The sequence below is a fragment of the Balaenoptera physalus genome (genome assembly GCF_965194825.1).
Source record: "Balaenoptera physalus genome assembly, chromosome: X".
Taxonomy (NCBI): Eukaryota; Metazoa; Chordata; class Mammalia; order Artiodactyla; family Balaenopteridae; genus Balaenoptera; species Balaenoptera physalus.
In genome coordinates, this window is record NC_138903.1 from 43,006,244 (window position 1) to 43,078,332 (window position 72,089).

The 72,089-nt window shown below is 40.1% G+C and overlaps 2 protein-coding genes across 6 annotated transcripts; one reads left to right on the top strand and one right to left on the bottom strand.

Annotated features, from left to right (window-relative positions):
* Positions 1 to 4,474: 4,474 nt before the first annotated feature.
* On the bottom strand, positions 4,475 to 29,917 carry ZNF182 (zinc finger protein 182). 5 transcript variants are annotated; one of them, XM_082446513.1, is made up of 6 exons: positions 29,781 to 29,917; positions 29,381 to 29,566; positions 28,439 to 28,497; positions 11,856 to 11,982; positions 11,449 to 11,544; positions 4,475 to 7,395 (listed from the first exon to the last, which is right to left on the bottom strand). In XM_082446513.1, exons 3-6 carry the CDS (start codon positions 28,451 to 28,453, stop codon positions 5,765 to 5,767), a joined length of 1,869 nt encoding a protein of 622 aa, XP_082302639.1. In that variant the 5' UTR covers positions 28,454 to 28,497; positions 29,381 to 29,566; positions 29,781 to 29,917; the 3' UTR covers positions 4,475 to 5,764. The 5 variants fall into 5 exon arrangements, with proteins under 5 accessions (XP_082302639.1, XP_082302640.1, XP_082302638.1 ...); XM_082446514.1 differs by having other exon boundaries at positions 11,449 to 11,541; positions 29,765 to 29,907; XM_082446512.1 differs by having other exon boundaries at positions 29,765 to 29,907.
* A 4,761-nt stretch (positions 29,918 to 34,678) lies between these two features.
* On the top strand, positions 34,679 to 40,801 carry LOC309652633 (sperm acrosome-associated protein 5-like). Its single transcript, XM_082446714.1, has 4 exons — positions 34,679 to 34,903; positions 35,328 to 35,486; positions 36,728 to 36,806; positions 36,911 to 40,801. Exons 1-4 carry the CDS (start codon positions 34,726 to 34,728, stop codon positions 37,008 to 37,010), a joined length of 516 nt encoding a protein of 171 aa, XP_082302840.1. The 5' UTR covers positions 34,679 to 34,725; the 3' UTR covers positions 37,011 to 40,801.
* Positions 40,802 to 72,089: the final 31,288 nt, after the last annotated feature.

The window sequence follows — 72,089 nt, forward strand, 5'->3', positions numbered from 1 at the left end:
GCTAAATAAATACACAAGCTATGAAATCTGAAAAAAAGAGGTTTAACATCACCAGGAAAATAACATACACATTATGTGCCCCCTGATATATAGCCCTGGGAAGGGTATATCACTTCTGTAGTACTCTTGTCAAAAATGTGTAACTTCGACCTAATAATAAGAAAACACAAGACAAACTCAGATTGAGGAACATTCTACAAAATAGCTGATTAGTACTCTTTAAAAGTGTCAAGGTCATGAAAGACAAGAAAAGACTAAGGGACTTCCACAGATTGGAGGAGGCTAAAAAGACATGAAAACTAAATGCCATGTGGTATCTTGGATTGGATTCTGGAACTAAAAAAGGACATTAGTGGGAAAACTGGTGAAATCTGATGAATAAAGTCTGTAGGTCAGTTAATCATACTGTTCTAATGTTAGTTTTTAGTTTTCATAATTATATCATGGTTATGTTAACAGAAGAAATTGGACAAAGGGAATATAAGAACTTTGTGCTATTTTTTCAACTTTTCTGTGTCTAAAACTATTTCAGCATAAATGGCTAAATAAAAGTTGAATGATTATGATCAAAAACATCTTAGGTGTAGAATTTAGAACTGTTGGTCACATAGTAAGTATATCCTTTATAAGAAACTGTTGAACTGTTTTCCAAGGTAGTTATACCATTTCACACTTCCACCAGGAATTTATGGGAGTTACAATTGCTCCACATCTTCACCAGCACCAGGTAGACCAATATGTATTGTGGTAGTCTGCTTCTAAATGGCCCCAACGATAGCCACTTTCTATTCACTCCCTTGTGTAATCCCTTCCCCCTGGGTGAGGCTAGATGTATTGATCCACTTCTAATGAGAACACAGCAAAAGTGATGGGATATCACTTCCAATACGAAAAGACTGTGGCTTCTATGTTGGGCACTCTATCTTGGATAACTTACACTGGCAAAAAAAAAAATTCCATGTTTTGAGCAGCCCTATTGAGAGGCCCACGTGGTGTGGCAGACTGAGGTCCATAGTCCATCAGCCCACAAGGAACTGAGGCCCTCAGTCCAGCAGCCATGTGAATTAGCTTAAAAGTGGATCCTTCAGATGACTGTATCCCAAGGTGACATCCTGAATGCACCCTCTTGAGAGATCTTGAGTCAGAAGCACCCAGCTGTGCCACTCCCAGATTCATGGCCCACAGAAACTGTGATATAATAACTATTTGCTGTTTTAAGCCACTAAATTGTGAATAATTTGTTACTCAGCTATAGATAACTCAAACATATTTAAACCACATCGAGTTACTATCCTTTACCTATGACAATGGCAAAAAAAAAAAAGGTTGATGAGGGAGTGGGGACACAGTCACTCTCATACCGTGATGTTATAAGTGCAAAATAAAAATAGTACACATCTGAGGAGGGGCAATATAGGGGTAGGGGATTAAGAGGTACAAACTATTAGGTATAAAATAAGCTACAAGGATATATTGTACAACACAGGGAATATAGCCAATATTTAATAATAATTATAAATGGAGCATAACCTTTAAAAATGTGAATCACTATATTTTAAAAGAAAATTTTTTAAAGATAGCATTGTTTCCAAAATATTTTCTCCCAGTCCACAGGTTGTCTTTTCATTTTGTTTATGGTTTCCTTTGATGTGCAAAATCTTATAAGTTTGATTAGGTCCCATTTGTTTATTTTTGCTTTGATTTCTTTTGCTTTGGGAGACTGACCTAAGAAAATATTGCTATGATTTATGTCAGAGAATGTTTTGCCTATTTTCTCTTCTAGGAGTTTTATGGTGTCATGTCTTATATTTAAGTGTTTAAGCCATTTTGAGTTTATTTTTGTATATGGCGTGAGGGAGCGTTCTGACTTCACTGACTTATATGCAGCTGCCCAGCTTTCCCAACACTACTTGCTGAAGAGACTGTTTTTTCTCCACTGTATATTCTTGTCTCCTTTGTCGAAGATTGACTGTAGGTATGTGGGTTTATTTCTGGGTTCTCTATTATGTCCCATTGATCCATATGTCCTAGCCACAGCAATGAGGCTGTCTTACATATACACAACTTACCAAAAAGCATATTATATAGGTGCAGCCCCAGTTCTTTTGACTTAGATCTACTCAATAGTCTCTATTACTAAAATTGTCAATGCTTGGCATGGGACCACTCTTGTCAAATGCTGCAAAACATTACAGTACCATTTGACAACACCATAGGGGTTATCTTGACCAAAGACAGATCAGTTGGTGGCCCCTGATGGAACTGTATTGGATTTGTGACATAAATGCCTATTAACTGCAAATTGCACAGCATCTGTTATCTTGGTAAATTAATGCCTGCCTTCAGAAGAGCCCCTAATATCACCCAGGGTTTCTTTTGCTTCAATAAGTTTCCTTTTCAGAGAAAGAAGTCTTGAGATAATTTGATTCCAGAAGGAGAGAGACTGGACCTTGATTTGAGTCCAAAGACTTTACTCAAGAGGAATTTTGGACTGCCTTTTTCTGTCACCAAGTCTCTTCTTTCCACACTTGGTAAGAGGCCAGAAAAGTGGGTGAAATTCTACATACTATTGTTCAGAGAACACCAGGAAAACTAGACAAGGTCACTAAGGCTATAGAACTCCTTGCAGGAGAGGTTCATGAAATCAGACAAGCAGTGGTTGAGCATATAGCCACTCTAGATATAATACTGGCCTCTCAAGGTGGAAGAATGTTGTACCTATATTCCAATAGGTTCTCTGGGATCTTTAACATTACTAAAAATATCAGAGAAACAAACAAGCAAATCAATGTATCTGATATTTTTGCTAGTGCACCAATATCTGCTTCTGCATACTCTTCAGATTAGGAATGGGATCTGCTCTTTTCCTTTACTTGGGTAAACTTGGCTCTTGACTTAGGAGTGTACTACACATTCTTAGTATAATCATTCCCCTAGTATCTGTGTTACAGTGTTTAAATGTGGGACCTCCAGAGTCCTAAATGCTACTGTGCAGCCAGTCCTTTCTGATGATGCAACACTAGGTGCTTTTGAAGGAATGTGAAGAATGGACATTTGTCCAACTACAGATTATGTTCTCCAAACCATCTTTAGATCAATGTAACCCAGACAATGGTGAAGATGTGAATTTTCCAGAATAATATTCTACAGCTGACCTCACCTGCTCTTGGCCAAAAGGGGTAGTGAAGGGTAAAAACTTCTCTGGGACAGAAAGAGTGAAAAATCAGCTCAGAGTGAGAAAGAAAAAGGCAGCACTGCATAACAGGTACAGATAAAGACAATTGCTAGTTAACAGGAAATACTATTTCTCCTAAATTCATACAGCAGCTGTAAAATGCCACAAAGACACATTTTTTTCTCTACTACTTTCTTATCAATGATGACCCCCAGATCCACTTTGCTATTCCCATCTATTGCCGGAGATTTCCACCCCTTCCCCTATGGGTCCCTGCCTCATTCACCTCTGCTTACACACATGGCCCATCACATCAGACTGCCATCTGGGCCCCAGGAAACAGGAGTCCAAGATCAACCTGAAATGGCAGATCTGACCGCCCATCCCCATCCCACTTAAGGGTGACCTTTGATGGGCCTGAAACCCCAGGAATATTCTCTATCAGCAGGAGGACGAAATGTTTCTTTTGTTTTTTAATTTTATTAAAGTATAGTTGATGTACAATGTCGTGTTAATTTCTGCTATACAGCAAAGTGATTCAGTTATACATATATACATTCTTTTTCATATTCTTTTCCATTATGGTGTATCACAGGATACTGAATATAGTTCCCTGTGCTATACATTAAGACCTTGTTGTTTATCCATTCTCAATGTAATAGTTTGCATCTACTAAGCTTGATTCCACCACAGAGATGGTCTCAGTGAAAAACCACAATAGGGTGAGGGGCACAAATATGGTCATTCATACAGTGGGACCTCTCCTTCTGGAGCAAAAGTGCTATTACATGGACTTTGGCTGTGTCCATTAAGATCATGTCTTTCAATCTGTCTCTCACCTTGAAAAATGTTGTCACCAGCAGAGGTGTGATTTGGGGGGCAAGTTATTCAACCTCTCTGTGGATTTATGCTTTATATCTCTTGTAAAAAGAATACACACACATGCATGAATGAAGTAATTTAAATCGTTTTAAGATACAGAAAGGCATTGGCAGGCTTTAGTACAGGAAATTTTCACAGATGTCACTGTGCATACTAAATAAGAAATGTGTTCCAGTCTCAATTATTGTAGATTTACATAATGTAGCCCCAGCTGACCTTAGAATCACTTTATTTGGCAACCTCAAGAAAGCAATGCTTGTGTGCCTTTGGAACTGGCTGGATATCTGTTTTGTTTGTTTGACTGATAATTCAATTTACTCACTCTAAAAAAATTAAACTCCACATTGAGCATATCTATACTAAATGTTATGAAATCCTACATCTAGAATCTGACTTCATTAGAACAGTAATAGAAAATATGCTTTTTAAAAAGTTTTATTTTTTGAAAAGGTAGTACATCCACATAGTACAATTTTCAAAAGTTCTGAAAGGATATACAGTTGTCTCCCTCCCAATTCCTTCCCTCCAGCCACCCACTTCCCCTTCCCTTTCCCAGAGGTATTCAGGGTTCCCAGCTTCTCGTATATCTTTCCAGAGATAGTTTATGCATATATACTCAATTATGTATTCACCATTTGTTCTCCTTTTTACTTACAAATGGTAGCATATTATCCTCAGTATCCTGCACCTTGCTTTTCTAATAATGTATATTGGAGGTCATCCCACATCACTACACAAATGGTGTCCAAGTTCTCTTTATCCATTTTTTTTTTTTGGTCTACCTAAAAGGTTGCTGTGCGAACATTCCAGGATTTCAGGAGCCATGTGGAAAGCTTCCAGTCTTTTGTATTCACAAACAGTGCATCACTGAATACCTCTGTGTGTTCATCATTTTGTACATGCATGAGTATATACATTCCTAGAAGTGGAACTGCTGGCTCAAAAGCCATGTACATTTATGGGTTTGATTGCCTTGGAATCACTCCTCATTGAGTAAGAGTTTTTCCTGGACTTGTTGTTTGTTGGAAGTTCATGTAAGGGAAGAAATGGGGCCACATTCTAGGCAGATCAGAGTTTTTCTAACTGGAATTACTTTTGCATTTGGTAGGTTTTTCAGATTTGACTTTCCAGAGTCAGTAAATAGGGGCAGCTGTTGGGTTCTTCACAAGAACACTCCCTTCTCTTTCCCCAGCCCCTGCCAACTGCTCCGCTCATGAGTATAGACTACTTTCTGCAAATATGGCTTGTCTGAGCAATTCCTTGTTGAGGCCCCTGCCTGTCTCTCCTGAGACTCCAAATGGGTCTAGGAAACGTCCCACCCGCCCATGCTCTCTGTTACCATTGTTATGTATCTATTTGGTCTTGCACTCCGCCTAAAACTCGGCTAAGAGTCCTTACCAGTGCTATCTCACATCTGCAGCCTTGACCACTCCTCTCTAGCCTTTGAAATCTCCTTGCACTGGTGCTTGATTTCCTCTGCCTCTGGCAGCCCTCTCATCAGGGCTTCAGCGATCTCCTAATTTTGTCAGATACAGAGATTACACGTCCACTTCTTTTTCTCCTAGTAGCTTTTGGGTGAAGACTGAGGTGGAAAGGATAAAAGGCTGACTTTACTCCCCATATTTAAACCAGAAGTCAGAACATACTTTTAAAATGTTTAAACTGACAAAACTTTCCTTCAGTGAAGATAACTGCACTGTTGACTCTCTAATGTGAAATGAGCTTAGACTTCCGGGTATGGCCTTTCCCATGGGCTTTCTTTCCTGTATGTGTTCTCTGATGTACAATAAGATTTGACTTTTGAGTAAAGGCTTTCCCACATTCTGTACACTTATAGGGTTTCTCTCCAGTATGAGTTCTCTGATGTACAGTGAATGTTGATTTTTCTCTGAAGGCTTTGCCACACTCAGTGCACGCATAGGGTTTCTCTCCTGTGTGTGTTCGCTGATGTATTATGAGCTGTGACTTCTGGCTGAAAGCCTTCCAACATACAGGACATTCATAGGGCTTCTCTCCTGTATGGATTCTCTGATGTATAATGAGCTTCGACTTTTCTCTGAAGGCTTTGCCACATTCATTACATTTATAGGGTTTTTCTTCTGTATGCGTTCTTTGATGTATAATGAGATATGATTTCTGGGAAAATGCTTTTTCACATTCATTGCATTCATAGGGCTTCTCTCCTGTATGACCTCTCTGGTGTAGCATGAGATAGGATTTCTGAGAGAATGCTTTCTCACATTCATTACATTCAAAGGGTTTCTCTCCTGAATGAGTTCTTTGATGTACACCAAGGTTTGACTTTTGGGTGAAGGTTTTCCCACACACATCACATTCATAGGGTTTCTCTCCTGTATGAGTTCGCTGATGCACAATGAGGGTTGACTTCTCGTTGAAAGACTTCCCACATTCCGTACATTTATGAGGTTTCTCTCCCGTATGAGTTCTTTGATGTATAATGAGAGTTGACTTATCACTGAAAGTTTTCTTACACTCATTACATTCATGGGGTTTCTTTCCTGTATGAGTACTATGATGTATAATTAGATCAAGCTTCTGTATGAAAGATTCCCCACATTTGGTGCATTCGTAAGTTTTTTCTCCTGTGTGGGTTTTCTGATGGACAATGAGGTTTGACTTCTGAGTGAAGGCTTTACCACATTCGTTACATTCATAAGGTTTCTCTCCCGTATGAGTCCTGTAATGTATAATGACAGTTGACTTTTCTCTGAAGGCTTTTCCACATTCTGGACACTCAAAGGGTCGCTCTCCTGTATGAGTTCTCAGGTGTATAATGAGCTGAGATTTTTGGCTAAAGGCTTTTCCACATTCTGTACATCCAAAGGGTTTCTCTCCTGTATGAGTTCTCCAATGTACAATGAGGTGTGACTTCTTGCTGAAGGTTTTCCTACATGCAGTACATTCAAAGGGTTTCTCTCCATTTTTAATTCTCTGATGTAGACTAAGACCTTTCTTTTGCCTGAGGGTCTTCCCACACTCTTTATATCCATAGGGTTTTACTCCAGGAGTTGTTTTCTCATATTCAGTATGGAAGAATAATTTTGCACATTCATTATCATGTTTCTTTCCTGCAGAGTTTCTACTAAATAAGTCTAAATTATCTACCATATTATATCCAAATGACTCATATTTATGGGGCCTTTGTATTGAAGCAACAAGGTTTGTACTCAGATGAAGTATATTTCCAAATTCATTATAGTCAAGGCCACTCTTGGTGGTAATTGTTTTCCTGTCAGGGAATCCAACTTGCATCAGATATTTATCTTGGTCATCCTGATGCTGTCTCTCAAACTGTTCATCAACCTGGCAGGCTTCTTCTAGAAAGAAGTACAATAAACCATCTTTATACTTTCACATTATGGAATGGACCTTCTTAAGAAATGCCCTGCCATATGAAAGCTGATACTGATATCTCATTTTATGAGTTCCTGGAGAGAGAATCACAGCCATCAAATCCTGTTCTTTTACTAAACTCCCACCTGCTAGACTTTTTGTTACCAAAAACAATCTTACCCTAACATCTCAGTCTTTCTTACCTCTACTTTTACATCACTCTGGGGATCTTATCACCCTTTATTTATCATATGAACTCTTAACTGTTCCTGACTTACACTATTTCCACCTAGACAGAAATACAACACTGTGACTCGTGGACTCAAATCTTACAACAATCCTGAAACCCACATTCTCAGTAAATGAGAGAAATATCTAGAATAATTAGCCTTACAAAAACAAAGAAACCTAAATATCTTTGCCCAATTTGGATTCACCTTTGTATTCATCCAAGTTTGCATTCACAGTTCTTCAACACCACCTTCTGCTTCTGTCTACACTAATTCCACTAAAATCCCATCTATTATTAACTCCAAACCCTTCCTCGTGTTCCATCACCCACATAGCCCAGTCCTCCATATTTTGCTATATTCAGAATCCAGATAACTTTCAAGAAGCAGTTCAGTCTTTTCAAAAAAGCTTAATCTGATCTTCCTCAATGACTTTAACTTTCATTAACTTCTAAAGTAGTCAGTTATCTGTACCACTCATTTAGACAGTTAAAATTGCAAGGCCTTGCCTTTAATATACCATACTTCATCAATTATAAGATGCATATTATTCCACATTTTAAAACCTCTGAATCCAGATTCACCTTACAATCAATGACATGTCATAAATTAATTGGTGGCAAATTTTATTTCTCAGTGGTGTGTCTTAAAACCAATGGTATCCTGGACAGTAAATACTTTTTGCACATACACTGAATTTTTATTTTTTGTAGTTTAGTTTTCTTCTCACCTTTTCCTAAAATTTTATATGAAAAATTTCAAACATACAGAAAAGTTGAAAGAAGAGTACAATAACTACTCATATTACCACTTAGACTTAATAACAACATTTGAGAGTAATTCTGAATTTTAAAAGGGATCATGCAGCTGTGGCTTCTCTTCCTATGACTTCCTTTCTTTCCATAGTAAAGCACTAGTTCTTAACTGAGAGTGAATATCATAATCATAAGAAAAGCTTTTACAAAATACATTTGATGGGACCCAAGCTCCACCAAGGATCTACTGAATCTGGACCTCCTTAGGTGGTTAAGAAGCAACATAGCACATGTGGCTAGGGTCGTAAGTTCTCTAGGCCAGGATCAAATCCTGGATCAGACTTTTACATGTTCTGTGACCTTAGGCATATTAGCTAATCTATTTGCATCTTACTTTCACACCTGGAAAACAGGAATTATAACAGTGCCCACTGAAATGTAATGTTTATGTACAGCACTTCAAATGTTTACTAGAACAACAACTACCACTAATGCAATACAGCTACTACTATTATGATTGAGTCACTACATTACTATAAAAAGAAGTAAGGACTATCTCAGTATATTTAACATGTTCTTGAATTAACTGAAAAAAGAAGGTGTATAAAAATAAGCACAGTAGGCTACCATTTTTCTAAGGAGGAAACAAATATATAAGTATATATTTAAAATAATATAGGCCCATACTATAAAAAACAATGGAAGGATAAATCTTTAAATTTTAATAAATGGTTACCTATGGGGGAAGGAAGAGAGAGAATAGGATGGAGAGGGAAAGAGGCTGGACTTCTTTGAATATACCTTGTTTTCTAGATTTGATTTTATTTTCTAGGTTTGATTTTGGAACCAAGTTAATATTTTGCAAATATTTTATATACTCATAAAGCAAAATTGAAAATAAAAGGATTCCCTAATAGTAATAAATATCCCCTCATCTGTATTTCCTAACAACCATGCTAAAAAGTCTTGATTCTCAATGGCACCAACATGATTACCTCAATTGATTCAACCCGCTATACATATTCAGCAGTCTCAGAATAATACTAACAATATTACCATCAGATGTAAGATTAATAAATTAAAAACCTTTAAGTCCAGAATTTGATTTGGAAATATACATTTGAATACGTGATATATCTTTCTCTTAAAAATCTTTTTTTACATAGTTCCTAGCTATGTCAATGAAAAGGCCTAGAAACAATTCCCTAACATCCAAATTGTGGTCACAAAACATTATTTACCACTAAAAAGAACCAAGGCTCCTTGGAGAAATGGCTGATTCCAGGGCAGAGAAAGGAACTATATAATATGAGCCTGGAACATCTTGTAACAACAGAAAGCAAGGAAGCTACCAAAGACTAGGGACCCAACTTGAAGGGGTTTCCACTGGCCAGAGATAGAGCAGTTTGATTTATAATAAGGATAAGGCAATGGATCAAAACATAAAAGTGTTTAAATCTATAAGTCCATAAATGATACTCCAAAAAGACATACTAGGCTTTGAACGATGCTACAAAACCAACTCATTTTGAAAACTGATAAATAAATGGAAAAATACATGTAACTCATATATAACCAAATACAGTTGACCCTTGAACAATGCAGGGGTTAGGGGCACTGACCCTCTGCACAGTCGAAAATCCAACTGTAACTTATAGTTGGCCCTCCATATAGGTAGTTTCTCCTCCTAGTCTGCGGTCCCACATCCGTGGATTTAACCAACTGCAGATCATCTAGCACTGTACCATTACCATTGAAAAATGCATATAAGTGACTTGCACAGTTCAAACCTGTGTTGTTCAAGGGTCAACTGTAATAGATGGAGGGCAATCCCTCTTTATTGAAGTATTCCAACTAATCAACAAAGAAGGAAAGTTCTTTACAGAAAAATGCCAACTTACAAATGTAGAAGGAATGATAGAAAGTGCACCATTTTTCCAACCATCTTAGTAATAACTGATTCAGGCAAGAATCATCAGTGAACGTTAAAACCACCGGGTAAAAATTTTGGAGGAACAGGATATACACACAGTTTGGCAGTTCCACAAAATGTTAACACAAACAGCTATCACATGGTCTAACAACTCCACTCCTATGTATGTTCTCAAAAGAAATGAAAATGTACATTTCAAAACTTCTACATGAATGTTCATAGCAGCATTATCTGTAATACCCAAAAAGTGGAAATAACCTAAATGTCCATCAACAAATGAATGGATAAACAAAATGTGGAATATCCATACAATGAAATATCATTCCACCATAAAAAGGGATGACACATGCTACAATATGGACAAACCTTGAAAACATGCCAAGTGAAAGAAACCAGACATAAAATTCCACATTTTATATGGTTCCATTTATATGAAATGTCAAGAATAGGCAGAACTATAGAGATAGAAAGTAGATTAGTGCTGGCCGGGGGACGGGTGTTGGGGAATGGAGAGTGACTGATAAGGGATAGGAGTTTCTTTGGAGGGTGATGATAATGTTCTAGAATTAGATAGTGGTGATGGTTAGATAGTATATTCTGTGAATATACTAAACATCCTGAGTTTTTGAGTTTCACTTCAAAAGAGTGAATTTTATTGGATGTTAATTATATCTTAATAAAGCTATTGTTAAAGAGAGAATCAAGATGCTTTAGGAGAACAAATCTGATAGGAATGTCTAAACTGGATGGAATCAGGTAACCCAATCTGGAATTAGAGCATTAGTGCCTAGGTCTGTGACTCATGTGGGCCTGGCTTCAGATGAGCAGTGGGAGGTAAGAACGATAGAAGTGGCAGGGCGTGGGGCCGGGGGATTGGCATTTACAAGACAACTTTATACAGGGAAATGGAGCTGTGCAGAAACTTATCGGTCAGCACCAACTTAAGGAGAGTGGTCTGGTGGGTGTAGGATAGGGGAGGGGGTGTCAGTCTTAGGTGTTCATGTCCCTGTCCTCCAACAACCATTCCTGAGATATTCCTCAAAGTCCTTTCACAGGTCCTCACCCCTGACTGACAAGCTGGGACCTCCTGTCCCCACAGCCTGAGTCAATCCCACTTACCTGGAAAGCTCCAAATTGGGATTTTTCCTTCTGGCAGGCATGGCTCTTCTACCTCCAATTTGAGGATGAGATCTGGTTTGGTAACCTGCTGCCCTGCTAATGAGAAATGACAGCGATACCTCCTTGGTCTTCAGAGCCTCTGAGAAAAAGGAAGGTGGAGTTTGGGGCAGTACAAGCGATATATCACTTGACACAATGGTCGTCAAACCAATTCACCTGAGTTTTGAGTTCACAAACACCTTGTCAGGAAAGCAAAGGGGGAAAAGGAACTCTGATCCATGGAATTTAATGACAGACTCTTCAATCAGTTCAGAGGCCTTGCAAGTTTCCATACTTGAGAAAGGAAAGGCGTTCTATCGGACAGAATAATCATAAACAGCAAAATTACCTGAGGAAGCCATTCTTACCCACAGAGACCAGGTTGCTGTAGGTCTCCAGCATCACATCTCTGTACAGGTTCCTCTGTGGAGGGTTCAGGTACTGCCACTCCTCCTGGGTGAAATCCACAGCCACATCCTCAAATGTCATGAGTCCCTATAATTGCACATTCTTTTATTCTAATATGCTTACAACTGGGTGATAAGGATGGAATGAATGTAGGGGAACTTCTGACTGGGTTCCCAGTTCATGATGATAACTTAATACAGGATGCCTATCAAGTTAGTGACCTACTCTGTGGGAAAAAAAATCACAAGTCATGGTAGAGAAACTATTACATTAAATAACAGAATATTTAAGACAATGTGGTATTAGCACAAGGATAGACGGATAGACATATAGTCCAGTAGAACTAAAAAGATAATCCAAATATGTACGGACACCTGAGTTATGATAAAGTTGAAACTGCAAAACAGTGGGGACAGGATGATATTTTCAAGTAAATGTGGATGGGTTACCAGATATCTATATGGGGACAAAAATGACATCTAACCCCCTAACTCTCACTATATACAAAAATCTGCTACAGGTAACTTGTAAATCTAATGTGAAAGGTAACACAATGAAGTGTCTGGAAAATAACATACGAAAATGTTTTCATAAGCTTGGGGTAGGGAAAACATTCAAAAACAAGACATGAAAAGCACTACTCATAAAGGAAAAGACATACATGTTACAAGATTAAAAATACAGCAGCAAAGGCAAGCTATAGATGGGGAGATTATCGGCAGCTTTCATAAGTGATAAAGCGTTCTGATCTGGAACATATAAAATAACCCCTACAAATCAAAAGAAACATACCAACAACGCAGAAAAATAGACAAGAGATGTGAATAGATACTTCATTAAAAAGAAAAAACAAACATATGGACATATGTTCTATGAACATAAGAAAATATACCCAACCCTGTTAGCACTCAGGTAAATGAAAATTTAAGCCACATTGAGACACCACTTGGCACCCACCAGAAACATTATAATTACATGACTAAAATGCCATAAGATTGTGTTGAAATGGGAACTCGCACACGCTGTTAGTAGGAATGTTAAAAACTGGTATAACTGCTTGGGAAAACAGTTTGGCATTATTTACTAAAGTTAATGATTTGCAAACACTATGACCCAGAAATTCTACTCTTAGGTGCACACTTTAGAGAAAATCATGCACATGTGCTCTAGAAAACAAGTACAAGGATGTTCACAGAAGCACTATTTCTAATACTAAGTTGTGGGAAAAATCCAAATGTCCCTCAACAATACAGTAGGTAAATTGTGGCACAATCTTTCAAAGGAATACTATGTGGTAATGAAAAGGAATGAACTACAGCTGCATATCCAACATAGATGAATGTCACAATTGTACTAATGAGCAAAAGAATCCAGCCCCAAAAGAGCACATACTGCATGATTCTATTTATATACAGTAAGAGAACAGGCAAGCCTAATCCATGATGTCAGAAGTTAGGAGAGTGATTACCTTTGAGGCTGGTATTGATTGAAAGAAGGCATGAAGGGGGATTTAGGTCGTGATTTATGTTATAATCTTCACCTTGACCTGGGGGTGTCTCCACAGTGTGTTCACTTTGTGATAATTCATCAAGCTGTACACTTATAAACTGTACTTCATGTATGTTATAATTAAAGGTACTTTATATCTTTATACTTAAAATTATTTTTGACAAATGCAAAGGCACTTGATGGAAAATGGGAGTTCCCATTTCAACAAATGGTGTTGGAACAATTGGATATCCATATGCCAAAAAATAAAAATAAAAAAAGAACTTCAATCCATACCTCCAACATATATAAAAATTAACTCAAAATGGATCACAAACCTAAATGTAAAATCTAAACCTATAAAATTTTTAGAAGAAAATATAAGAGAAAATCTTTTTAACCTTAGGTTTGCCAAGTATTTCTTTGATGCGATACCAAAACTCAAAAGATACTGTTAAAAGAATAAAAAGCCATGGAATGGGAGAAAATATTTACAAATCATATACCTGACAAAGAAGTTGTGTTGAGAATACATAAGAACTAGAACTCTCAAAATTGAAAAAAAAAAAGGCAAAAGAGACATACTTTACCAAAGATATATAAATGGGAAATAAGCACATACAAAGATGCTCAACATCATTAGCCATGAGGAAACTACAAATCAAAACCACAATGAGCTACCACTACATACGTATTAGAATGGGAAAAGAAACTGACAATGCCAAGTGCTGGTGATGTGGAACAACTGGAAGTCTCATTTATCATAGATAGGGATGCAAATGGAACAGCCACTTTGGAACAGTTTTCTAGTTTCTTATGAAGTTAAGCATATACTCCCATAGGACCTGCAATCCCACTCACAGGTATATTTACCCAAGTGGAAAGAAAACTTATGTAAACCCAAAAACCTGTACATGAACATTTATATAGCAGGTATATTTGTAATCACCAAAATATGGAAACAACCCAAATGTTTTTCAACCAGTGAGTGAAAAACAAACTGTAATCTATACAATGTAATACTAAACAATAAAACTGAAAGAACTAATGATACATGCAACAACATGGGTGAATCTCAAATGTATTATGCTAAGTGAAAGAAGCCAGACTCAACAAGCTACATAATGTATTATTCCATTTATATAACATGGGAAAGGCAAAACTGTAGAGACCAAAAATATATCAGTGATTACGAGGGGCCAGGGTGCGGCAAGGGGTTGACTACAAAGGGGAAATACAGTTGACCCCTGACAACACAGATTGACAATCTGACAACACAGATTTGAACTACATGGGTCCACTTATATGCAGATTTCTTTCAATAAATATATTGGAAAAATTTTTGGAGATTTGCAACAATTTGAAAAAACTCACAGATGAGTTGCATAGCCTAGAAATATTGAAAATATTAAGAAAAATTTAGGAATGTCATGAAAGCATAAAATATACGTAGATACTATTCTATCCTTACATAGGCATATGGTGATATTTATATAAAATTAATAATGTGTTAGTTTTCCTACTATTTTATAACTTTGCTTTCAAAGAATTTTATTACCGTACAGTATGCTGTTCTCTCTCATAATTGGAGAAACTGCTTATCAGCCTATCATCACAGGTAACTGGGTTTTTAAAAAATGTAACAATGTTCCCAATACTGTATTATGAATATGACTGTAATATTGTATGCCATAAAATTATATAACAATTCATTCATTAGTGTATAGGCTAAGCTACCATGAAGCAATCATATCGACTACACTATGCTACCATAAAGCAATCATATTGCTGCTTCTTCGTTATCAATGTATGAATCATTATAACTGTAAATAAATATGAATTTCTTTTTCACATTATCTTTTCATTGTTGATGTCCTGTTAATAATCTGTATAACATCTACAGTATTTTGTATCATATAAAACAATATTAATGTAGGTACTGACAGACGTGATTCATCTTGTAAACAGACGACGCAAACTTAAGTATCGACAAATACAGTGCAGTACTGAACATGTATTTTCTCTTCCTTATGATTTTCTTAATGACATTTCCTTTTCTCTAGCTTACTTCATTGTAAGAATACAGTATTTAATACATATAACATACAAAATATGTGTTAATAGACTGTTTATGTTATTGGTAAAGCTTTTGGTCAACACTAGGCTATTAGCAGTTAAATTTTGGCGGAGTCCAAAGTTATACGTAAATTTTCAACTGTGCAGGGAGCTGGAACCACTAACCCCCGAGTTGTCCAAGCGTCAACTGTATTGGGAGGTGATAGAACTGTTCTACATCTTCATTGTGGCAGTGTCAAAACTTGCAGCGTTTGCCAAAAGATGCAGAACTGTACACTGAAGGCCTATTTTACTGTATACAGATTATACCTTAACTTTTTATTAAAAAAATTAAGGATCCTCCAGGTAATTTAGAATAACTTCACCTGTTAAAGGTGAAGTAGTTAAATCCAAATCTCTTCACATATCCTCCAAAAAACTATACAGATCAATATGAAGAACAAATAAAACTATACATAACCTATACCTTCAGTATAACTTATAATAGAAAATAGAGAGTACTATACACATTTCTAATTATCTACAACTGAAAAACAAATACCAAATTCTAGCTCAGCTGGCTTTCAAATTACTGCCACAAACCTTTCTGGAGTGTGAGAAGGGTATGAAGAAAACAGTCAAGAGAACAGAGAGGGGAGCAGAGAACCTAAGAATGAGCTGAAATCAAAGCTTAGAAAGAGAAAACCTACCATAAGTATAAAAACACTGAAAAATGGGCTAGATCAATCACAGCACCAGCTATAAGAAAGATATATGGGACCCAAGGTGGCAGTCACAAAAAAGCATCGCCTCCAAGGGAGCAGATGATAAAAAGGAATGAGGAAGAACCATGTGGAGATTGGGTTGTAAAGGGGAAAAGCTAGAGGGGGAAATTGAAGGTCATGTGAGACAAAAAATGACCTAAACAAACTAAAACAAGTCAGAGCACACACAAGTGGCCCCTCCACAGTGCCAAAAGAAAAGTCTCCATTAAGGGAACTGCAGTTTGCCTCACTGACAAAAGAGGGGGCTCTTGAGCCAAGAATCGTGCAAGTCACCACAACCTCCAACACTGTCCTTAAATAGATGAAAACAGTGTGCATCCATTCAAAGCTTCTTTGAGAACAATAGAAAATGAGAAAATATTTCAGGTGATAAGAAATTCACCCCACAATGGCATTAGCAAAATGACAGAGTAGGCAGCTCCCAGCCCTTAGCTTCTCTCCCACTACCACCCCAAAAATAAAAATTAAAAAACAAGCAGAAAAGTGTCACAACCAACTTTGTCAAAACTCTGGAAAACAAAGGTTTGCAGTAACCACATGGAATCAAGAAAAAGGCAACTTAAAAGACATCAGGAAAACTTCATGGCATCTTTACTTGTCCCTCTCCTAAAGGACAGCAGTCTTGAAGCAGCAGCAGCCAATGTTCCCCATGTGGGACCCCCAACCCCTAATTCTGAAGGAAGCAGAGCAGACCTTATTCACAAATTAGTGTGTGTCTGTTCTAACCTGTCTGGGGCTACCAGAAAGACTGATGCAAGGTGCTCCTCTCTGTTTCACCTAACTCTGAACTCAGGCCAGAAAGCAGTAGGCGTTGCTCTTAAAGGCTGCAAGGCAAACTAACAACCCAGAGATGCCTGGGGCAAAAGATTACAGTCCAGACAGACAACAGACTGCCTAAGGCCTGAAAGGAAATACTGGGGGGGATTCTTTGGGAAATTAGGACATTCAAAAGCACCCATGTACAAGGGAATGTAGAAAGCCACACATATGCCCAGGATAAGACTCATGCTCACAAGAGACCTTAGAAGACTCTAACTGCTCTAATTCTTCCTAAGCATAGAAAAATGAAAAGCTTCCAAATTTGTACAAGAACTGAGTATAAATTTGACACATAAACTCATTTAAGGTTGTACAAAATAGGAAAATGCTGACTAATCTCATTTATGAACAACAGTGCAAAAAATCCTAAATAAAATAGTTAACCCTTGAACAACATGGGGGTTAATCTACGTATAACTTATAGTCAGCCCTCCATATCAGTGGTTTTCCACATCTGTGGATTTTAGCACAGACCAAACATGGACTGTGTAGTACTGCAGTATTTACTATTGAAAAACATCCACATATAAGTGGACCCAAACAGTTCAAACCCATGTTGTCCAAGGGTCAACTGTATAAGCAAAAAGAATAGATCCACATTAAGACAATAATACATCATGACCAACTAAAATTTATTCCAGGCATACAATGATAGTTCAATATTAGAAGATTCATTAACATAAATCACCATTAAACAGACCTAAAGAGAAAACTTACATGATTAAGATAATTAATATAAGAAATGCTGATACAAAAATATTGAAACAGAATTCAATACCCAATCCCGATTTAAAAAAAAAAAACAGTAAAGATTAGAATAAATGGTAATTTCCTTAAAATAACCAGATAGGAAGGAAGGGAGGGAGGGAGGGAGGGAGGGAGGGAGGAAGGAAGGAAGGAAGGAAGGAAGGAAGGAAGGAAGGAAGGAAGGAAGGAAGGAAGGAAGGGCAGAAGTATGTTTTGCATAGGGGCTTTGAGTCACCATGAATAGCGTAACGATGTAATTTTAGGTGGGGACTGGCCACACCAGAAAGATCGACCACATGATTTAGGGTGGGGGCTTTGGGTCACTCCCAGAGGGGCTGGAGACAGACAGCAGCCACATGGACAATCATGCTTATAAAATGAAGCCCTAATTAAAAACTCTGGGGGACTTCCCAGATGGTCCAATGGCTAAGACTCCGTGCTCCCAAAGCAGGGGACCCAGGTTCGATCCCTGGCCTGGGAACTAGATCCCACATGCCACAACTAAAGATCCTTCAGGCTGCAACTAAAAGATCCTGCATGCGGCAGTGAAGATCCCAAGTGCCACAACTAAGACCCGGCACAGCCAAAATAAATAAATAAATAAATATTTACCAAAAAAAAAAAAAAAAAAAAACCTCTGAACACCGAGGCTCACAAGACCTTCCCTGGTTGACAGAACTCCATGTGTACTATCACACATCAATGCCAACCACACAAAGTCATGCACCCTGACTCCATGGGGAGAGAAAAATGGAAGCTCCATGTTTGGTACTTTCTAGGGCTCTGCTCTATGTACTTCTTCCCTTGGCAGGTTCTAATCTGTATCCTTTCCCTGTAACAAGCCATAACCATGAGTATAACAGCTTTCAGTGAGTTCTGTGAGTCCCTCCAGTGAATTGTCAAACCTAAGGGTGACCTTGGGGACCCCCAAACTTGTAATTGGTGTCAGAAGTGAGGGTGGTCTCTTATCGGGACAGTTCCCTCTAACTTCAGAGTTGTCCAACTCTTCATAGATAGAATGATAGAAAGTCACAAACATGTAGTTATCCCTAAGTTAATTTATAAATTTAATCTGATCCTAATTTAAAAAACAAGCTTTTTAATGGTACTAAACAAGGTAGTACTAAAGATCATATCAAAAAATAAATGTGCAACAATAGCTAGAAAAAGTCTGGAAAAGAGAAACTGTGAGGAAGGGAGTAGCCCTACCAGATACCAGAACATACTCTGATACAGGCATTCTCTCAAAGCACAGGGTGAAAGACCCACTTTTTAATAAATGGTGCTGGGTCAACTGGAGAGCAATTTGGGAAAGGCTAAATTGGATCCATACCTCATTACATACACAAGTATAAACACCAAATGGATCGGGAGCTAAATGTAAAAAACTGAAACCAAACAAAGTACTAGAAGAAGGCATGGGTGAATGTCCATATAACCTGAATGGAGGGAAAGACTTTCTAACTATGAATAAAAATTCAGATGTAATAAATGATTAATAAATACAACCACAAAAATATAAAAACACTTTGGCAAGTCCAAACACATAAGTCCAAAGACAAATGACAAACCAGGGGGGAAATCTGTCGCAACATATATCACAAGTAAAGATTGCTGTAACATATATCACAGATAAAGATTAATATCCTTAATATATAAAGAACTCTTAAAAATCAAAGGGAAACGAAGAACAAATACATGATAGAAAATTAGACAAAAAACATAAGACAATTAACAAGAGGTATAAAAATGGCTCTTATAGATATTTTATTTATTTTTTGGCTGCACTGCGAGCTTGCAGGATCTTAGTTCCCCAACTAGGAGCTGAACCTGGGGCCATGGCAGTGAAAGTGCCGAGTCCTAACCACTGGATCTCCAGGGAACTCCCATAAATGGCTCTTAAATATATGAAATTACATTCAACTTTACTCATAATAATAGTAATGCTAATTAAAACTATACAGAGATATCATTTCTTCCCTAGCAGATTGGAAAAACTTAAAAGCCAGACAATATTCTCTGTTGGTACAGCCATAGAGAAACAGGTACTATCATACATTGTTGGTGGGAATGTTAAACAGTACAACCCTTATGGAAGGGAATTTAGCAATATCTAATAAATTGTGTTTACCCTTTGACCCATCAATGCCACTTGTAGGAATTTACATAGAAGATATACTTGCACAAAAAGGAAACAACTTATGCACAGTATATTTCATTTCAGCATTATTCTTAATTGCAAAATACTGAAACAACCAAAATTCACATGTATATAGGAGAATGGTTGAACAAACTGGTACATCCACTAATAGAATACTATGCAGCTATGAAAATGAACAAGTCACAGAAACAGAACAATCCAAAGTTCGTATGAAATCACAAAAGACCCTGAATAGACAAAGCAATCTTGAGAAAGGACAACAAAGCTGGCGGCATCACATGCCCTAATTTCAAACTATATTACAAAGCTGTAGTAATCAAAATAGTATGGTACTTGCATAAAAACAGAACATAGATCAATGGAACAGAACAGAAGGCCCAGAAATAATCCCATGCATAAATGGTCAATTAATTTATGACAAAGGAGCCAAGACTATACAATGGGGAAAAGACAGCCTCTTTAATAAATTCTAAAATAAACTGTGTTGGGAAAACTGGACAGCCACATGCAAAAGAATGAAACTGGAGCACTATCTTATACTACGTGCAAAAATTAACTCAAAATGGATTAAAGACTTGAACATAAGACCCAAAACCATAAAATTCCTAGAATAAAACATAGGTAGTAAGCTCCTTGACACTGGTCTTGGTAATGATTTTTTTGGATATGACACCAAAAGCAAGGCAACGAAAGCAAAACTCAACAAATAGGACTACATAAAAAATAAAGAGCTTCAGTACAGCAAAGGAATCCATCAACAAAATGAAAAGGCAACCTACCAGACGGGAGAAAACATCTGCAAATCATATAACTGAAAAGGGATTAATATCCAAAATATATAAAGAACTCATACAACTCAGTATCAAAAAAACAAACAACCCAATTAAAAAATAAGCAGAGGACCTGAGTAGACATTTTTCCAAAGAATACATACAGATGGCCAACAGGCACATTAAAAGATGCACTAATCATCAGAGAAATGCAAATCAAAACTACAATGAGCTATCATCTCACACCTGTCAGAATGGCCATTATAAGAGACAAGCAATAGCAAGTGTCAGCAAGGATGTGGAGAAAAGGGAATCCTTGTGCACTGTTAGTGAGAACGTAAATTGGTGCAGCCATTAGGGAAAACACTATAGAGGTTCTTCAAAAAATTAAAAATAGAATTACCATATGATCCAGCAATTCCACTTCTGGGTATTTATTTCAAAAGGAAACAAAAACACTGACTGGAAAAGATATATGCACCTCCATGTTCACTGCAGCATTATTTACAATAGCCAAGACATGGACTCAACCTAAGTGTCCACGGATGGATCAATGTATTAAGAAAATGTGATACATACAAACACACATACACACACACACAATGGAATATTATTCAGTCATAAAAAAGAAGGAAATCTTTACATTTGTGACAACATGGATGGATCTTTAGGGCATTATGCTAAGTGAAATAAGTCAGAGAACGATAAACACCATATGATCTCACTTATATGTGGAATCTAAAAACAAACAAACAAACAAACAAAAGAACCCTCATAGATACAAAGAACAGATTGGTGGTTGCCAGAGCCAGGTGGTGGGGAGGGGGGTAGACAAAATAGGTAAAGGGGGTCAAAAGGTACAAACTTCCAGTTATAAAATAAATAAGTCCTGGGGATGTAATGCACAGCATGGTGACTACAGTTAATAATACTGTATCGTATATATAAAAGTTGCTAACAAAATAAATCTTAAAAGTTCTCATCATAAGAAAAAAACATGTAACTGTGTGATGATGGATGTTAACTAGACTTATTGTGGTGATCATTTTGCAATATACACAAATATCAAATCATTGTGTTGTACACCTGAAGCTAATATAATGTCATATGTCAATTATATCTCAATTAAAATAAAATGAATGAGGACAATATTTGTAAACATACATGGAGCAATTTCTAGGTTATATTGCTAAGGGAAAAAAGCAAAGTGCAAAAGACTATAAATAAAGTATACTACCTTTTTGAGTAAGAAGGAAGGGGAAATTTTTAAAATATACCTTTATCTGCTTCTTTTAAAAAGAAACACTATAAGCATAAATCAGAAGCTAACAAGATTGGTTATCTCCAAGGTAGAGTGAGAATAGGGTAGAAGGTACAGGGGAGAGGTGACAACTATGTGTATATATTTCTGTATAGTTTTGTCTCTTCAAATCATATTAACATTTTACATATAAAGAATAAAATTAAATCAACAAAAATGGAAAGAAAGAAAATCTAAAATGGAATACCAACAGAAAAAAATGAACCTAACTGTATACCAAATAAATAACATAAGCACACTAGTTAGGAAAAAAAAAAAGGAAAAATTAATTCAAGTAACTTCTAAACAGAGTACTTTGATTACATATCCTCAGTACAAAAGGCATGCAAACAAATCATGTACTGTACTCAATAGGTTGATTTTTCACAGATGTGGGTGCAGGAATTCTGATTCTACTTTCTGTATATTGTAAGACTGAGCAAATGAGTCAATATATTGATGCTAGGATCCAGTGCTCTCACTGTTGGTGAAGGCAGATGCAAATATGGAATGAGAGAAGTCTAAGAAGATTCCTGGGATATTGTATGAATTCAAGGTATGTGTGTGTGTATATACAGACACACACATACATACACAGACATATAAATAGAGACACACACACAGAGTTCACTGAAAGGGCCTAGAAGTAATGACGCCCAGCAGCAATGAGCACACCCAGCACCCAGATTTTGATTTCTATAAATAATTATTTACTAACAGGAACCAGTGCTCCTTGAAGAAATGGCTGATTCTAGGCCTGGGGTAGGGAAAGTAAAAGATGGAGGCTGGAACATCTTATTATGTCGAAACTAAGGAAGTGCTCAGAAAATTATCAGGATGTGACAAAAGGACACAAAAGCCAGCTTAAAGGGGCTCCCGCTGGATAACCCAGGGACAAGTGAGCAGCAAAATAAACAGTGACAGTAATGGATTATAATCCACTGAAAAAAATTAAAATCCATAAAAATAAAAATTCTGTATTACTGATGTAAATAAATAAATAAGAAGAGGAAGCCCCACCTGCTAACACCATCACTTACCTTGGGCATTAGGATACCAACATGTGAATTTTGGGGGCACACAAACATCCAGACCATAGCAAAGGTCAACAAACAAAAATCAATCATATTTCTATATACTGGCAATGAATACTCGCAATTGAAATTTTAAAAACAAAACCATTTACAATGGCTTAAAAAATGAAACATGCCATGTTGTTATGGAGTGAACTGTGTCCCCCCCTAAAATTCTTAAGTTGATGCCCAAACCCCCAATGTGACTGTATTTGGAGATGGGGCCTTTAAGAAGGTAATTAAGGTTAAATGAAGCCATAGGAGTGGGGCCTAATCCAACAGGACTGGTGTCCTTCTAAAAATAGGAAGAAACACCAGAGCTCCCTCTCACTCTGCAGATGCACAAAGGAAAGACTGTGTGAGGACAGTGAAAAGGCAGCCGTCTACAAGGAAGAAAGTTCTCACCAGAAACCAACCCTGATCTGGGACTTCCAGCCTCCAGAACTGTGAGAAAATAAATTTCTGTTGTTTAAGCTAGTCAGTCTGTGGCGTTTTATGGCAGCCTGAGCAGACTAATACACAATGTATATGCTCTGTATGTTGAAAATTACAAAATGTTGATGAAATCAATAAAAGATCTAAATAAATGGAGAGACATACTGTGTTCATGGACTGGAAGACACAGCATAATAAAGATGTCAATTCTCCCCAAACTGATCTATAGGTTTAACTCAATTCCTATCTAAGTCCTAGCAAGGGGACTTCCCTGATGGCGCAGAGGTTAAGAATCCGCCTGCCAATGCAGGGGACACGGGTTCAAGCCCTGGTCCAGGAAGATCTCACATGCCGCGGAGCAACTGAGCCTGTGTGCCACAACTACTGAGCCCACGTGCCACAACTACTGAAGCCAGCACACCCTAGAGCCCGTGCACTGCAACTACTGAGCCCACGTGCTGCAACTACTGAAGCCCACACGCCTAGAGCCTGTGCTCCACAACAAGAGAAGCCACCGCAATGAGAAGCCCGCGCACCACAACAGAGAGTAGCCCCTGCTCGCCACAACTAGAGAAAGCCCGTGCAACGAAGACCCAACGCAGCCAAAAAAAAGTAATTAAATTATTCTAAAATTGATATATAATGACAAAGGCAAAGAAACAAGAATAGCCAAAAATTTTTGAAAAAGTAGAATAAAGTTGGAGAAGTCATACTACCTGATTTCAAGACTTACCATAAAGCTGCAGTAATGAAGACAGTGTGGTAATGGCAGAGGGTTAGATACACAGATCAACAGAACAGAAGAGAGTCGAGAAATAGACCCCACAAATATGGCCAACTGATTTTTGACAAACCATAAAATCAATTCAATGGAGAAAAGATGGTCCTTTCAACAAATGGGGTTAGAACAAATAGAAATCCATTTGCAAAATTATGAACCACGACCTAATCCTTACACCTTACATAAAAATTAATGGAAAATGGATCTTAGGTCTAAATGTAAACCTAAAACTGTAAAACTTATAGAATAGGAGAAAATCTTCATGACCTAGGGTGATATTGTGATTTATAATAAGAAATATATTTTTGGTCTTAGCTCCCAATTTCTGGCAGAAAGAGCTCCTGAAACCCTTGGAGTTTCTTAAGTGAGGAAAGCAATAAAGGTGTCTTTTGTTATGTTAATGAGATGACTTTGGGACCCCCCACCTAAGGAGGGGGAGCTGGTTGACAGGAGAACCAACCACGTGATTAGAAGGTTGGAACTTTTAGTCCCGCCCCCCAACCTCGGGGAAGGGGAGAGGGGCCGGAAGTTGAATCAAAAGCCAATTGCCAAATAAATAAATAAATAACAACAACGCCAATGAGTTAATCATGCCTATGTAATGAAGTCTCCATAAAAACCCAAAAGGACTGGGTTCAGAGAGCTTCTGAATTGGTAGACACATGGAGGTGCTAGGAGAGTGACACACCTGGACCTAGAGAGGGTATGGAAGCTCCACACTTCTTCCCATATACTTTGCCCTTACACATCTCTTCCATCTGCATGTTCATCTGTATCCTTTACCATATCCTTTAATAAACTGGGGAACGTGTTTCCCTGAGTTCTGTGAGACACTCTAGCAAATTAGTCGAACTCAAAGAGGGGGTCGCTGGAAGCTCCAATCAACAGCTGGTTGGTCAGAAGCACAAGTGATAAGCACTGGGCTTCTGACTGGCATCTTAAGTTGGGAGGTGGGGGCAGTCTTGTGGAACTGAGCTCTTAACCTGTGGGATCTGACACAATCTCCAGGTAGACAGTATCAGAATTAAGTTGTAGAACACCCAGCTGGTGTCACAGAGAATTGCTTGTTCTGGGGGGAAACCTCCACACATTTGGTGACCAGAAGTATCAGAAGTGAAGCGTTCTGTGTGAGAGTAAAGAAAGATTCACAGGAGTGACACAGTATGAAAGAACTGGGTTTTTCTCTACATAGGAGGTAGAAGACTAGAGGTTTTCCATTTCACCTAGTGTTAGGCAAAGAGTTCTTAGACCTGACACCAAAAGCACAACCCATAAAGGAAATGGTTTATAAATTGGACATTTTCAAAGTTAAAAATTCTTGCTCTGTGAACAACACTATTAAATGAAAAGACAAGCTACACACTTGGAGAAAATATTTACAAACCATGGATCTGACACAGGACTTGTACACAGAATATATAAAGAACTCTCAAAACTCAGTAGTGATTGGGCTTCCCTGGTGGCGCAGAGGTTAAGAATCCGCCTGCCAGGGGGCTTCCCTGGTGGCGCAGTGGTTGAGAATCTGCCTGCCAATGCAGGGGACACGGGTTGGAGCCCTGGTCTGGGAAGATCCCACATGCCGCGGAGCGACTAGGCCCGTGAGCCACAACTACTGAGCCTGCGTGTCTGAAGCCTGTGCTCCGCAACAAGAAAGGTCGCGACAGTGAGAGGCCCATGCACCGCGATGAAGAGTGGCCCCCGCTTGCCGCAACTAGGGAAAGACCTCGCACAGAAACGAAGACCCAACACAGCCAAAAATTAATTAATTAATTAATTAATTAATTAATTAATTAATTAATTAAAAAAAGAATCCGCCTGCCAATGCAGGGGACACGGGTTCGAGCCCTGGTCCGGGAAGATCCCACATGCCTCAGAGCAACTAAGCCCGTGTGCCACAACTACTGAGCCTGTGCTCTAGAGCCCTCGAGCCGCAACTACTGAGCCCATGTGCCACAACTACTAAAGCCCACGCACCTAGAGCCTGTGCTCTGCAACAAGAGAACCACTGCAATGAGAAGCCCGCACACTGCAACAAAGAGTAGCCCCCGCTCACCACAACTAGAGAAAGCCTGCCCACAGCAACGAAGACCCAACACAGCCAAAAATAAATAAATTAAATAATTTTTAAAAAACCTCAATAGTGATAAAACAAACAATCCAATTTAAAAATGGGCAGAAGACCTGATTGGACACTTCACCAAAGAGGATATGTAAAAAGTAAATAAGCATATATAAAGATATTCAACATCATTGGCCATTAGGGCAATGCAAATTAAAGCCATCATGAGATAACACTACACACTAGAATGACTAAAATTAAAAACGCAGTTGACCCTTGGACAACATGGGTTTGAGCTGCATGGGTCCACTTATACGTGGATTTTTTTCAATAAATGCATACTACAGTACTACACGATCTGCAAGTTAGTTGGAAACACACATACAGAGGGCCGATTGTAGGTAGATTTTCAACTACTGGGGGAGTCAGTGCCCCTAACCCCAGCGTTGTTCAAGTGTCAACTGTACTGACAATACCAAGTGCTGGCAAAAATGTGAAGCAATTGGAATTCTTATACATTACTGGTGGAAATGAAAAATAATTCAACCATCCTAGAAAACAATTTGGCAGATTCCTAAAAAGTTAAGCCATACACTTACCATATGACCCAGCAATCCAATATTTACTCTAGAGAAATGAAAACATATGTTCACACAAAAACCTGTGTATGAATGTTTAAAGTAGCTCTACTCACAACTGCCAAAAACTGAAAATAATTCAAATGTCTTTCAACAGGAGAATGGATAAATAAGCTGTGGTACATCTACATCATGGAATGCCACTCAGCAATAAAAAGGAAAGAACTATGGACACACACAACTTGGCTGAATCTCCAGGGAATCATACTGAGTGAAAAAAAAAATCCAATCTCAAAAGGTTACAGACTATGTGATTTGAATTATATCACATTCTTGAAATGACAAAATTCTAGAAATGGAGAACAGATCAGTAATTGCTAGAAGTCTAGGCATAGGGTGAGGGGGGGAAATGGATGGATGTGGCTATAAAAGGGTAACATAAGGGATCCTTGTGGTGATGGGACTGTGTCTTAACCATATCAATGTGAATATCCTGGTTGTGACATTGTGCTATAACTTTGCAAGATGCTACCATTGATGCAAACTGGGCAACGGATACATGAGATCTCTCCGTATTATTTTTACAACTGCATGTCAATCAACTGTTGCAAAAGAAAGTTTAATTTGAAAAAAGGAAAGCTATATACTGTATGATACCATTTATATGACATTCTTGAAGAGATAAAACTCTAGTGACACAGAACAGGTCTGTGGTTGCCTGAGGTTACAGGGAGGGGAGGATATGACTAAAAGGGGTTGCATGAGGCAGTTTTTTGGCGGGATGAAACTATTCTCTATCCCATAGATTAGTTATAACAATCTACATAGGTGTTAACATTTATCGACCTGGACTACAAAATCAATTTTACTGTACACTAATTTTAAAAATAAAAAAAATTTAAGTGAAAGAAAAAAGATGGTGGGCTGTGGGTGCCTACAGGACTTTGTCTCTGGCCAAATGAGAATCAGAAGTCCAACTGAGAAAATTACTTCAGCAAAATCATTTGGAAGACAAACAAATTCCCTAAGATATTTCATTCCCAAATTACATCTAGATATTATGTCTCCAGCTCACTGAAGAATGCTATAAGGAATATCTGCAGGAAACCAGAGGCTGCATTTATCATTAGGCTGTGACTGAAGACAATTCCACCATCCACACGACGATTCAGCAAAGAAATGCCTTGAAAGGCAATTGCAGGAAACCTTTACTTCCCTGAGGGCTTGATGTGTTCTCTCTTTGATGAGTAAAGTGAGCCAGATTACCTCTGGCTGCCAGAGGCACAAAGAGAAATTTGCAACTCAACTAATATTGTACTGCGTAACTGTTGCCCTAAGACATTTGTCTACATTCTAATCTGGCCTTGCTGCTGTCTCATTTTCCCTGATTCTAATGCTTATTTATAAATAATTTTCTCTTTTATGTCTGAGATTCCTACATCGCTCATCACATTCATGGTAAAATAAAAGAAGGAACAGACAATATCCTTACCTGGGGTTTGGCCATTTCCTGCTCTTCTTGGGAAAAGACAGAGATGTGTGAAGCCTGAGCTAAAAGAGTGGAGAAGTGGAGAGCATATGAGAGACCCCATCAGGCTTCCAGTGCCCAGAATTATCTGCCTAGAAATCCCCTCACATGAAGCTGCTCTGTGGAAGTTTGGGCGACCATGTGGTTTTAACAACCACTTGTGTATTCTTGAGTCTTTTCCTCATGTGAACATCTAACACAAAAGGTTTTCTTCTATATATACTTGTGTACTGACTCAGAAATTGTATTTCTAGGTATTTTCCTTAATGAAATAATGTATCATAATTTCTCTGTAAGTACCTTCATCTCAGCATTGACTTTAACAATGCCAAACTTAAACGATCCTCTATGACCCATATGGGATTAATAAGGAAATACAAGGGATTAAATTCTATGTAGCTACTGAAAATAATGTTGTATGGTACTGTACACTTATTATCTGTGTATTTTCTGTACATATATCTAAATTACAAGTTTTTTTAATGTTACAGAATAAATCTTTAAGCTGAATGGCAGTAACTTCTAAATGAAAGAAAAGGCAGGTTATCAAACTTCAGGAACGCATTTTAAAACCATACGTTAAATGTTTAAAAATGCATATCCCTTATACACACTAAAAAGTGTCTAAAGAATGAACATTTAAACAGAGGGGGCTAAAATTAGTTCTCTTTTATTTTCTTCTCTATTTTCTAATCAATCTATAATGCAAATGTGTTACGTGTTAAATGCCAAAAAAAAACCCCACTGAACTTTAACACTATTATTCCCAGGCGTTTTAAGCCCGACCCCCCCGCCCCGCCAGACCCCACAACACCAGACCCTGCCCACGCCTCCCAAGCCCCAGGCTCTGCGCGAGGCCCCTAATCAGGTGAGTTCTCTCAGGTGCCTCTTCTTGCTTCTCCTCACCTCACTGGGGACGTCTTGCCCAGGAGCCAGAAGGAAGCCTTCGGGTGCAGATTCACTTCAGCTGGAGCATTCACACAAGGCCCCTACCTCGGGGCTCGGGCAAGGGGAGAGGAACAGAGGGAGAGGCGGGGGCGCCTAAGGAGGAGCTTGAGGGGTGCGTATGAACCCTTAGCGCAGGTCACTGTGCTGGAAAATGTGTAAAAGTCAACGTTTAATATGCCCCATTCAACCCCGACTAGCCCCATAACTTTGTCTACCACTGAGCCCACAAACCCTCATTCGCTGACCTCTCGGTCCACCCCACAACCTCCCACATCAGTGACGCCCCAAAACCCGCTTCATTCGTCCCCCAGAACTCCCCATCACTCAGCCCATCACCCCTACCACTCGCCCCCTCAACCTCTCTCTCGACACAGATTTTGTGCTCGCTGCAGAGGAGACCGTTACGAAAACTGGCCCCGAGAAGCACTTCCGCTTTGGGACCAACTCCGGCTCCGCAGCCCAGAGGGCTGTAGCGGCCGGGTGTGCGCACGCTCAGTGGGGGCTTTGAGCCCGCGTACACCAATAGTCAACACGGGGCCCCCTCCCGCCTGCCGGACGCGAATGCGACGGGGCTGCGGCGCAGGCGCAGAGGGGAGATGGCCGCTCCGGTGACGTCACTGCTCTGAAACGATGGCCGCGCCCACTGCGTCTTTTCCCTTCGAGGGTGGCAGTGTAGAACAGGTGCTTACGTTGATCTGCGGAGGCCGTCATTCCTAAGACTCCAAAGATCGGTTTCCTTATGGAGGGAGGGGAAGGGCCCAATTAAGGAGAATGCTAGCAGGCGGGAATTTCATGTCTTGAGCCTGGAGGGCAGTATCGGGTTTGCAGGTGTAATTGAATAGGAAGTCGGGATGCATGGCAGAATTGCTCAGCATGCACAAAGGCTAGGAGGTAGGGAGAGGTCACTGGCTCCATCCAGTGGCTAAGGCTGGGAGTGTACAGTCTAGCGTTTGAAGGACGGTGTGCAGACAAACAAGAAGCTGAAGAATAAATAAATGGCCACCTAGTACACACACGCACCGGGATGAAGGGGATGTGTTAAGTAGTGGCTGACAATGTTGTTGTCTCAGGATGGGCAGGGACGATCTCCTTTTGTCGGGGGTGACAGTTAACGCTGATCAAAAGGAGCCGGCCACACAAATATTTGAAGCAAAGAGCTTCGTGGTGGAGGGCGCGGCTGTTACAAAGGCCCTGAAGTAGGACCTGGTTTGGCACGTTGGAGGAACAGAAACAGTGTCAGTGTGTTGGGAATATAGAAGGTGTGGGCAAGGGAGAAGTGAGTGGGTGCCAGATGCTGTAGGGCCTCCTCTGCCAGGGACAGAGCTCATGTCTCATTCTGACATAATGGGATGCCCTTAAGGGGGATCAGATTTTTAAAACACCAGTCTGAAGCAATCTAGCATTATATATTAACTTTAAAAATACACGTATACTAGACTCTTGTTTATTGCCTGTCTTGAACCGCTAGGACATGAGCTCCACAGGAATTTGCTTAAGCACCTCCCGTATGCCAGGTAGTGTTCTAGATATTGGGAATACAGCAGGAGAGAAAACAGAACCAACCAAACAAACAAACATTATGGAGACAGCCTGGTTGCAAACTCCCACCTACCAGCCGTGTAATCTAGGTCAGGACTCAACTCCTCTGTGCTAAATTTCCTCATCTATAAAATGGGGGATAATGACAGCACCTACCTCGTTAGGGCTGTGGTGACAAATGAGCTGATAATTGTAAATGGTTTAGAACAATGCCTGGAACACAGCAAGTGCTGTGTAAGTGATGATGATGATTAAAATAAAATTAGATGTGTGTATGTATAGAACTTTTTTTAATAAGAAGAAAAAAATAAAAAGATGACCTGCAGGCTGCTTTGTGAATGACAGATTGCAGAGGGCAAGGGCGAAAACAGGAAGAACAATAAGGAGGCTCCTGCCAACAGGCCCAGCAAGTGATAATGGAGGCTGAGACCTAGCTCAGTATCTCCTGTGTGCCAGGCACTGTGTGAAGCACATGACATGACCTGCCTCAGATAGTCCCCACTTTCTGTGAACAATCCTGTGGTCCCACCCGTCTTGTTAGGTGAGGAAACTGAGTCCCAGAGAGACTAAGTAACTTGCCCAAAGTCACACAGTTTCCCAAGATCGGATCCTTAACTTCTACCCAATAACACTCTTCTTTTGTTTATTCAGTATTCCACAGAACTTCCAGAAAATATCTGAGGGTCCTCATTCCAGAACCATTAAAACTAGGCAAGGAATTTTTTTTTTGGGGGGGGGCCAGGAATATAGATGGAGCTTCCTAGCAGACAAAGCAAAGAGAGAAAGCAGGGAAGTAACTCAGGTCTCTTGCTCTCTTAAGGATCTCTGCCTTCTGGGTACAAAACTTGTCAACTCTCTTAATGCATTAGGAGGTGGAAAATAGGAGGGGCTGGACCTTTAGGGCCCCTGTCAGTCTGGCTTCTTCCATCCTGTAAACATAACTTCTCCGCCACCTTGTACACACATATATATACACACACCCCTGTGTGTAGGGGGAAATCCTATAGGGTTGGTGGGTGTTGGTGTACAGTGAGTTCCAGCTCCAAAAATATTCTGAGCCAGTGATACAGCCCTGCAGAAACTGTCCCAGGGTTCACAGTGCATATCCACAAGCTACGTGAAACCAGATTTTCTGCTGTGGAGCTAGGATGCCCACTCTCTGTCCTGGGCATCCTCTACCATCCATCCCTACAGGTACAAACTCATTCAGTGGCCTAAGCAGCAGGTAGCTAGGTGAAGGGGTGTGGAAAGCTGACAGGTAGCTGGTCCCACCACAGAATCTGCACGATGTGACACTCCAACCCAAAGGCCACCCCCACCTCGCTGGTGAGTCATTACAACTGCTCTTAAGATACATTTTCTCAAAACTGTGGAGTGTTGCTAATTGTAAGCAATCATTTTGGACCATAGGTAGCAGGTGAGTTTGGCAGAGCTACAGCATAGGAGCAGCCAGCTCTCTGGTGAGCTTGGAGCTGCCACTCTAGCCCTGCCTCCAAGAGAGGAATCCCCTTCCATCCTCTTGAAGCCATTGGTATTTAGGGTGGTATTGGTATGTGCAGCCAAACTGAATCCTGAACAATACATCAGACTTTTCTGTCCTGGCAGATGTGTCACTAAACAGAGACATGTGGGCCCAGTGGGGGCGGGGGGGGGGTGAATAAGGGTGAATGAAGGACAAATTGGGAATGAATGGGGGCAAGGAGAGACAAAGGGGGATGGCAGGGAGGTGAATGAGCAGTGGAGTGGAGTGAATGTGGGTAGTGTGGGGCAGAGTGAGGGAATGACTACGCATTCAATTTTGAATCAATTTAAGATTATGGATGAGACTGAGTAAGTGATGGGAAAATGAGGCACCGTCTAAGTGGCAAAAAGTGAAAGAGGGAGTGGACTGTGAGTGAATGGGACGCTGTGAAAGGTGGTGAATGTGAATGGGGTTGATAAAGCATGAGAGTGCAAGTCGATATGAGTACTAAGGATTGAAGTGTAAATGAATGATGGTTTATGGGGCACAGTATGAGTAAGGAGAGGTGAATTTAGGGAGAAAGTAGCAGTGAATGGAAGTCATGTGAGGCACAGAGGGAAGAATGGGGGGCACAAGGGGCAGAATAAGAGGAAACAGAAATGAATACATGGTAGAATGTGAATAAGTGAATCGGGTCAAGTTTGTTTGAGTGGGGATACTACGAGGGAGGAGAACGACCAGTGGTGAATGAGAGGCAGACTGGGATTAGATGGGGCAGGTAATGCGGGGCAGCGTTCCAGTAATGTGCAGAGATCCCAGTGGGAATCAGCCCAGGTGAATGAGCCAAAGCATGTGCGTGGATGGAGGTAATGTTGGGCAGAGTGAGAGGGGATGGAAGTAAAGAGCAGAAGCAGGTGAGGAATTGGGTATTGTGAGGCAAAGGGAGAGGGGATGAAGGTCACATGGCCCAAGGTGAGTAAAGTGGGGGAAATGGAGCCCGATGTGAGCAAAAAGTGGTAAATCCGAGGCAGAGTGTGACTGAACGAGGGTACCGCGAGGCAGAGTGGGAGCAACTCAACATGAATCGGGAGCAGAACAAGATTGATGAGTGGAAACAGGGGTTACATCGGGAGTGACTTTAAATGAATGAGATAATGGGAGGCAGTGAAGATTGAGAAAGAATGGAGGTGACCAAGTGTAGAGTGAGTATGTGTGGATAACTTGGGCTAGTGTTTGGGAGTAATACAATTTCAGGAAATGCAGGTAATATGGGAGGAGCGCTTGAGAGAATAGAAGTGAAGAAGGGGCAGAAATAGAGTGAATGAGGGAGGGAATGAGGCCCAGAGTCAATGAACAAAGGTGAAGGATGGGCCACGTGAGAGCGTATGGGAGTCATTTGATGCGGTGTCAGGCAGTGAAGGTGAAAGTAGGAAAAGAGAGTCTGGGAGTGAATGGAGGTGAAGAAGGAATAGGATGTGAGAGAGCTTGGGTAAGAGTAAGTAGAGGGTTAGGGAATTGCAGTAACACGAGGCCCAGTGTGAGTGAATATAGGTGGATAAGAGGCAGTGTAAGTGGACGAGGGAATAAAATGTAGAATGAGAACGGGGGTGAAAAAGCAGTAGAGTGAACATGTATATGTAATATGTAATGTGTAATATGTAAGGTGGGGCAGAGTCTGATTAAATGGGTGTAACATGGGGCAGATTCCAGTAAATGAGGGTGGAACAGAGCACACTAAGTGAAGAGAGGTGAAGGAGGTGCTGAGAATGAGTAAATAGAAGTAATGTGGAGCAAAGGGGAGAGCACAGTGGTCATATTTTATAAAGCATGAGGAATCCGAGGTGGTAGTAGGCATGGTGTAGTGACCAGAGCTGACTACTCAGCAGAGTGGGGGAAATGGAGGTGATGAGGGGCAGAATGAGTGGAAATGGAGGTAACCAAGTGGTAGAGCATGATTAATGGGAGTAGAGTGGGACAGTGTTAAGGAACGTAGGGGAATGTGGGCTGAGTGTGAGGTCTACTACCTGGGTCCTGTCTGTCCTTTTTGTGTCCCCAGCCCCTCTCTCCCTGCATCCCTTTCTGATATCTCTGGGTTTCTCCCTGTCCTTGTCTCCTTCCACCTCTGTGTATACATCAGTATCTTTCTTTTTCTTTGTGTTTTTAACAGAGCTAGCACAGGGGAAGATGGTGAGATGCCCAACCCTTTGGCTTCTCTGTTCCAGAATCTGTCACTTAGATCTTCACAGAGCCCAAAATTCCAGCATATCCTTAGTTCTGAGCACTGGAGGGTGAGTCTGAAGCAATGGGTCAGTTAGGAGGGCTTGTGGGTGTCATAATGCAGGCCTGGGACACTATGGTGGTGACCCTGGCCATACTGATGCCTGCCACTGTGGATGCCAAGATCTTCGAACGCTGCGACCTGGCAATGAAGCTGGAGGAGGCGGGCCTCAACGGCTTCAAGGGCTACACCATTGGAGACTGTGAGACTCGTCACCCCAAGTCCCACCCATGCCACGGGCCGCCCACCACACTCAGACCCAGGCCCTTCCCCTTTGCCATTTGTTACCTCCCAGGCTAGGGAATGATCCTCTCAGTCACTCTCTGACTATGATGAGTATTTTAACTAACTCTAGTTTCATCATCATTGCCTTCACAACCATTTACCCTCATCTCTACTAACACCGCCATCACTACCATCAATGTCATCACTGCTGTTATCACCACGAATACCATCACCACCACCATTACTGGTATCTCACCAGAATCACCAACATCAACCCCAAACCAAGATATTCACCCCCAACAACTAAGATGAAAACCATCCCTGCCCCACTCCCTCATCCTACCCTCTCCCCTATTCCCAAGACCCATGCCCATCTGCTACCTCCCCCCTCCCTGCCCCAGGGCTGTGCATGGCGCACTATGAAAGTGGCTTTGACACCTCCTTCGTGGACCACAATCCTGATGGCAGCAGTTCATATGGCATTTTCCAGCTGAACTCCGCCTGGTGGTGTGACAATGGTGTTACACCTACCCAGAACCTCTGTCACATGGAGTGTCATGGTAAGGCAGCATTGAGGACACCTTGAAGCCCTGCCTGGCCCCACTCCCCAACACGCAGAGGGCAAGACTGTCTAAGCCATAGCCTTGAGCAACAAGCAGAAAAATGATAGGGAAAGGAGCAGAGTTGCCTGGGCTGTTACAGACACCAGCCTGTATCCTTACCCAGATTGCACGGAGATGTTGTCTAGGTCAGGAGGACTCAGAGCTCCCAAACCTCACCTAGAATGGAGGCTGCCATTTTCTAGGACTCAGGAAACAATACACTTAGCTCCAAGTGGAATGGAGGGGGAAACTGTCCTGATTTGGGGTTGGGGTTGTCCAGGCCCTGAAGGAAGAAGCAGATATCTGTCTGTAGGAACAGAAACAAGGTACCTCTGTGCAGAAAGGAAAGAATTTTCCAGACAAGAGTGTGGTATTGTTGAGGACAAAATTGAATAGCAGTACAAGTTGTTCAGGGTTGGCCAAAATGGTGTTTGAGGTTGTCCAAGATAGGCCAAAATGGAGACTGTGGTTATTTGGGACCAGCCCAAGTGGAGGTTGAAGTTGTCCAAGTCCTGCCACAGTGACAGAATAGATCACCCAGGACTTGGCAGCTTGAAGGCTGAGGCTATCCAGGACTAGTCAACATAGTGGTTGAGATCATTAGTCAGAATGGCAGATAAGGTCATCCTCGTCTAGCCACCATAGCAGTTGATGTCATCTAGGACCAGGCACCATGGTAGCTGAAGTTGAACAGAACTAGCCAACATAGAGACTGAGGTCTCTTGTAACTAGTAAAAGTGGATGTTGATGTTATCCAGGACCTGACAACATAGTGTTTGAAGTTCCCAGGACTGACCAACCTTGCAGTTGAGTGGCTTCCCAGCCAGCCAACAGCCATTGCAGTTGAGATCATTCATAACCATACAAAATGACAGTTGAAGTCATCTGGAACTGGCCAACATGGAGTCTGAGGTTGTCCAGGACCAGCCAACATGGTGGTTGAGGTTACTCATAACTAGCAAACGTGACAGTCAAGATCACTCAGGATCAGTCAATGAGTTAAGGTTGTACAGAACCAGTCAACATGGCAGTTGATGTAATTCATAGCCAGCTAATAAGTGAATCAAGGTCATCTAGAATCAGGCAATATAGTGGTTGAAGTTATTCAGGCCCCAAGAAACCCAGAACCCCTTGTCCCTTCATACACTGTCACCCTGTCTCCAATACACCAGATTACTATATCCCTCTCTTCCTCCTAGAACTGTTCAACCGCCATATTCTGGATGACATCATGTGTGCCAAGCAGATAGCGTCCTCACAAAATGGTATGAATACCTGGTAAGTTTCATGGGGATGGCTTGGACTCTGGGCAGCCGGGATAGTGGCACTGCCACCCCATCAGCCTGTCCACTTCATCCTCCGTCTCTCCCTTCATTTCCCAGGGATTCTTGGAACCAGCACTGTTCTGGCCATGATTTATCTGAATGGCTCAAGGGGTGTCATATGTATGCAAAACCTTACACAACAGAAATTCATTCATGACTCAGCTTCCCAGAGATAGAGATTTCATTTTCCTTTCTGTTCTTTCTTTTGTGGATTTAACAAAGGATGATATATATAAACAATGCAAGAGACCCCTGATGTCTGACTCTCTTCATTTTTCCAATGCCTGAAGGTACCCCTATTCAATCTCTCCCTCCATATATTCAAAGCTCTAATCAGGGGACACGAGATCACTCAGGGTGGGGGTGGAGGATAATGTAGTGATTAAGAGCATAGGTTCTCCTGGGTTCAGAAACAATCTCTACCACTTACTGTCCCCAAGTTGCCTTGGGTGAGGCACTTAATTTCTTTGTGCCTCAGTTTCCTCATCTGCAAAATGAGGATGATAGTGGTAGTAACTATCTCATGGGTTGCTGAGAGAATTAAATGAATTAATGTTTGTAAAGCACATAAAGTGTTTAGTACACAAGACAATTCTAGGTCTGGAAATAGAAGGGTGGTGTGGGGAGGTATGAAAATTGGCTTCCCTTAAAAAGTATCACTCTCTGTTGAAGTAACTACAGGGTCTTTAATTAAGGTAGACACAGTCTCTTCAGGGGAAAATGGAATTGGTTTCAGCTTACAGAGAAAGCTCAGTGGGAATTAGGATTTTAAAGTATTCACATTCTCCCACATCCTCCCACATTATTACCATTCTAACTCTCAGCCCCCAACTCCTTCTTTCATGATCTGTAACCAAAGTTTCAAATGACAAACTGGAAATTTAGGCCAGGAATTCAATGGCTGCACAAGGTAATAATTATTTTTACAGAATCCCCGGGTTTCAGTCTATGTCTTGAGCAGAGAATTTAGGAATTTGAACTTGCCATTCTTTCTCTTTGTGCCGACCAGCCCCATTGGAAGCAGCCACCCCCGTGAGGAAGCAGTCCCTCACGTCCTTTGTACTCTTTGGTTGGGGTGGATATTCAACTACCCAAAGCCTTGTTTTCAGTGTTGACTTCATCCAGATAAGCACAGATGATCATTAAAGCAGTTATCTGCCACTGCATGCCAAGGAATGCCAGAGCCCCCTTCTTTAATGCCACCTGGATTTCCCCTGCCTTCAGCCCCAACCAGCCTAGATAACCAAATCTCACATTTCCCTGGGGTCCATAAAAGGTACCATCACTCTGGATACCAATTTCTGAATGAGATAGTTATTTATCAAAAGCAGCATAAATAAACTCTGGTGAATTTAAGTAAAAAGCAGATCTCCTAAAAGCCTATCAGGTAGCTCATAGTATTTCTGGGAAGACTGCATGATCTAGCTCAGACAGGGGGAAGGTCCACACAAAGAAGAAGCCAGGAGGCTTCCCTGGTGGTGCAGTGGTTGAGAGTCTGCCTGCTAATGCAGGGGACACGGGTTCGAGCCCTGGTCTGGGAAGATCCCACATGCCCGGAGCAACTGGGCCCGTGAGCCACAATTACTGAGCCTGCGCGTCTGGAGCCTGTGCTCCGCAACAAGAGAGGCCGCGATAATGAGAGGCCCGCGCACCGCGATGAAGGGTGGCCCCCGCTTGCCGCAACTGGAGAAAGCCCTCGCACAGAAACGAAGACCCAACACAGCCATAAATAAATAACAAAAGTGATTGTTTAAAAAAAAAAAGAAGAAGAAGAAGAAGCCAAAATCTTGAACGTAGAATAGGTTGGGGCAAGAATATTGGCATTATCAACTGTTGCTACTTCTGAAAACTGGATTTGATGCCCTAGTGTTTCCTTTACATTGTTCCGATTATGCATCCTTTCTAATAATTTACAATATTTATAGTATATTTATCATTGTTATTCCTTTAGTGGTTATCTTTAAATCTCTAATTTTATATCATTTGATAAACTCTTTTTTCCGTAGGTAGCACTTATTCCCCATTATGAGAGATGTCAAAGCAGCTGTTCTTCATAATAGACTGTATTAGGTTTTTTTCTATGAGAGTTTGATATTAAATCTGGACTATTTCCCTTAATATCATTCCCATGGGACTATGTTTATTGAAATCAATTAAATTGGGTTTCTCTTGATACCTGTGCCCAGATTTACCATGAGGTTTGGCTCTCATATATTCAAGGCTTCAAAGGACTGCAGTCTTGAACAACCTCTCTGATGTATAATGGTCATTCACTATACACCCATGATAACAACTACAGAGGCCAAGTATTTTGCACCAGGATCTTGGCTCTTGCTATTCCTTATGCCTGGAATGTTCTTACCCCCAGTATGGCTGGCTCCTTATTTTTAGAAAGACCTTCCCTGACCACCTTAGCTAAGGCATGATCCTTTCACCTCACCTTTTTCTTTTCCTTTCACATTTTTATGAAGGATTTTCCATTTTCAGTTCTTTTGCAAAGTTTCTCTTTTCTCTGAGTTCTTTAATCCATGATGAACTTTAACTTCTGGAAGGTTTTTCTTATATTCAGGAAAGCCATAGGGTTTCTCACCTATGTGGGTTCTTCGATGTAGAGTGAGTTTTGACTTCTCTCTGAAGGCTCTACTACACTTATCACATTTATAGGTTTTCTCTCATGTGTGAGTTCTTTGATGTATAACAAGATATGATTTCAGGGAGAAAGCTTTCTCACATACATTACACTCATAGGGTTTCTCCCCTGTGTGAACTCTCAGATGAATAATGAGATATGACTACTGGAAGAAAACTTTGTCATATTCTTTGCATTCATAGGATTTCTCAAATTTTTCTCCTGTATGAGCTCTCCGATGTAACATAAGATAGTACTTCAGGGAGAAGACTTCCCCACATACAGTACATCCATAGGTTCTTTTCTACTGTATGAATTCTTTGATGAGCACTGAGATTCAGCTTAAGGGTGAAGGCTCCTCCACAGTCTGAACACACAAAAGGTTTATCTCCTGTATGAGTTCTTTGATGTCTACGTGATTTTGATTTCTCTCTGAAGGATTTGCCACATTCATTACATTCATAGGGTTTCTCTCCTGTGTGTGTTCTCTGATATGTACCTTTTGATTGAAGGTTCTCCCACATTCATTACATTCACAGGATTTCTCTTCTGTGTGAGTTCTCTGACGTATAATGAGCTTTGTCTTTTCTTGGAAGGCTTTGCCACATTCGTTGCATGTATATGGTTTTTCACCTGTGTGCGTTCTCTGATGTATATGCAGTGCTGATTTCTCTCTGAAGGATTTGCCACATTCATTACATTCAAAGGGTTTCTCTCTTTTGTGCGTTGTACTTCTGATGTACACTGAAGCGTGCCTTCTTGTTGAAGGCTTTTCTGTATTCTGTGCATCCGTAGGGTTTTTCTCCTACATGAGTGATCTGATGAGCAATAGGAGTGAATTCTTGCTGAAAGTTTTTCTACACTCAGGAAATTAACAGATTTTCTCTCCAGCTTGAGTTATATTATGCTGAACAAAGAATGGGTTATGCTTATGACCTTTCCCACCCACATTATGGTCATGGGATTTCATTCCATTATTTTTCTTAAGCCTGCCATGAATTAATAATTTTCCACATACATTACATTCATAACATTCTGAGCTGCAAAGCCTCTATTATGACTGAGTAAACCCGAATTATCTTGAAAACTTTTCTGAGTCATATATACACGGAGTGTGTAATGAAGAAACCACCCCTGTGCTCTGAGGAAGTGGGTTTACAAATCCATTATATTCATGACCTCTCTCCTTAGTCAAATTTTTCTCATTAATGGCTGTAGCTTGCCTCAGGTGTCTGTTTTGGTTTTTCTGGTACCTCTCCAGCTGGTCAACTTTCCAGACTTCTAGAAAGAAGAATAATAAACCATACCGTGTGAATACACCTTTTTTTTTTTAATTTTACTTATTTATTTATTTATTTATTTATTTATTTTTGGCCGTGTTGGGTCTTCGTTTCTGTGCGAGGGCTTTCTCTAGTTGTGGTGAGTGGGGGCCACTCTTCATCGCAGTGCGCAGGCCTCTCACTATCGTGGCCTCTCTTGTTTGGAGCACAGGCTCCAGACGCGCAGGCTCAGTAGTTGTGGCTCACGGGCCTAGTTGCTCCACGGCATGTGGGATCTTCCCAGACCAGGGCTCGAACCCGTGTCCCCTGCATTGGCAGGCAGATTCTCAACCACTGCACCACCAGGGAAGCCCTGAATACACCTTTTGTCAGAAGCAGACCTTTGTAGGGTTGACTTTTATTTTCTTTTGACTAGATACCAGTCAGAAAGTAATTCGAAGCACATGTCTCTCCTATATGCTGAGCTTAAGGGGAAAGAAGCTCAAATTGCTCTAATAGATATTGGAACAGGAGAGTAACAATAAATATAAGTGACTTTGATTGTTTAAGAAAAGTACCTTAAAATTGAGGAGAGAAAGTGAAAATGGGTTTAGGTAGCCACTGAGTAGGAAAAAATGATTTTTTGAAATGGTATCAGATCTAGGATTTGGAGGGAGGGGACTCAAAATAGGATGGAAAGAGCCTTTCAGGAAGGCTGAAAACAACTGAGGTGACCAAGAGAAGAAGCAGAAGGACAAGGCTAGATTATAGTCTAGTTCCTCTCCATCTCATTCCAAGATTACCATGAGACAGTAACTCACAAAACTAACAATTTGGAGTTAGAAAAAAAAGTTCATATGCTTTAGGAAGATATTTCTGAGCTTTAAGAGATTTCTGGCACTCACTGACACACTGGAGTCTTACCCTCATCGTCTCCCACCTATTCATTTCTTATTTACCTGTACAACTCGAACTTGGGATTTCTCTCTCTATGATCCAAAGTCCTCTCTTCTCCAAAGAGGTAATCATATCTAGTTCAGTAACAGGATACCCTGTAATGGGAAATGATACAAGACTTGGGCACATCTGTGTGGGCTTCAGGGCCTCAAAGTAATTAGGAAGGTACATTTTAATAAGCATAACTTTCACATGAGAGGTGAAAATACAAACACCTTGTTCAGTCTAAGAGCGATTAAGAATCTTTAGTTCCTCAGAAATAGACTCACAGACATAGAAAACAAACTTATGGTTACCAAAGGGGAAAGAGAGGGGGAGGAGGGATAAATTAGGAGTATGGGATTAATAGATACAAACTACCATACATAAAATAGATAAGCAACAAGGACTTACTGTATAACACAGGGAACTATATTCAATATCTTATAATAACCTATAATGGAAAACAATCTCAAAAAGATATATGTATATATATAACTGAATCACTTTGCTATACACCTGAAACAAATACAATATTGTAAATCAACTATATTTCAATAAAAAAAATTTTTTTTAAGAATCTTATGGTTACCAAAGGGGAAAGGGAGTGGGGGAGGGATAAATTAGGAGTTTGGGATTAGCAGATACAAATTACTATATATAAAATAGATAAACAACAAGGACCTACTGTATAGCACAGGGAACTATATTCAATATACTGTAATAAATCATAATGGAGGGACTTCCCTGGTGGTCCAATGTTTAAGACTCCACGCTTCCACTGCAGGGGATGCAGGTTCAATCCCTGGTCAGGGAACTAAGATCCCATATGCCGCGCGGCACGGCCAAAAAATTTAAGAAAAAAAAAATGATGGGAAAGAATATGAAAAAGAATATATATATATATATATATATATATATATATATATATATATAAAACTTAATCACTTTGCTGTACACCAGAAACTAACACAACATTGTAAATCAACTATATGTCAATAAAAAAAAATAAAAATAAAAATAAGAATCTTTAGTTCCTGGAACTTGAGGTCAAAGTATTACTACACTTCAGAGATGGAAAGTTGTTCTATTGGGTACACTATGAATTACTCAAGGAAGCTGTACTCACCCACAGAGACCAAATGGCTATAGTTCTCTAGCATCACATCTTTGTACAAGGTTCTCTGAGTAGGGTCCAGATGATTCCACTCCTCCTGGGTGAAGTCCACAGACACATCTTCGAATGACACCAATCCCTGTAATTACATACTTCTATTCAATCAGTTTGATAAAAATTAAAATTATTTATTTATTTATTTATTTATTTATTTATTTATTTATTTATTTATGCTGCACCAGGTCTTAGTTGCAGCACGCGGGATCTTCGTTGCAGCCTGCGGACTTCTTCGTTGCAGCATGCTGACTTCTTAGTTGCAGCATGAGGACTTCTTAGTTGTGGCATGAGGGCTCTTAATTAAGGCATACAGGATCTAGTTCCCCGACCAAGGATTGAACCCGGGACCCCTGCATTGGGAGCATGGAGTCTTACCCACTGGCCCACCAGGTAAGTCCCAAAATTAAAATAATATTTTTTAAGAAGGGAATATTCTTAAGAGAAAAGCTACTGTTTAATCATTTCAAAGATGCCTTCTCTGAGATATTTGCAATACCTGTATCTAACAAAGGACTTTTATACTATAGAAACTATAAAGAACACCTACAAATCAGTAAGATAAATACATATATATTTTTATAAATTCATTTATTTTACTTATTTAGTTTTGGCTGCGTTGGGTCTTCGTTGCTCCATGCGGGCTTTCTCTAGTTGCGGCGAGTGGGGGCTGCTCTTCGTTGTGGTGCGCAGGCGTCTCATTGCGGTGGCTTCTCTTGTTGGGGAGCACGGGTTCTAGGAGTGCGGGCTTCAGTAGTTGTGGCAGGTGGGCTCAGTAGTTGTGGCTCGAGGGCTCTAGAGGGCAGGCTCAGTAGTTGTGGCACACGGGCTTAGTTGCTCCACAGCATGTGGGATTTTCCTGGACCAGGGCTCAAACCCGTGTTCCCTGCATTGGCAGGCAGATTCTTAACCACTGTGCCACCAGAGAAGCCCCCAGTAAGATAAATATAAACAATCCTATAGAAAAAGATTTGAACAGACACTTCACAAAAGATGATATATAAATGGCCAACTGACATATTTAAAGGTGCTCAAAATCATTAGTTATCAGGGACATACAAATTTAAACCACAATGAGATACCACTATATACCAACAGAATGGCTAAAATTAAGACCAAAAACCCAATGTTGGTGAGGATGTGAAACAACTGGAACTCTCGTATATGGTGAGAGTACAATGGTACAGCCTCTTTGGAAAACATTGTAACTCAATCTACTATTGAGGAGCATACCCCTAACCTAGGACCCAGCAATCCCACTCCTAGGTAAATATCCAACAGAAATGAACACATATGTTCACCAAGATATAAACAAGAATATTCATGGAAGTATTATTTGTAATAGCCAAAATGGAAACATCCAGCAGCAGTAGAATGGATAAACAATTGTGATATATTTATACAATAGAATCACAGTAATGGAAAGAAAACAAACTACTGATATATAAAATAACAAGAATGAGTCTCAAAAACATCATGATGAATGAAAAAAAGCCAAACCCAAAGAATAATAACGTATGATTCCATTTACATGACATTCAAGAAGAAGCAAAAATGATCTATGATGGTGAAAATCAGATAGTGGTTACCCATGAGTCAGGGGATAGCAATTGAAAGAGGAATGAAGGAGGGGTTATTTACAAGTGCGTGACTTATTTTCAAACATCTGAGGATTTTCTAGTTATCTGTTATAGGCATGTAGTTTAATTCCACTGTGGTCAGAGAATATACACTGTAGAACTTCATCCTTTGAAATTTGTTGAGACTTTCTTTATGGACCAACATGGGTTCTTTATTTTTAATAAATTTATTTATTTATTTATTTATTTATTTATTTATTTATTTATTTATTTATTTATTTATGGCTGTGTTCGGTCTTCATTGCTGCACACAGGTTTCTCTGGTTGTGGCGAGTGGGGGCTACTCTTCGTTGCGGTGCGCAGGCTTCTCATTGCGGTGGTTTCTCTTGTTGCGGAGCATGGGCTGTAGGTGTGCAGGCTTCAGTAGTTGTGTGGCTCGCGGGCTCTAGAGCACAGGCTCAGTAGTTGTGGCACACGGGCTTAGTTGCTCCGCGGCATGTGGGATCTTCGCAGACCAGGGCTCGAACCTGTGTCCCCTGCACTGGCAGGCAGATTCTTAACCACTGCACCACCAGGGAAGTCCCCAACATGGGTTCTATTTGGATAAATGCTCCTTGTGCACCTGAAAAGACTGAATTCTTCAGTTGTTGGGTGTAGTAATTATATGAAGTTGTGCCAATTATATGAAGTTGGTTAATTGTGATGTTCAACTCTTCTATAACATGTCTGACTTTTTTTCTGTTTATTCTATTACTGAGAGAGGTGTTAAAATCTCTATGTTGTGGATTTGTCTATTTCATCTTGTAATTCTATCAGCTTTCACTTTATATATTTTGAACCTATGTTATTAGGTGATGTAGTATGCAGAATAATGGACCCCCAAAGATGTCCTGTCCTAATCCCCAGAAACTAAATATGATGAGTTGCCATGCACATGAATGTTTTGTTACATGACAAAAGGGACTTTACAGATGTAATTAAGATTATTAATCAGTTGATCCTAATTTAGAGAGATTATCCCAGATTACCCATATGGGCCCAGCGTAATTACATGAGCCCTTAAAAGCAGATACCCAGGGGCAGGAGTGGAAGAGAAAGGCAGAAGGGAAAGTCAGAGATTCAAAGCACAGAAAGAAGTTGCCATGCTATTGTCAGCTTAAAGATGGAGGGGACCATGTGAAAAAGAAGTGAATTATGACAACAAACTGAATGACTTTGGAAGTAGATTCTTCCCTAGAGCCTCCAGAAAGGTACACATCACTGCCAACACCATAATTTCAACCTTATGAAACCCTAAGAAGAGAACCCAGCTGAACCGCACTTTGCCTGGACTTCTGCCCCATGGAAACTGTGAAGTAATAAATGGGTGTTGCTTTAAGCAGCTAAGTTTGTGGTAATTTGTTACAGCAGCAACAAAAACTAATAATGCAGGTAGATTAAAATTTTAGAATTGTTCTATCTTCTCTTGAATTGACCCTTTTATCATTATGAAATTTCCCTCTTTATCTTTAGCATTACTTCTACCTTACAGCCTACTTTCTTTGTTATTATTATAGCTACAACAGCTTTCTATTAGTGTTTGCATTGCATATATTTTTTCATTTTTTTATGTTCAACCTTTCTGTGCTTCTTCACTCCTTTCTATGTTTCTTGCTTCCATTTGGGATCAGATTAAATAACTTTAATATTTAGTATTTCTAGTAGTATAAGTCTACTGATGATGAATTCTCTTAGCTTTGTAGTAAGCTTTGTAATAAATATTTGTATTTATTTCACTTGCCTTTTTGGACTACTGGTATAGAATTGGGTATAGAATTCTCAGTTGGCAGATTTTTGTTTCCTTTCAGTACTTCAATGATATCATTCCATTTTCTTCTGGTTACCAGAATTTCTCTTGAAAAAACCAGCCATTCATCTTATTGTTTTTCCTTTGTCCTTTTTTCTAAGGACAGCTTCTAAGGTTTTCTTTATAACTTTGGGTTTCATCAGTTTGAGTATGATGAGTTTAGATGTAGTTTTATTTGTGTTTAGTACTTAGGGTTTGGTGTGCTTCCTGAAACTGTGGGCTGATGACTACCATTAGTGTTGGAAAATACTCAATATTTCTACAAATATTACTTCTGTCCCCATTCTCTCTATCCTCTTGTCAAGCAAAAGGCAAGGCCAGGCCAAGGCCTGACATATTCAGCCTGTAAAGAAACAATGAGCCCCTTCTAGATTCAGACTGTTTATTACTTACTTAGACAGCAAACAAAAGGATCAACTAAAGATTACAGCTCCCTAAGACCCTGTTCAGGGCAACATCAAAACAAAGGGGCCTGATGACTGTAACAGGAAGGATAGGACACTCTGTTACTGAGACACCTATAGCCATGCTGCAGCTAAGAAGTTTTATAGCCTGCAGCTCTACCTTAAGGGAGTGAGGCAGAAAACTTCATACCTCAATAGAACCTGCGGCGAGAGAGAAGTGCCCTCCCAGAGGAGATAGGGAGGCAAGTGGGAAATGACCCTGTAGGAGCTCCTCACAAGCCTCTCATGCTCTCATTTTCCAGGAACAATACAGTCATTCTGCCAAGACATAGATTCAGCTCTAGTTCCAGCCTTGTCTGTGTGGCCTATGTGGATACATACAAGGTCACCAGGGCACTGTGGAGGAGCTGTTCCACCATAGCTCTCTTTTATTTATGTCTTTTATACTGTTATACTTTATTCTTTTTTCTCTTTGTGCTACTTTTGTATATTTTCTATTGTCCTGTCTTCTAGTTCATTATTCCTGTTTTCTACTGTGTTCAATCTAAAGTTAAGCCCTTCCAATGAGTTCTTAATCACTGATATTAGAATTTTGGGTTCTAGCATGTCCATTTGATCCTTTCCTTAGTGATTGTAGTTCTCTGTTAAATTTTTCCATCTTTCCATCTATTTGTCCATCTTTCCCTCCATATTCTTGAACATATTAATCATAGTTTTCCTCTGGCTGCAGATAGAATCTGGTGAAATCACATCGATCCCGTTGAGACTTGATTTTAGGCTTTGTTGAGGCTGGTCTATTCCACTTATACCTCACTCATAGGGTGTAACCCTTACTACTAAATTGTAGCTCTTAGTCCAAGGGCGTGGCTCTTCTGGGTCTCAACTGAAAGCCTAGAGTGCATGCCAGGGCCTCTCTACCTTGGTGGGGCTTGAACTCCATCCTTTGCTTCTCTAGTACCAAATAGCTACCAAAATCTCCACTCATCTCTTCACTCTCCAAGCTACAGTTTTCTATTGGGTTTCTTGGAATCTTGCCCTGCACACATAGAGCTTAGAGTCAGACAAAGAGGTATTTGTACACAGATATTTTGGCTCTCTCTCTGCAGTTCCTTCCTCTCTGAGATTTTTTGCTTCTTAATCCCAACTGTTTTGGCAAGCTAGTCACTTTCTGAATGGTCTCTATTCCCTCTTATTGTCTTGCACTGCCATTTGGAAAATACCAAAGTTAAAGTAGAACTCCCTGTGCTTCCCTTCTCTCAAGAATTGTAGCTCCTCAAGTCCTGCATGCATTGGTGGGCTTCCAGTACCTTCAGACAAGTTTTGTATGTATTTATCCAGCATTTATAGTTGTTTTAGCAAGAGAGTTAGTCCAATACAAGCAACTACATTATGGCCAAAATTAAAAGATGCCCCACACTTTAACCTCTACTTTTAGATCTTGGTTTTCATATCTCTAAATTCTATTGAATGAGAAAAATTTTACAGTGATCAGCCTGACAAACAAAGCCTAACACAGTCAAGATTCACCCATGCATCTAAACTTGCATTACACAAGTTCTCCAAAAATGTCATGTTTCATTCTATTAAGGACACACATTTTTATTCACACTGTAACATCTGTAAAATCAGGTTGTTTTAGTATTAATGGCAAGAAATGGCTCCATTAGCAGAGGGATTTTTCTTCCTTAGAGGTACATAAAATAATGTTGCATCTTACAATTGATAGTAGCTTAAATTAGATGAAATAAAGTAGCTTCTGTTCCACTGTGTTCTAATTAGTCCTCCAATACAAATAATGCCTTATTCATATCTAATCACAACCCTTTGCTTATATACATATGCTCCCTCACTTTATTCTTCATCTTTTTTTCCCTGTTTGTAACTTCCTGACATTATTTGGGTAGTAGCTACTAAGCAAAACCTTCAAAAGTGACTATTAACTTAATTAAGGTTTCTATTAACTTTTCCACCATTAAGGTCCTTCTGATTTCACCTTGAACCAGGGCTACTGTTATGTTTTCCATATCAATATATCACTGGTAGAGATCTTGAATCCTGGGACTTTCCTAAATGTTCTACCATCAAGGCTCCTCTGGTCTGAACTTTAACTTCAGCCTTTTTAAATTATTCCACTGTCGGTGATCATTTGGTTGAAATTCAGCCTAGGTGTATGTTAACTCTTCCACAATCATTACCCCTGTGATCTTGAAATCAAACCCAAGTCCTATCAATTATTGTATTACCAATGTGTTTCTGGACCATCAATGGACCCTGGCTTGTCCTTGTCCTCTGATAACAATTCCACCATTAAAACTCCTCTGATATGAGATTTCAGTTATATATTGCTGTGTAACAAATGACCACAAAACTTAGTGACTTAAAACAACAATGTATTATTTTTAAGGATTCTGAGGATTGACTGGGTGATTCCTCTGCTGTTCTCACATGGGCTCACATATGCAGCAGCAGGCAGCCGGGAGGTCCAGGAAGACCTCTCTCTCATGTCTGGGGCCTCACCTGGGATGGCTGTAATGGCTAGAATGGCTGGGCCTCTCTTCTCCACTTGGATTTCCATCCTGGGGTTCTTTACATAATGGAGGAAGAGTTCTATGAGAGTGAAGTCAGAAACTGCAAATCTGAAACTCTTGAGATTTGGGCTATAACAAGCATGACATCACTTCTGCAACATTCTACTAGTCAAAGTATGTAACAAGGTCAGCCCAATGTAAGAATGGGAGAAGCAGCAAAGGATTATGGCCATTTTTAACTTACCACATGTGACAAAGAAACAATGCCCCTGCTAACTTTTCCAATATCAATGCCCATCTGATCTAGATCTTAAATCAAATTAGCTATCAATTCTTCCACCATCAATGCTTCTCTGTTTTTTAGACTCATGAATCTGAGTCTAAGGTTTAGACCTTAGGGATAAGGTCTAAACTGTATCTTTGGTATTGTTAATATTCCCCCTAAAACAACCCCTCTAAAGTATGCAAAGAGTCCAGGTTTCTCTCAACACTTCTACTAGCAATGCTCCTCTTGCCTGAGCATCAAACGTAGATCTTATGCAACCATTTCACAATCAATGACTCTCTGCTATGGATCATAAAACTGTGACTTTGTTAATTCTTTTGTAATCAAAGTATGGGTCTCAAATTATGAGTCTACTTTTCCATCATCAGTATTGATCAAGTGTATTCTTGAATCTGAATATTGAATCTGTTCTGACTTCTGTTAATTCTATCTGAGACTTTGGGATTCCAGGGGCAGAAAGATTGTAAGTGATAGGCAAAGACTGGCCTTGAAAGATCTCAGAGGGGCCAATGGGAGGCTGGAGGATATTAACACTGTGAGTTATAGGCAGAGGTGAACTGTACCCATTTGAGGGGCCAGTGGAAAACTTGGCCAGTGACAATACTAGGCTGAAAGTGACAGGCAAGGATAGACACTGGGAAGACAATGGAAACCCTGAGGGACAGTTATGCTTGGGCTATAAGTGACAAGCAGGATTTGACTCTGCCCCACTGAAGTGCCAATGGGAGGCTCAGAAGGCAGTGAGAATGTGACACTAGCACTCTGAATGACAGCCTGGGATGGGCTCTGTCACACTGAAAAGCCAATGGGAGGCCTGGAAAGTGGTAACACTGGTGCTGACAGACTGGGGGGTCCTGCCAAAATGAAAGTGTCAACGGGAGTCCTGGAGGGTGCTGACCCTGGGGCTGCAAGTGACAAATGAGGGTTGGCTTTTTTAGCATTGAAGAATCAGTGGTAGACCTGAAGGATGGCAGTGCTGGGGTTTGACGGTCAGGTGAGGTGGGCCCTGCCGTCACTGAAGGACCAATGGAAATTCTGGAGGAGGTGGACACAAGGGCTGTGACTGACAGGCAGAGGCAGGCTTTATCCTATTGAAGGCCCAATGGGAGGTTGGGGGGGAGGTGACACTGGGTCTAAGTACCAATAAGAGACATGGAGGGTGGTAATGCTGGGCCTGTGAGTGACAGGCCAGGTCAGGTTCTGCTGGCATTGAAGACTCAATGGAAATTGTAATGCTAGGGCTATGAGTGACAGACTGAGGGCATACCCTGACACCATTAAAGGACCAATGGAAAGCCTAGACAGCAGTGACTCCTGGGTTGTGAGTGATGGGCAGTAGCAGGCCTTGCCAATATGAAGCCCCAATGTGAGGCAGTGACCCTGGGGCTAGGAGAAGTGGTACCAGCACTGAAGCCAATAGGAGGGCTGCAGGTGGTAATGTTCGGACCAAGAGTGACAGGTAGGGGTAGGCTCTGCCACATTGAAGAGCCACCATCTAAATCCCTTTGCTTTCACCATGAATCTGGACTTCTACAAACTATTCTACCATCACCTGTTTCGTATTCCTAACCATAAATCTGAGACTGTCTTATCTATTTCACCACTAATGGATCTGACATCCCAACTGTACTTCAGTTAACACTTTCACCATCAACACCTTTCTGGTCTAACCTTAAACCCAGGTCTCTGTTAAATATTGTGCCATTAATAGCTTTCTGGTCTCATGTCAATTCCAGCCCTATTCCATCATAAAAGCTCTTTTGGTGTAAATCTTGAATCCAGACTTCTATTAACAATACCAACATCAATACCCCTCTGCTTCTAACCTTGTATCTGGCCCTGTGTTAACTATCCCAACATCAATTTCATTTTGGTCTGGATACCAAATCCCAAGCATCAAACAACTCTTCTATCATCACTGTCCCCCTAAACTGACCTCCAATTTGGGTCTCTGTTAACTCAATTACCATCAATTTCCTTCTTTTTTAGAATTTGTCCTTGGTTCTATTATCTTGTCCTTGATCAATTCCCCTCTGTATTGTAATGAGAATTAATGCCTCATTAAGTCTTCCAGTATCTCTGATAGTCTAGACTGACCTCAAAGTCAGCCTCTCTAAACTACTCCACCTAGAACTTGAAACTATCCTAATTAACCCTTTAATAATTAGTGCAATACAAAGCAATAAATACCCTTGGGTCTAGGCTTCAAATCCTGGGCCTCCGTTAATTCCCTCATCAATGACTCTCCACTTTGAAATTGAGAAAGACCTCTGTCAACTTCTCCACTGTGAATATCCATCTGCTGTGACCTTGAAGCCAGGTCACTTTAAACTACCACCATTAATACCCCTTGAACTTCTGGGGACTTCCCTGGTGGTGCAGTGGTTAAGAATCCGCCTGCCAATGCAGGGGACATGGGTTCGAGCCCTGGTCCGGGAAGATCCCACATGCCACGGAGCAACTAAGCCCGTGTGCCACAACTACTGAGCCTGCACTCTAGAGCCCGCGAGCCACAACTACTGAGCCCGTGTGCCACAACTACTGAAGCCCACCGCATCTAGAGCCTGTGCTCCGCAACAAGAGAAGACACTGCACTGAGAAGCTCGTGCACCGCAACGAAGAGCAGCCCCCACTCACTGCAACTAGAGAAAGCCTGCGCAACAATGAAGACCCAGTGCAGCCAAAAATTAATTAATTAATTAATTTAAAAAAATACCCCTTGAACTTCTGTTAACTATGCCTCCATCAGTGTCCCTCAGCTATAACTTCAAACCCAGAGCCTCTGTTACCTCTTCCAACATGAATGCCCCTCTGGACAGACCTCAAACTCAAGTATTTTTTAACTATTGTACCATCAATGTCTCTGTAGACTGACCTTAATCCCAGGCCCCTGTTAACTCCTCCACCACAAATTACCTTCTGGTCTAGACCTCAAATTCCAGGCCTCTGATTTATCTACCTCTATCAGTTTTCTTCTGGTCTGACTTCAAACTTTGGTCTGTGAATGCTTTCAACATCAGTGCCCATTTGGTATAGATCTAAAATCATGAACCTCTGTTACAAATTCTATTATCAATGCTCTTCTCAACTCAGGGCCTAGAATTAATGCTTTTACCTTCAAATTCTCTCCGGACTGATACTGAACCTGGATACCTGTTATCTGTTCCACCATCAATGCTCTTTCTCTGACCCACGTGTAACTCATGCGTCTGTTAACTATTCTTCCATTAGTGCCCTTCTAGTCTAACCTTGAATCTGGGTCATTGTTAAATATTTTAATATCCAGCTTTTCAGGTCTGAACTTGAACTCAAGCCTCACAGTTTTTTCCCCAGCTTTATTGAGGTATAATTGAGAAATAGAAAGTATATATATTTAAGGAATGCACGTGATGAGACATATATATGTGTGTGTGTGTGTGTGTGTGTGTATGTGTGAATGAGCACCACAATTAAGTTAATTAACACATCCATCACCTCACATAGTTACTTTTTTTTTGGTGTGGTAAGAACAGTTAAGATCCTCTTTCTTAGCAAATTTCAAGTATACAATGTAGTATTATTAACTATAGTTACTATGCTGTAAATTAGATCCCCAGAACATATTCATCTTATAACTGAAAGTTTGAACCCTTTGACCTACATCTCCCCATTTCCCCTACCCCCAGCCCCTGGCAACCACCATTCTACTCTCTGTTTCTATAAGTTCGATTATTTTATATTCCACATATAAGTGATACCATACAGTATTTGTCTTTCTCTGTCTGGTTTATTTCCCTAAGCATAATGCCCTTCAGGTTCATCCATGTTGTTGCAAGTGGCAAGATTTCCTTCTTTTTATTGCTATATAGTATTCCTCTGTGTGTGTGTGTGTGTGTGTGCATTTTCTTTAACCATTCATCTGTCAACAGGCACTTAGGTTGTTTCTATACCTTGGCTATTGTGAATAATGCTGCAATGAACATGGGAGTACAGATACTTCTTCGAGGCCCTGATTTCATTGCCTTTGGATATATACCCAGAAGTGAGAATACTGGATCAATTTTTGAGGAATCTCCATGCTTTTCCCCATAGTGGCTATACCAATTCCCATTCCCACAAACAATGTATAAATGTTTCCCTTTCTCCACACTCTCACCAACACTTGTTATCTCTTGTCATTTTGATATTAAGCCTCTTTTTAGTATTGTACCATCTATGCTGCTCTGAAATGACCTTTAGCTTGGGCATCTTCAAATTATTCCATCAGTAACTCTCTATTCTAGACCTTGAAACTGTGCTTCCATTCACTTTTATACAATCAGTGTCCCTTGATTCTGAACTAGAACCTATGTCTCTGTTAACTATGCCAACATCAAACCAACAGCCTTTCTGGCCTGATCCTAAACTTGGGCCCCTGTTCATTCTTCCTCTATCAATGACGCTGTGATGGTTAATTTTATATATCAATTTGACTGGGCCATGACTGGTTAAACACTATTCTGGGAGTGTCTGAGAGTGTTTCTGGATGAGATTAACATTTGAATTGTAGACAAGTAAAGTAGATTGCCCTCCCTAAAGTGGGTGGGCCCTATCCAATCTACTGAAGGTCTGAATAGAAGAAAAGACTCAGTAAGGGAGAATTCACTCTCTCAGCCTGTCTTTGAGCTGGACATCAGTCTTGTGCACTGGGACTGGAACTTAGACCGTTGGCTCTCCTGGGTTTCCAGCTTTCTGACTGCAGATCTTGGGCCTTGTCAGCATCCATAACTGTGTGAGCCAATTACTTTATAATAAATCTTTTTATGTATGCATGCACGCACGCGCACACACACACACACACACACACACACACACACACACACACACACACACACAATCAGTTCTGTTTCTCTGAAGAACCCAGATTAATACAACACCTTTGTTCTGCTTTGGCACCTGGGCGCCTGTTAACTATTTTATCATTAATACCTCCCTGGTTTGACCTAAAATTCAGGCTTCTGTTAAGTATCCCATCATTACTAACCCTCCACTATAACATCAACCTGGGCCTCTGTTAATATTTCCACCATCGATGACTTCAATCCCAGCATTCTTCAACTATTCCACCATCATTGCTACTCTGACCCAGGCCTCTGTTATTCATCCACTGACAATTTTCCTTTGTGAACTCAAACACTTGTCTCTGTTAACTCTTCCACCATCTGTTGTTGACTTGAACTTGGGCTTATATTTACTCTTCCACCACCATTATCCCTCTGCTCTGACTTCCTATCCTGGTCATGATTTTGCTACCAAAGCCCTCTAGTCTAGATTTTGAACCCTTCTGCTAACAGTTCTATCAGCAATGATCCCCTAATCTAGATATCAAATCCTAAGCCTCTATTAATACTTCCCCACTGCGCCCCTCTGCTTTGATTGCAAATTTAGGCCACTCTTAACTCTTCCACTATCAATGGCTCTTTGGTCTAAATCTCAAAGCCTAGGTCTCTGAGCTCTCTTCCACCATCACTGCCTCTCTGCTTTTATTGTCAATTCAGGCACTTGTTAATGGTTCTAACGTTAATGCCCCCCTGGACAGACTGAAAAGTTGGATATTTATTAAATTTTCCACCATTTATGCTGCTATGGTCCAATCTCAGTTCTGGGCCCCTTCAAGTGACTACAGAAGAGTTTGGATACCAGGAGGAGTGACTCATTGGAAGGCATGAAATACATTAATATAACAATCTGCCACAATTGTTAACAATTCCCACATCACTGACCTTCTGATTCAGGTCTCTGTTAACTTTTCCAATATTAATGGCCTGTGATTCTTAAATCTGTGACTTTGTGAATTCTTCTACCATCAATACTCCTCTGGTCTGGATCTTGTTCCTGGACATATGGAACAAATTTCACCATAAAGTTCTATTTGGTTTGACCTCAAATCAAGGCTTGTATTATATTTTCAACCATCAGTGTGTTACCAAACCAAACTTGGGTCTGCTTGCCTACTGTGCAGCACTACTGACATCAGGTTATGGTGAAGGAAAGTACAGAATTAACTGCAGATACCAAGCAAGGAGAAGGGGCAGCTCACGCTCAAAAGACCAGAACTTCCCATGGCTTTCAGGGAAAGGTTTTTAAAGCAACATTAGGGTTGGGGATTGCAGGGTGTGTGATCAGCTCATGGACTTTCTTCTGATTGGTTGGTGGTGGTATAGTAATAGGGTGATGTTTCAGGAATCTTAATCATCAAGCTTCTGGTTCCAACCAGTCGGCGGTCTAGTGCTTGTGCTCAGCATGTAATCATCCCTCACCTGAGTAGAGAGTTTTAGTTTCCACCGAACAACTCAAAGATATGTGTCAGATTGTTATGTATATCCCTTGAGGAGGAACTAGGACTCTGTTTTGTCACTGAACTATTGTTTATTGACTGCTTTTCCCTTGTTTCAGCATTCCCTCACTTCCCTAATTAGTAACTGCTTGAGTCTGCTCTTTGGAGCTCAGAGAAGGTCTAGGAGACTAAAGTCTTTTTCTACAAACAAGAAACAGGGGACAAAGAGGGGCTTTTGTAGCCAGGAAGTTCCTGCAGGGTCCTGCTCAGTTTCAATCCCCCCCCCTTTTTGATATTCCTATATCCTGAGGGGAACAGGGACAGAACAAGAAGGGAATAAAATTTTAGATAGAGACGTTAATCATAAACTTGGTGGGGGAACTCTGTTTTAGGGGGACTTGGTTCAAATGCTCCTCTAATCTCATCTTGAACCTGGGTTCCTCTCAATATTTTCACCATCAAAGACCCTCTATTTTAACCTTAAATCCAAATCTCTGTTAATTATTCCAGCAAAAGAGTTCTTTGTAGACATCAAACCCAACTCTCTGTTAACTCATCCACCATTAATGTCCCTGTGAGCTGTTGTTGACACTAGGCCTCTGTTAACTCTTTCATTATTAATGCTTCTACAAGTAGAACCCATGATCTAAACTAGGACTCTGTTAACTCATGCAAAACAAACTTCATACTTTATGGCAAGACAAGAAAAATTTAAACATAAAAATTCTTCTCTGCCCTTTGACCTCCTCCCTCCCCCCCCACTGTGTGTTGTGTATCTGCATTATGCATCGACCAAACCTCCCCCATTGGCAGGAGTACCTGCTCAACCATAAAGAGGAACATTCTCCTAGCATCAGCAAGACAACTCCATAAAAGATAACATTCCTTCTTGATCTTGTAAGGGGTCACATGACCCACCAGGCTGACACTTAGATCTGGATTATGTAAACTGTCAATAATATGTCATTTAATATTTATAGGACATTCCATCCAAAACAACAGAATACACATTTTTCTCAAGGGCTCATGGAACATTCTCCAAGATAGATCATATCTTGGGTCACAAATCAAGCCTTGGTAAATTTAAGAACATTGAAATCGTATCAGGTATCTTTTCCGACCACAATGCTATGAGACTAGATATCAATTACAGGAAAAGATCTGTAAAAAATACAAACACATGGAGGCTAAACAATACACTACTTAATAACGAAGTGATCACTGAAGAAATCAAAGAGGAAATCAAAAAATACCTAGAAACAAATGACAATGGAGACACGACGACCCAAAACCTATGGGATGCAGTAAAAGCAGTTTTAAGAGGGAAGTTTATAGCAATACAATCCTACCTTAAGAAACAGGAAACATCTCAAATAAACAACCTAACCTTGCACCTAAAGGAATTAGAGAAAGAAGAACAAAAAAACCCCAAAGTTAGCAGAAGGAAAGAAATCATAAAGATCAGATCAGAAATAAATGAAAAAGAAATGAAGGAAATGATAGCGAAGATCAATAAAACTAAAAGCTGGTTCTTTGAGTAGATAAACAAAATTGATAAACCATTAGCCAGACTCATCAAGAAAAAAAGGGAGAAGACTCAAATCAATAGAATTAGAAATGAAAAAGGAGAAGTAACAACTGACACTGCAGAAATACAGACGATCATGAGAGATTACTACAAGCAACTCTATGCCAATAAAATGGACAACCTGGAAGAAATGGACAAATTCTTAGAAATACACAACCTGCCGAGACTGAACCAGGAAGAAATAGAAAATATGAACAGACCAATCACAAGCACTGAAATTGAAACTGTGATTAAAAATCTTCCAACAAACAAAAGTCCAGGACCAGATGACTTCACAGGTGAATTCTATCAAACATTTAGAGAAGAGCTAACACCTATCCTTCTCAAACTCTTCCAAAATACTGCAGAGGGAGGAACACTCCCCAACTCATTCTACAAGGCCACCATCACCCTAATACCAAAACCAGACAAAGATGTCACAAAGAAAGAAAACTACAGACCAATATCACTGATGAACATCGATGCAAAAATCCTCAACAAAATACTAGCAAACAGAATCCAACAGCACATTAAAAGGATCATACCACATGATCAAGTGGGGTTTATTCCAGGAATGCAAGGATTCTTCAATATATGCAAATCAGTCAACGTGATACACCATATTAACAAATTGAAGGAGAAAAACCATATGATCATCTCAATAGATGCAGAGAAAGCTTTCGACAAAATTCAACACCCATTTATGATAAAAGCCCTGCAGAAAGTAGGCATAGAGGGAACTTTCCTCAACATAATAAAGGCCACATATGACAAACCCACAGCCAACATCATCCTCAATGGTGAAAAACTGAAACCATTTCCACTAAGATCAGGAACAAAACAAGGTTGCCCACTCTCACAACTATTATTCAACATAGTTTTGGAAGTTTTAGCCACAGCAATCAGAGAAGAAAAAGAAATAAAAGGAATCCAAATCGGAAAAGAAGAAGTAAAGATGTCACTGTTTGCAGATGACATACTATACATAGAGAATCCTAAAAATGCTAGCAGAAAACTACTAGAGCTAATCAATGAATTTGGTAAAGTAGCAGGATACAAAATTAATGCACAGAAATCTCTTGCATTCCTATACACTAATGATGAAAAATCTGAAAGTGAAATTAAGAAAACACTCCCATTTACCACTGCAACAAAAAGAATAAAATATCTAGGAATAAACCTACCTAAGGAGACAAAAGACCTCTATGCAGAAAATTATAAGACACTGATGAAAGAAATTAAAGACGATACAAATAGATGGAGAGATATACCATGTTCTTGGATTGGAAGAATCAACATTGTGAAAATGACTCTACTACCCAAAGCAATCTACAGATTCAATGCAATCCCTATCAAACTACCACTGGCATTTTTCACAGAACTAGAACAAAAAATTTCACAATTTGTATGGAAACACAAAAGACCCCAAATAGCCAAAGCAATCTTGAGAAAGAAAAATGGAGCTGGAGGAATCAGGCTCCCTGACTTCAGACTATACTACAAAGCTACAGTAATCAAGACAGTATGGTACTGACACGAAAACAGAAACATAGATCAATGGAACAGGATAGAAAGCCCAGAGATAAACCCACGCACATATGGTCACCTCATCTTTGATAAAGGAGGCAAGCATATACAGTGGAGAAAAGACAGTCTCTTCAATAAGTGGTGCTGGGAAAACTGGACAGCTACATGTAAAAGTATGAAATTAGAACACTCCCTAACACCATACACAAAAAAACCCTCAAAATGGATTAAAGACCTAAATGTAAGGCCAGACACTATCAAACTCTTAGAGGAAAACATAGGCAGAACACTGTATGACATAAATCACAGCAAGATCCTTTTTGACCCAGCTCCTAGAGAAATGGAAATAAAAACAAAAATAAACAAATGGGACCTAACGAAACTTAAAAGCTTTTGCACAGCAAAGGAAACCATAAACAAGACAAAAAGACAACCCTCCGAATGGGAGAAAATATTTGCAAATGAAGCAACTGACAAAGGATTAATCTCCAAAATTTACAAGCAGCTCATGCAGCTCAATAACAAAAAAACAAACAACCCAATCCAAAAATGGGCAGAAGACCTAAATAGACATTTCTCCAAAGAAGATATACAGATTGCCAACAAACACATGAAAGACTGCTCAACATCATTAATCATTAGAGAAATGCAAATCAAAACTACAATGAGATATCATCTCACACTGGTCAGAATGGCCATCCTCAAAAAATCTAGAAACAATAAATGCTGGAGAGGGTGTGGAGAAAAGGCAACCCTCTTGCACTGTTGGTGGGAATGTAAATTGATACAGCCACTGTGGAGAACAGTATGGAGGTTTCTTATAAAACTACAAATAGAACTACCATATGACCCAGCAATCCCACTACTGGGCATATACCCTGAGAAAACCATAATTCAAAAAGAGTCGTGTACCAAAATGTTCATTACAGCTCTATTTACAATAACCAGGACATGGAAGCAACTTAAGTGTCCATCGACAGATGAATGGATAAAGAAGATGTGGCAGATATATACAATGAAATATTACTCAGCCATAAAAAGAAACGTAATTGAGTTATTTGTAGTGAGGTGGATGGAGTTAGAGTCTGTCATACAGAGTGAAGTAAGTCAGAAACAGGAAAACAAATACAGTATGCTAACACATATATATGGAGTCTAAGCAAAAAAAACAAAAAAGATCATGAAGAACCTAGTGGCAAGACGGGAATAAGACACAGACCTACTAGAGAATGGACTTGAGGATATGAGGAGGGGGAAGGGTAAGCTGTGACAAAGTGAGAGAGTGGCATGGACATATATACACTACCAAACGTAAAACAGATAGCTAGTGGGAAGCAGCCGCATAGCACAGGGAGATCAGCTCCGTGGTTTGTGACCACCTAGAGGGGTGGGATAGGGAGGGTGGGAGGGAGGGAGATGCAAGAGGGAAGAGATATGGGAACATATGTATATGTATAACTTTGTTATAAATCAGAAACTAACACACCATTGTAAAGCAATTATACTCCAATAAAGATGTTAAAAAAATAAAATAAAATAAAATAATATGTCATTTAATGTACAGCTCTCTGTCTCAAAAAACTTACGTAACTGTGCCTTGACTTCTAACCGGTGGAACAGTTCTCAGAGCTTTCTGTGATGCTCTTCCCAGATTATAATCCTAAAATTTAGCTCACATAAAATTTTCCAATCCTTTCTTAGATCAAATGATTATTTTTCAACACTTTTCAATCGTCTATGACTCTCTTGTCTAGATGTCAAATCCTGGGCTACTGTTAACTTTTCCACCAACAGTGTTCCTCTGTATTAGATCTTAAAATTGGACCACTGTTAACCTGCCCACCATTAATGGCCCCCTAGTCTAGGACTCAATTTTTCCTGTCTATTAACTCCTCCACCATCAGTGTTTCTTGGCTATGATCTTAAACCTGGGCCTCTTTTAACTATTTCCCCATCAATGCTCCTCTCTCTTTGATCTAGAACCTAGGCTTCTAATAAGTCATTCACCACCAATGCCCCTCTGGTCTTACCTTGAATATGGATCTTTGTTAAATATTACAACATCCATGTCTTTCAGGTCTGAACTAGAACCCAAGCACTTGTTTACTATTGTCCCGACACAGTCCTTCTGGTCTTACCTTGAACTTGGTCCTGTTGAAACCATTTCACTACCAGTTCCTCCTCTAATCTAGACCTCAATCTTGGACCCACATGTTTCATTTGCTTGCTATGTCTCAGGAGTATCTTAATCATCTTTAGTATTGCTTTTAATGATCCTCTAGCATTCCACACTTTGGAGGTATCACTTCTTTCTCCAATACCCATGGTTGGAGTTTGGGTTATTCCCAATTTCTTTGTGTTAATAACAAACCTGGGATGAAGACTCCTAAAGTTAAATCTCTGTGAACATACATCTTTATTGCCTTAGGATGAATTTCTAGAACTATAAATAGAATTGCTGGATCAAAGGAGGGCAACAAGTAGTTCATATGAAGAGACAACATTTTTAAACCTTCCAATAGAAAGATGCTTGCCACCCAGGTCTTTCAACACTCCGTCCTTCCCGTTGGGTCCTTTTTAAACAGGAGTAGAAAATGATATAATCCCTAGTGAGATGTTTGTTTATCCTGTGCAGTAAAGACTTAATGCAGCAGGCCTGGGCTTCCCAAACCCTGCATATTCCAAACCTCTTCAGGGCTGGCTCTTAACCAGCTCCTGGGCGATAATCTCTGAGTCCCTGGAATATCTTGCCTGATAAGAGCATCTTTGTGTAACTGAGATCGTGGGCCACACCAGATAGTTTATGCTAAAACCTGATTTATGTTGAATGTACATTTTTGTATGTCTGGGGCTTTGGGCCACACTGTATTGGTTTGACCTCTAGAGGGCTGGAGACTAAATAGTTAAGGTGAGTCACGCAGGTACTCCATGCCTATGTGACTGACCCCCAGTAAAAATCCTGGATACCAAGGCACCAGTAAACTTCCCTGGTTGGCAATACTTTATACATATTGTTACACATCATTGCTGGAACAATTAAGTGCTGACCATGCAACACCACTGGGAGAGGATAACTGGAAACTAAGGCCTGGTTTCTTCTGAGCTCTGCCCTGTGCACTTTTTTTCCTTTGCTGATTTTAATCTGTGTTCTTTCACTGTAATAAACCATAATCGTGAGTACAACCACTTTCCTGAGTTCTGAGTCCTTCTAGTGAATCATCAAACTGAGAGTACTCCTGGAGACCCCATATTTGGCATCAGAAGTGCCATTCACTAGAATGACCCTGACTCACTGAAACATGGCAAAAGTATTGTTTGGGAAAAGGAAGAATGAGTGGATACGAATTGATGAACCTTTGATGCCTGGATAGCCTCCAAGTCACCCTTGGTATAAAATAGCAGCTGTGAATTTACTAGAGGTAAAAGTTACCAATGGAATTTAGAAATGACAGACCTAACTCCTGAGGAGTTGCCTCACTGGATGTATTAGAGTTCTCCAGAGAAACAGAACCAAAATGAACCAAATATACATATAAACATACACACACACACACACACACACACACACACACATATGATTTATTATAAGGAATTGGCTCATGAAATTATAGATGCAGAGAAGTCCCACAATATGCTGTCTGTAAGTGAGAGATCCAGGAGAGTTGGTGGTATAAATCCCAGTCCTAGTCTGAAGGACTGAGAACGAGGAGCACCAATGGTATTAACCCCAGTCCAAAGGCAGGAGTAGACCAATGTCTCAGCTCAGTCAGTGAAAGAGAGCAAATTCTCCCATCTTTCACGTTTTTGCTCTTATCAGGCCCTCAACTGATTGGATGGGTCCACCCACACTGGGGAGGGCGCTCTGATTTACTCAGTCTGCTGATCCAAATACTAATCTCATCTGGAAATACCCTCACAAATACACCCAGAAATAATGTTTAGCCCAATATCTGGGCACCAAATGATTAAGTCAAGTTGTCACATAAAATTACCCATCACACTTGAAATATAAGGATATGCAAAATAACAAGAAACAAGCTAAGTATACAATCTCTTGGTTATTATTATCTGTAACAGCTAAAATGAAAGCAGAGTGTTGAGGTAGATTCTGACACTGTGCCAACCTCAGATTTCAGCTGGTCTGAGCTATAGCTGCTAGCCTCAGAGCCACTACAAAGGAGAAAAAAATATGCCAGAATACTGGATAGTATCTCTACAACCTCTGGTCACCAAGAAGGTAGTGCAGGTGGCAGGGGAGCAAAAGCAAGAAACTACTGACACCAGGGGGTATAGAGTGAAGGAGCGTTGAGAGTTTAGCTAAGCTACTCCATGGTTTTGCTGCCTCAACATCCATTTTGTTTGGCCAAGCAGCCTGCAGGGGCCTTAAAGTGACACTAGCCCACTCACGCAAGCACGTGCACTAGATAACAGCCCACAGAATCACAAGTAAATGTAGGTTCCTGATATGACTTCCTCAACAACCCTTGTGATAAACAGTCTTCCCGCCTCCTAGGAACTTCCCCTTGTGTACCCCTTAGATAAAAGCCCTGTGGAACTTACCAAAACCCCACTCTTTTTGGTTTGAATTGACCAATCCAGCCTTAGCCTGGAAACCCTAAAGCACTCTACCCACCAACCCTAATAAAGGTATGGGCCCAGGTCTTGTCTCTCTCTCCACCTGCACCCTGCCTTGACCTCCCCATATGGCCCATCAAGGTGTGCCTCCTCCAGGATGTGTGAGAAATAAACCTTTTGATTTCAATTTCTTTGTTGAATCTAGGCTCTCCATTCAGCTCCAGAGGCCTCTATTTAACAACTTTTAATATAACAAAGTTATAACAAGGACTTATCTCATTTTGTGGATCAGTATCATCAGCTTCCCTTTATGCATCTTCCAGATGCTAAGAAAATTAGGGTGATTTACAAAAGAATGGGGAACTACAATAGGGAGAGTCAAGGGACTTCTCCAAGCAGGTTGGACAAGTACCTTTACATACATATTTATATATAAATCTTTAAACAGTTATTAAGAGGGGGCTCGGCTGCCTGGCTGTGTACACCACCCTGTAGTGACCGAGGTGCCAGGGCTAGGGCAGGGTGACCTCAGTCCTACCCCAATGGCGTGACCCTGCCACATGCCCACCCTCACCCCTCAAACTTTATCCAGCCCCGGGGGTGCTGGAGCTTGGAATAAGTAATGGGATGGCTGCCAATGTGTTTTGAGTGCTTACACGTGCCAAACCCTGGGCTTGGTTCAGTGATTTAACTCTGCAATAGCACTGTGGTGGTGCTTCACAACTGTTTTACAGACGCTGAAATTGAGACTCACGGAATGTTTTGTATTGTGAGACGTGGAATAACAGTGGGGCAAAACAAGAGTATAGAGGAAAGCGGTGGGACTTGACCTTCATTAGAAATAGGCTTTAGCAATCTTGAGAAAGAAAAACGGAGCTGGAGGAATCAGGCTCTCCAACTTCAAACTATACTACCAAACTACAGTAATCAAGACAATATGGTACTGGCACAAAAACAGAAATATAGATCAATGGTATAGTATAGAAAGCCCAGAGATAAACCCACACACACATGGTCACCTAATTTATGACAAAGGAGGCAAGAACATACAATGGAGAAACGACAGCCTCTTCAATAAGTGGTGCTCGGAAAATTGGACAGCTACATGTTAAAGAATGAAATTAGAACACTACCTAACACCATACACAAAAATAAACTCAAAATGGATTAAAGACCCAAATATAAGACTCTACACTATAAAACTCTTAGAGGAAAACATAGGAAAAACACTCTTTGACATAAACCACAGCAAGATCTTTTTTGACCCACCTCCTAGAGTAATGAAAATAAAAACAAAAAAAACCCAGATGGGACCTAATGAAACTTAAAAGCTTTTGCACAGCAAAGGAAACCATAAACAAGATGAAAAGACAACCCTCAGAATGGAAGAAAATATTTGTAAATGAAGAAACAGACTTCATTTAGGATTAATCCTAAATGGATTAATCTCCAAAACATACAAACAGCTCATGAAGCTCAATATTAAAAAAACAGACAACCCAATCAAAAAATGGGTGGAAGACCTAAATAGACATTTCACCAAAGAAGACATACAGATGGCCAAGAGGCACATGAAAAGATGCTCAGCATCACTAATTATTAGAGAAATGCAAATCAAAACTACAATGAGGTATCACCTCACACTGGTCAGAATGGCCATTATCAAAAAATCTACAAACAATAAATTCTGGAGAGGGTGTGGAGAAAAGTGAACCCTCTTGCACTGTTGGTGAGAATGTAAATTGATACAGCCACTATGGAGAACAGTATGGAGGTTCCTTAAAAAACTAAAAATAGAGCTACCATATGACCCAGCAATCCCACTACTGGGCATATACCCTGAGAAAACCATAACTCAACAAGAGTCATGTACCACAATGTTCACTGCAGCTCTACTTACAATAGCCAGGACATAGAAACAACCTAAATGTCCATTGACAGATGAATGCATAAAGATGTGGTACATATGTACAATAGAATATTACTCAGCCATAAAAAGGAAATTGGGTCATTTGTAGAGATGTGGATGGACCTAGAGTCTGTCATACAGAGTGAAGTAAGCCAGAAAGAGAAAAACAAATATCATATATTATCGCATATATGTGGAACCTAGAAAAATGGTACAGATGAACCAGTTTGCAGGGCAGGAATAGAGACGTAGACGTAGAGAACGGACATGTGAACACAGAGGGGGAAGGGGAGGGTGGGACGAATGGGGAGATTAAGATCGACATATATACACTACCATGCATAAAATTGATAGCTAGTGGGAACATGCTATAAAGCACAGGAAGCTCAGCTCGGTGCTCTGTGATGACCTAGATGGGTGGGATGGGGGGGGTGGGAGGGAGGTCCAAGAGTGAGGGGAAATAGGTATACATATAGCTGATTCACCTCACTGTACAGCAGAAACTAACACAACATTGTAAAGCAATTATACTCCAATAAAAAAAAGAAAAAAGAAGCTATTTGGACAAATTTTTTAAAAAAAGAAAAGAAATAGGCTTGGGGGGAGGGAGAGGGATGGACTGGGAGTTTGGGGTTGGTTGGTACAAACTATTACATTTAGAATGGATAAAAAACAAGGTCCTGCTGTATAGCACAGGGAACGATATCCAATCTCTTGGGATTAACCATAATGGAAAAGAATATAGAAAAAGAATGTCTATATGTGTATAACTGAGTCACTTTCTGTACAGCAGAGATTGGCACAACATTGTAAATCAACTATACTTCAATTTTTAAAAATCAGGAAAAAAAGAAACAGTTATTAAGAAATGGGATTAATAAAGGGGACATTGATGGGGCCAAAATCAAGGGATTAAAGCAGCTCTATTGGAGACTGGCTGGACCAATGGGGCCCTCTGCTAGTCCCCCAACATTGAAATGCCCTAAACAAACCCACTCTATTCTCCCTAACTAGAGGAATTTAAAAAGCCAGAAGGCAAAGGTAACAAAGAGAAAACTGATCTTGAGTTGCTGGGGGTGATGGTTTGGCAAATTAATCAGGATGAGGATTGATGAAGAAGCCACAAGGCCCCTTGAGTTGATCCTAGGCCTGGGGATCCAAGGCCATATGCACATGTGTGAGTAAAATGGCCAGGGTAGAAAAGAAACCTTCTGGGACTCCTTGACATGGGAGACCAATGCATAGTTATTCCAAAATCTGTTGGTGAAGTCCTAACCGGGGCTCAGTTAGATTGGGAAGACATAGGGATGCAATAGTTGATAAGATTAAGATGAAAGTTTGGATGAAAATTAAAATGTGTGAATGGACTTTATGTGACATAGTTGCATCTCCCCTACCTGAATGTATTATTGGGATGATGTCTGACTGGGGAACACTTCTCCTATCTAGTATTGTAAAACAGAAGGTGTGTAAGTTTGCCCTCTGGCCAGTATTTTTTTTTTAACATCTTTATTGGAGTATAATTGCTTTACAATGGTGTGTTAGTTTCTGCTTTATAACAAAGTGAATCAGTTATACATATACATATATCCCCATATCTCTTCTCTCTTGCGTCTCCCTCCCTCCCACCCTCCTTATCCCACCTCTCTAGGTGGTCACAAAGCACCGAGCTGATCTCCCTGTGCTATGCGGCTGCTTCCCACTAGCTATGTCTTTTACATTTGGTAGTGTATATATGTCTATGCCACTCTCTCACTTTGTCCCAGCTTATCCTTCCCCCTCCCCATATCCTCAAGTCCGTTCTCTAGTAGGTCTGTGTCTTTATTCCCGTCTTGCTCCTAGGTTCTTCATGACCATTTTTTTTCTTAGATTCCATATATATGTGTTAGCATACAGTATTTGTTTTTCTCTTTCTGACTTACTTCACTCTGTATGACAGACTCTAGGTCCATCCACCTCCCTACAAATAACTCAATTTCATTTCTTTTTATGGCTGAGTAATATTCCATTGTATATATGTGCCACATCTTCTTTATCCATTCATCTGTTGATGGACACTTAGGTTGCTTCCATGTCCTGGCTATTGTAAATAAAGCTGCAGTGAACATTGTGGTACATGACTCCTTGTGAATTATGGTTTTCTCAGGGTATATGCCTGGTAGTGGGATTGCTGGGTCGTATGGTAGTTCTATTTTTAGTTTTTTAAGGAACCTCCATACTGTTCTCCATAGTGGCTGTATGAATTTACATTCCCAGCAACAGTGCAAGAGGGTTCCCTTTTCTCCACACCCTCTCCAGCATTTATTGTTTGAAGATTTTTTGATGATGAGGCCAGTATTAATTGAACATGTTAAATGGGAACTTACACGCGTTGTTAATTTGAAACCGTATAGAATACCCGGTGGACAAAAAGACTTAGACCAGAGCTTATGGGAAAGGTCCATAAGTGCTACTCAGTGGCCATCACTAGGATTTTGAACCAGAAAATTTCCAGGCATGGCAAGTACAGTAGACACCAGCTGAGAAACAATTACCAGCTTGTTATTAGGCATTAATTGAAACTGTCCCTATGACTGAAGGATTTAAAATAATCTTGCAGTATGAAATGCCCATAATGTCTTGGATAATGTCAGAGAAACACTCCAAGAAGAAAGGCAGTGCCCAAAACAGTTCCATAATAGAATGAAAATGATTTCTATAGGAACATGCTACCAAAGGAATGCAAGAAATCGTATTCACAAGCAGGCAGACTCTTTTTCTTCGGGCTGACTTTGAAATCACGTGAGGAGCTGCCAAATCCTATTACCACAAAGGTAGTGCCCTATAAACGGCTCTCTATTGAATATCAGAAAGCTACTTAGTTTACAGATGGCAGTTCCAAAGTGGACAGATAACATCCTGTTTGGAAGGCCACCACACTACAACTGACTCATATAGAAAGTCTAATTGAAGAAGTAGAGAACAAATCAATTCAGTGGTCTGAATTGCATGCTATTTTTCTGGCAATTATGGAAGAATTGAACAAAGAAAAGAGCTGCTATGTTTGAGTTTTTACCGACTAATGAGTTGTCACCAATGGCCTGGCTGTATGGTCAGGCAGAGGAGCAACAGAAATTGGACTATTAAAGGGATCCCCATATGGGGCACAGCCCTATGGAAAGCACTAGGGGAATTTAAATGGTGCTGAAAAGTAGAACATGTTGATGCCCATCAGAAGAACCCCTTTACAGGAGCCAAAGGATTTGGCAAGTGGATATCCTGATATGCTTGTTTGAGGTAGCCACCTGGGTCCATGAAATGAATGGACATGGGAAAGATACAACAATGCAGGGATGAGCTGATCACTGACATCTTCCTCTAGCACCAACTGAGATACAAAACATGAACCAGGACTGTACTGTCAGGCAAAAGAGGCAGAGACTTCAGATGACTATGGGGCAGATTCCCTGGAGGAAGGTTCCACACATAGCTGGCAACTAGTCTATGTCAGACTTCTGCTGGTAGTTCCAGGAAGTTATAAATGGAACCTTTTTTTTTCACTGAGATATAATTGACATATAACACTTACGTAAGTTTAAGGTGAACAGTGTGTTGATTTGATACATGTATATAGTGCAATATGATTACCACTGTAGCATTAGCAACCACGTCTATTGCATCACATAAATGAGTCTTATAAATGAGTCTTGACAGGAACGGACACTCTGTACTAGGTTTTACATACTCGGTGATAGATGCAAATACTCAGAATACTATAAAAGGACAGGAATAGAGGCCAGGACCAGATGGCTTCACAGGTGAATTCTATCAAACATTTAGAGAAGAGCTAACACTGATCCTTCTCAAACTCTTCAAAAAAAATTGCAGAGGAAAGAACACTCCCGAATTCATTCTACGAAGCCACCATCACCCTAATACCAAAACCAGAAAAAGATATCAGAAAAAAAGAAAATTATAGAGCAATATCACTGATGAACATAGATGCAAAAATCCTCAACAAAATACTAGCAAACAGAATCCAACAACATATTAAAAGGATCATACACCATGATCAAGTAGGATTTATCCCAGGGATGCAAGGATTCTTCAATATATGCAAATCAATCAATGTGATACACCATATCAACAAATTAAGGAATAAAAACCATATGATCATCTCAATAGAGGCAGAAAAAGCTTTTGACAAAATTCAACACCCATTTATAATAAAAACTCTCCAGAAAATGGGCTTAGAGGGAACCTACCTCAACATAATAAAGACCATATATGAAAAACCCACAGCAAACATCATGTTCAATGGTGAAAACTGAAAGTATTTCCAGTAAGATCAGGAACAAGACAAAGATGTCCACTCTCGCCACTCTTATTCAACATAGTTTTGGAAGTCCTAGCCATGGCAATCAAGAAGAAAAAGAAGTAAAAGGAAAACAAATTGGAAAAGAAGAAGTAAAACTGTCACTGTTTGCAGATGACATGATACTATACATAGAAAATCCTAAAGATGCCACCAGAAAACTACTAGAACTAATCAATGAATTTGGTAAGGTTGCAGGATACAAAATTAATGCACAGAAATCTCTTGCATTCCTATATACTAATGATGAAAAATCTGAAAGAGAAATTAAGGAAACACTCCCATTTACCATTGCAACAAAAAGAATAAAATTCCTAGGAATAAACCTACCTAGGGAGACAAAAGACCTCTATGCAGAAAACTATAAGACACTGATGAAAGAAATTAAAGACGATAAAAACAGATGGAGTGATATATCATGTTCTTGGATTGGAAGAATCAACACTGTGAAAATGACTGTACTACCCAAAGCAATCTACAGATTCAGTTCAATCCTTATCAAGCTACCAATGGCATTTTTCACAGAACTAGAACAGAAAAATTCACAATGTGTATGGAAACACAAAAGACCCTGAATAGCCAAAGCAATCCTGAGAAAGAAAAATGGAGCTGGAGGAATCAGACTCCCAGACTTCAGACTATACTGCAAAGCTACAGTAATCAAGACAATATGGTACTGGCACAAAAACAGAAATATAGATCAATGGAACAGGATAGAAAGCCCAGAGATAAACCCACACACCTGTGGTCAACTAATCTATGACAAAGGAGGCAAGAACATACAATGGAGAAACGACAGCCTCTTCAGTAAGTGGTGCTGGGAAAACTGGACAGCTACATGTTAAAGAATGAAATTAGAACACTACCTAACACCATACACAAAAATAAACTCAAAATGAATTAAAGACCTAAATGTAAGACCAGACACTATAAAACTCTTAGAGGAAAACATAGGAAAAACACTCTTTGACATGAACCTCAGCAAGGGACTTCCCTGGTGGCACAGTGGTTAAGAATCTGCTTGCCAATGCAGGGGACACGGGTTCGATCCCTGGTCTGGGAAGATCCCACATGCCGTGGAGCAATTAAGCCCATGTGCCACAACTACTGAGCCTTCGCTCTACAGCCCGTGAGCCACAACTACTGAGCTCACATGCCACAACTACTGAAGCCCACTCAGCTAGAGCCTGTGCTCTGCAACAAGAGAAGCCACCACAATGAGAAGCCCACGCACCACAACAAAGATCAGCCCCCGCTCGCTGCAACTAGAGAAAGCCCGCACGCAGTAACGAAGACCCAATGCAGCCAAAAATAAATAAATTAAAATAAATAAATTTTTAAAAAAAGAAAAAGTACTCTTCTTTAAAAAAAAAAAAGCCACAGCAAGATCTTTTCTGACCCACCTCCTAGAGTAATGAAAATAAAAACAAAAATAAACAAATGGGACCTAATTAAAATTAAAAGCTTTTGCACAGCAAAGGAAACCATAAACAAGACAAAAAGACAACTCTCAGAATGGGAGAAAATATTTGCCAGTGAAAGAGCGGAAAAAGGTTTAATCTCCAAAATATACAAACAGCTCATGGAGCTCAATATGAAAAATAAACAACCCAATTAAAAAATGGGCAGAAGACCTAAATAGACATTTCACCAAAGAAGACATACAGATGGCCAAGAGGCACATGAAAAGATGCTCAATATCACTAATTATTAGAAAAATGCAAATCAAAACTACAATGAAGTATCACCTCACACCAGTCAGAATGGCCATCATCAAAAAAAATCTACGAACAATAAATGCTGCAGAGGGTGTGGAGAAAAGGGAACCCTCTTGCACTGTTGGTGGGAATGTAAATTCATACAGCCACTATGGAGAGCAGTATGGAGGTTCCTTAAAAATCTAAAAATAGAACTACCATATCACCCAGCAATCCCACTACTGGGCATATACCCTGAGAAAACCATAATTCAAAAAGAGTCATGTACCAAAATGTTTATTGCTACTCTATTTACAATAGCCAGGACATGGAAGCAACCTAAGTGTCCATCAACAGATGAATGGATAAAGAAGATGTGGCACATGCATACAATGGAATATTACTCAGCCATAAAAAGAAATGAAATTGAGTTATTTGTAGTGAGATGTATGGACCTAGAGTCTGTCATAGAGAGTGAAGTAAGTCAGAAAGAGAAAAACAAATACCATATGCTAACACATATATATGGAATCTAAGGGGAAAAAATGGTCATGAAGAACCTACGGGCAAGACGGGAATAAAGACACAGACCTACTAGAGAATGGACTTGAGGATATGGAGAGGGGGAAGGGTAAGCTGCGACAAAGTGAGAGAGTGGCATGGACATATATAC

What these genes read in the sequence shown, in the direction of transcription:
- LOC309652633 (XM_082446714.1), top strand. Translation starts at nt 34,726, where the DNA reads ATGGGTCAGTTAGGAGGGCTTGTGGGTGTCATAATGCAGGCCTGGGAC. An exon ending in GGGCTACACCATTGGAGACT is followed by an intron (nt 34,904 to 35,327) that starts GTGAGACTCGTC and finishes TCCCTGCCCCAG; the next exon opens with GGCTGTGCATGGCGCACTAT. An exon ending in CTGTCACATGGAGTGTCATG is followed by an intron (nt 35,487 to 36,727) that starts GTAAGGCAGCAT and finishes TCTTCCTCCTAG; the next exon opens with AACTGTTCAACCGCCATATT.
- ZNF182 (XM_082446513.1), bottom strand. An exon ending in CAGCAACCTGGTCTCTGTGG is followed by an intron (nt 11,545 to 11,855) that starts GTAAGAATGGCT and finishes ATTTCTCATTAG; the next exon opens with CAGGGCAGCAGGTTACCAAA. An exon ending in CCCAATTTGGAGCTTTCCAG is followed by an intron (nt 7,396 to 11,448) that starts GTAAGTGGGATT and finishes ACTTCTTTCTAG; the next exon opens with AAGAAGCCTGCCAGGTTGAT.